Source organism: Elaeis guineensis, chromosome 8, assembly GCF_000442705.2.
Source record: "Elaeis guineensis isolate ETL-2024a chromosome 8, EG11, whole genome shotgun sequence".
In the NCBI taxonomy this organism is placed as follows: Eukaryota; Viridiplantae; Streptophyta; class Magnoliopsida; order Arecales; family Arecaceae; genus Elaeis; species Elaeis guineensis.
In genome coordinates this window covers 3,521,341-3,593,252 of record NC_026000.2, presented here as the reverse complement: position 1 = coordinate 3,593,252, position 71,912 = coordinate 3,521,341, and the positions used below count along the sequence as shown (strand labels likewise).

At 42.6% G+C, this 71,912-nt stretch overlaps 5 protein-coding genes across 7 annotated transcripts in view; 3 read left to right on the top strand and 2 right to left on the bottom strand.

Annotated features, from left to right (window-relative positions):
- Window positions 1-12,601: 12,601 nt before the first annotated feature.
- On the bottom strand, window positions 12,602-14,971 carry LOC105050739 (heat shock 70 kDa protein). Its single transcript, XM_010930867.4, has one exon. The coding sequence runs from the start codon at window positions 14,744-14,746 to the stop codon at window positions 12,803-12,805; it is 1,944 nt and encodes a 647-aa protein (XP_010929169.1). The 5' UTR covers window positions 14,747-14,971; the 3' UTR covers window positions 12,602-12,802.
- Window positions 14,972-17,247: 2,276 nt separating this feature from the next.
- LOC105050740 (eukaryotic translation initiation factor) lies at window positions 17,248-28,894 on the top strand. The gene is made up of 9 exons (XM_010930868.4): window positions 17,248-17,585; window positions 20,036-20,107; window positions 21,834-21,929; window positions 22,249-22,470; window positions 26,180-26,277; window positions 26,498-26,585; window positions 26,701-27,051; window positions 27,148-27,390; window positions 27,701-28,894. Exons 1-9 carry the CDS (start codon window positions 17,391-17,393, stop codon window positions 28,736-28,738), a joined length of 2,403 nt encoding a protein of 800 aa, XP_010929170.1. The 5' UTR covers window positions 17,248-17,390; the 3' UTR covers window positions 28,739-28,894.
- A 7,633-nt stretch (window positions 28,895-36,527) lies between these two features.
- LOC105050741 (cellulose synthase A catalytic subunit 9 [UDP-forming]) lies at window positions 36,528-42,229 on the top strand. The gene is given in 14 exon segments (XM_010930869.4): window positions 36,528-36,558; window positions 36,561-36,616; window positions 36,736-36,931; window positions 37,738-37,964; window positions 38,077-38,173; window positions 38,251-38,365; window positions 38,484-38,750; window positions 38,824-39,169; window positions 39,476-39,739; window positions 40,023-40,235; window positions 40,386-40,593; window positions 40,719-40,918; window positions 41,048-41,401; window positions 41,499-42,229. Coding segments are annotated over 14 exon segments (3,144 nt in total). The 5' UTR covers window positions 36,528-36,542; the 3' UTR covers window positions 42,084-42,229.
- Window positions 42,230-46,041: 3,812 nt separating this feature from the next.
- On the top strand, window positions 46,042-50,449 carry LOC105050742 (pentatricopeptide repeat-containing protein At2g03380, mitochondrial). The gene is made up of 2 exons (XM_073262263.1): window positions 46,042-49,738; window positions 49,977-50,449. Exon 1 carries the CDS (start codon window positions 46,211-46,213, stop codon window positions 48,434-48,436), a length of 2,226 nt encoding a protein of 741 aa, XP_073118364.1. The 5' UTR covers window positions 46,042-46,210; the 3' UTR covers window positions 48,437-49,738; window positions 49,977-50,449.
- Window positions 50,450-67,201: 16,752 nt separating this feature from the next.
- LOC105050743 (AUGMIN subunit 8) overlaps window positions 67,202-71,912 on the bottom strand; it is a 13,966-nt gene continuing 9,255 nt past the window's right edge. The window contains exons 7-8 of one of the 3 annotated variants that reach the window (XM_073262136.1): window positions 69,686-69,793; window positions 67,202-67,419 (exon numbers count right to left, since the gene is read on the bottom strand). In XM_073262136.1, coding sequence (XP_073118237.1) covers window positions 67,330-67,419; window positions 69,686-69,793 — 198 coding nt within the window. In that variant the 3' untranslated portion in view covers window positions 67,202-67,329. Of the gene's footprint in view, window positions 67,420-67,761; window positions 68,142-69,685; window positions 69,794-71,912 lie in introns of those variants that run through there. The other 2 variants (XM_073262135.1, XM_010930872.4) reach the window with 2 other exon arrangements.

Genomic DNA, 71,912 nt, shown 5'->3' with positions numbered 1-71,912 from the left:
TCGGTGATGGACCGTCAATAGGCAGGTGATGGCGCCCGTCAGTCGGTCGCTCCGGCCGTCAGTCGGTCGGTCGGTCCCTTCGACCGTAAGTCGGTCGGTCGGTTCCTCCGGCCATCGGTCGGTCGGTCGGTGGGTATTCCCCAATAACTTATAAGGTGCGAAAGCCTTCTTGCTCCAATATCTGTATGTCCCATGGTGCTTGCTATATGTTTAGACTTATTTATCATGAAACCGTCGTAAACATGTCTGATTCAGAAACATATCCAACCCCACAATCCCTTCAATGTTTAGGAAAAAAACTTATAACCTTGATAAGAAGTCATGAACAAGAGAGAAGAATAGATCTTCCAATCTTACATCATTAAAGATGCATGGTTTTTTTATCTTGCAATTTCAAATCCCTCTTTCTTTTTCCAATCATCCTTTTTTTGTTATTAAATTTTATTATTAGTAATTTGTGCATACATTTTCAGATGCCACATAGATTTCAATCATTATCAGTGAAACTTTCTTATTATTTCATACCCTTGAGATATATTATGAGTTTTTTAATTATTTATCAATTTTTTTTGTAGTACTTACATGCTGCTTTCCTTTTTCTTTTTCTTTCTTTTTTGTTTGAAGATGCTTCTTGGTAACTCAGAATTTAATCACTGAGATTGTAAAGTTGGAGACAACTTGAATACTAGATGTTCTATGCTTATGCTCCTTTTTAAAACAGATTGATATATTAATTTGCTCTGCACCCCACGCTTTGCAAACTTGCACCCAAACCATTCTTCCCTATTAACCATGGAGTTGCCCATGCCCAAGGAGATCTCAAGCCCAGACCAATAAATCATTCCCAGCCCACTGATTTGATGCCCATCCGTACTCATCTTTTTTTTTTTTTTTCTGGGTGGGGTTGGCCCCCCCGGGGGGGGTGGGGACATCCGTACTCATCTTTGATGTATGTACCTTGCTTATGCCTCCATGTATAACATATACACTATCCTTCTTGGATGGTATCATGAGATATCAAAGTAACACATTGGAGGAGCACTCATGGAAGTGGTACAATAAGACACGCAAATACTTACAGATTAACATGCTCCCATTTTCTCCTCCCTTTGGTGCTTTTCTCACTCTTTTTCCATTTCAATTCTTCTCTCATTACCTTCATCTTTCGGTATCAGAAGGACGCGTGGGTAGTTCAGAGACACAAAAGAGGAGCACTAAGGAATTCCAGTGTCCACACTCTCTTTCCTCTAGCGCTGCAAGATTGCTTTAGAAAATCCTTTAGATCCTTACGACAAAGATTGAAGAGGTTCTTGTTTTACTTTGACTAAATTTTAGCTTCTTAATCCCTTCTTTTTTCCTATCACTTCTCTCTCCTTTTTTTTTTTATATTTCTTGTCTTTAAGCACTAGACATTTTCCAACTTGCCTTTATCACTCTCTTCATCTTTTGGTGTCAAAAGGACATCACAAGTGTCCTTTGTCTTTAGCCTTACCACGTACTCTCCCCATCTTTATCTATTTACCTTATTTTTGGGCAAAGAGGACACCTTGGAGACGCCCATTTTTCTCTCTCCCCTCTCCTTATCTATGTTCCCTACCTTTAGGCAAAGAGGACACTTCTTTTTCCTCTTTACTGTGGAAAATAAAATTAGTGTGAGAGGGACCGTTTCATCCTTTCCTTCACAAACAACATTTAAAAATAGGACATTTTTCCACAGCCCGTGCCAGGAAACTTTGTGAAGACAAGTCAGTAGCCACCAACAATATTGATGATCTTTTGCTATTCTTTTCTTCTTCTTTCTATTTTAAATCTTGTTGCGGCCAATCTCCTCATCGTCTGATCATCGGAAACGAGCATCTACATGAAAAATCCACACTGTCTGAAGATGCCTTCGACGGGGATCCTCCGACGGTCAAGTTAGAGAGGAGACTAGGCAACAGTAGGAAAGAATCAGGAGAGCTCAGCGGGAGAGAGAGAGAGAGCCAAAGAGGGAGAGTTCAGGGGCTTCGAAAGAATCTCTCCCAGCACTGTTGCCTTTCCCGTTTTATAGTAGAGCGCGGCATGGCGCCGTCATTAATGGTGCAGACAATTGGGAGAGTTGTCAAGTCGTCGGAGGCTGTCAGAGTCGCCGCGGATTGTCAAATCATCGTGGATTGTCAAATCACTGGGATTAATCTATGTCTTTGGCAGGACAATGTCCCAGAGCGGCCATGCCGCATGTCTTTATCAGGGTGGCGGCCTTCAGCAGTCGTACGGCGTTTGGAGGAGCCGATCGGCTAGGATGTCGGGTGAAGACCCAGGGACCTCCCCCCGATGGTCAGTTTGATGCGTTGCGAAAGTCGAAGGTCGGGCCGCGTTGTTCGGCCAGTCGAAAACGGAAAGGATCTTTCCGACCGACATACCTTCGATCGGATGGTGTCGGTCGATGCGGTCGGTAGAGTCGGGCACCGGTTAGGCGAGCCCGACGGTGAGTCGGCGTGAGAGGGACCGGTCGATATATCCCAACAAGTCTATTTTCCATCATATTGTTGCAGTATTTCTTCACCACTTAACAAAATCAATGAATTCGAAGAGTCTATTTTTCTATTCAATACATTGTATTTTTTCTTTTTTGATAAGGCACATTGTATTTTTGCTTCTCAACGTATTTTATACTCCTTATCACTCAACCATGTCAAATAGGCATGTCCCCATGAAAACCTTCTTAAAATTCCATAAATTCTCCAACATGCACATGACTTGCCCTTATTAGACTGCCACCCACTCTTCTCACCAACTCCCTCAATTTTTGTCATCAACTTGTAATGATTTCTGATCCATACCGTAGCTTCGTTGTGAAGAAAAATTGAAGCTGATCGGAAAAAAATTTAAATTTTTTTGTGAAAGAAATTGTCAAGAAGCCCTATCTCTAAACCTCAATATCAAATAAGAACAGAAGATACATAAATAAGACCGACTGAAAGATAAGGCCACCAAAGCAAGGCCACCAAAGCAAAGGCTTTAGGCCCTTACTTGCTTTAGGCCCTCAGGCCCCTACTAATAGCCTATTCGTGAACCATGATCCGTCTCCACCGCCACACCACATCCACTTGCGAGAAGATGAAGTGACGATCGAACCAGGAAGAGGCCATCGGAGGCACAGGCAGCAGCACTATCGATGGAGAGGATGCAGATCCATCTGACGGCAATGGAGGCCTTGAGGGGCGACGAGGCATGTCCAACGGGGTTCCAGGCTTCCAGCCCAGCGGTAAGGAAGGGCTGTGTCCAGCCTCCTCCGACGGGGTTCGTGTAGAGCACGAGCATGTCGTCGATGTTCGAGGTCGGTGGTCTACACGTGTTTGGCGATGCAAACTTCACCGTGATGGAGCTTGCCGACCGACCGGACAATGGTGGCGCCAAGGAGATCTGGATGCCCGCCCCCATCGATCTTCCCCAACACAGCGGGACCAAAGGTAACTCTTGCAACACCAAATAAATCTATACTTATCTAGATCTTGTTTTTAATTTTTTTTTTCAAATTAAACTTTTAAAAGGAGCAGCAATATCGGAGGGTGAGGATTACAGAGGTGGACGAAAAGATTTCAGCTTTGAAGGAGGGAAGGGATTAGAAGATTTAAGGGTGAAAGACACAAAAAATGGCTCAGAGCGGGTACCAAAGTTGGGGTCGACTTCGATGGTGGAGCTCCATGATAAGTGATATATTTTTGCATTTATTGAAGATATTTTTGGTAATTTATGGTGCTAACATCTTCTTAAAAATCTAATTTCATGAATTTATTAATTTTTTTAAAAAATAAATAATTTTAAAAAAATATATAAAATTAGATATATTTATGAAAAATAAGATGTTAATTTAATTGAGTAATTTAAGCATCAAAATGAAGAAAAATTTTTGAAAAATTTAATGCATATTTTTTTTAATTTTTCAGGTGAAAATCGGAGCAAAAACGGAGCCAAAATATCCTAAAAAATTTTAAAAATAGCCTCCGGTGCATGGTGGACCGACCGGTCAGTCCACAAAGTCAGGACGCGGTCCACAGGAAACTTCACGCGATCCACAGGCGTGGTTCACAGCGAGAGAAAGATCCTGGGCACGATCTAACGGTTGAGATTCAATCCGATTTAGATCCAACGGTTGCTGTTCATTGTCGGTTTATAAGAGGACTCTTTTGCGCGATCCGACGGTCCAGAAGCGATCCATCATGCAATCCAACTACTGAGGACGCTCCCGACTTTGAATAGGAGATCAGAAGCGCTGATCAACGGTCCAGATCTCATCCAAACTCAAATCGGACGGTCAGAATTGAATCCGACCCTGATAAGGAGTAAAAGGCTGATTTTTGGGCTGATCTGAGCGGTCCAAGCCTGATCCGACAGCCAGAAAAATTTTTAAGGATTTTAATACATTTTCTAGGGATTTTAGGACTCCTTTTCCTACCAAAAAATTATGAAAAATTCATCTATAAATAGGGGGTCCGGGAATAAGCTTGAGGAGGAGAAAAAATCAGAGAAAAAGCAGAGAAAAAATAGATAAAAAATTCAAAGAGCTTTAGGGATCAAATATTGGGAGATTATGGAGTTAGAGAGCTTGATGCGTGGCTAAATTCTTTCAATCCAGGAATATGATGAAGCCTGTAAATGAGTTTTTTTTTTTTTTTGTATTTAATTTTTATGTAATAAAATTATACTTTTATTTTATATTTTTTATTTTTTTTGAGGTATTGATCCAACCTACATGGCCTATACCCTCTGTTGACGTGTCGTGATCTCTGGATATGGTACGTACTTTGAAGAGATAGATCGTGGTATGTTAGATTAAATCTTAGATCTTGTAATTAAATTTAGATAGTTTATACTCCAACAGGACGAGCTGTGATCTACTGATATAGTCCGTATCCCTTAGAGATAAACTATACTAATATCATAATTATAAGAATTAAATATTATAATATAAAAAAAAGAAGAAAATAAATCTCTTTGCATGGTGGATTCAGAATTTCTGAATTATTTCTCTGAATTATTTTCTTTCATAATTTAATTTACACTTTTGATTTTTTTTGTTATTCTATTTCTTGTTAATCCTTCTACAATCAATTCTCTTTTTATTTCTTCTTAAAAGAAAAATATAATCGCATAGATCCCGTGGAAACGATCCCTACTCACCCTATCTATATAGTTTGATTTGATTTTTATTCTTGACCGTCTATGACAGCGATCACTCCACCTGAAGAGGGCGGCAACGGGCCATCGGATGGCGGCAAGTACACAGGGCTAGCTAAAAGGAAGGGCTTAGTCTCCATGCAGGCCGCACCATTTTTTTTTTTTTGAGCCGTGTATGTGGAAGCAATAAAGATGCTGATTTCATTTTTTTGGAAGACCTTTCTGAGAGAGTCAGAGACCGAGCGTTTGAGACAATGTTATTAAATCTGATCCGGACTTCGATATGGACAAGACACTGGATCAGTGGATCAGCGGTCCAACTTTGGATCAATGGTTGAACCGGTGGGTCAATGCATATAGCGTAAAATATAAAATTTAATAACTTGTTTATATCCAGAAATACAATAAGAGTCCTGATAATATATATTTCAATGCTGCAAGTATCAAAATACAAATGAAACACAACTATAATCCTATAAATACAAATAATTAGATTAAAATATTCATAAATATAAAAATTTAATGGCATAAAGTTATAAATTCATAATAACTGCTTAACTAATAGTTTAAACTTATTTGATATTTTCATCGTATAATCCATACCTCCATGGTACCTCATGCATTATATCCACAATAACATAAATCATAAAAAGTTTCATCAGATAACAAACCATGAATTTATAAATTTCAGCGATTAGCAAGCATGTATTATTCAACCACACAAACGAAGCTGATAAATATATATGAACCCAACCAACTGCTAATCTTATATTCAGAAATACCAAAATTTGATACAAGCTCAAACATATAATCCAACTTTAAAACATAACCATCTACATCTGCTAATAAGATCAAAAGTTTTAACAAACAAATACACAATAATATACGATATTTCACTTCAATATCTTTTTAAAAAAAATTAAAAGTGATAAACAAGTACACAACATAAAAATTCAAGCTAATGAACTGAAATTTATGTCAATATTTGCAAAAACATCTTCTTGACTTGTAATACTTTCATTTCCTCCATCTTCTCTCCTATTGACATCATTTCCATCATTTTCATCATCATCAGCATCCAAATCTTCTAAGTTCAATATATCTACAAAGTCACAAATTGAACAAAAAATTAAAAAAAAATCATATCTCATAAAATTATAATGATATTTTATTCATAAATTATATAATAAAATAATTTACTCATCATTATTATCATTTTTTTGAATAGAACATGATGTCAATTCACGATGAAAAATTTTCAATTCTTCACTAGTTAACTCTGATGGCTCATCAACTAATACTCACGCATCATTATCACCAAACAATTCAAAGTCAATAAGATCATAGTTGCGATCCTTGAAATAAAATCTATATTTAATATTTGTTAGTTTAAAAATTAAATAATAAAAAATAAATAAAAAGAATTGAATATCATTCATAACAAAATTATCTTTGTTGTAGTCTCAAATTGTAGTGCACAAATACCAGAACATTAAGTCTTTGGTGCTCTAACCTATTTCTCTTTTTAGAATGAATATGTTCAAAGATGCTCCAATTTCTCTCGCATCCGGACGCACTACAAGTTTGGCTTAAAATACGAATAGTTAATTTTTGCAAATTAGGTGCACAATTTCCATATGTGACCCATCATTCATCTAGATAAAAATATTGTATTTGTTAAAATAGAATACAGTTGAAAAACTTTATATCAATGAAAGCATAAGGACATAACTAAGAAACAAGCTTATTGGAGCCAAGCGACTTCGATCATTTATAGCCGATGAGCGTCCAAAGTCAGCCTCTGCATTTCTAAATAACCTCATCTCATTAGTTAAGTTACTCTACAAGGTTGGATTACCAAATGAAACCTCTCTATGACATCTAAGAGTCCAGAAATACTACGAGGATGTTTATCCATAAGTTCTGAGTCATATTGAAAACAAGGATTCAATCAAAATCCAGCTGCATGAAAATTTTGATGTAATTGCAGATCCCATTGAGAATCAATTATCCTCAAATAAGGTTCAACTACAGTCTTTCTCCTTCTAAATCTTTTGATCATTTCATCTCTTGCTTGATGTATAGCATGATACAAGTAGCCCATTGAAGGTCTATCATCACTGTCAACAATCCTCAAAATTGAATTAAAGGCTCGTTAGTTTAACAATGGTTGCACATTCATTCTAAAAAAGAGAATTAAGCACATCATTGACGAGCTTTTTTCCTTTACTATTCTTGACATAAGCTGAAGTTGTCCACTCTCTAGAAGTCACCATTGCTCTTAATGCATCTTTGTGGCCAAAATGCTTTGTAAAGCAATAAAATTGGCAGCAAAACGTGTGGGTGCCGGACGAATTATCTCCTTTCCGCTAGTAAATTTTCTCATCAAATACAAAGGATAGCAATGATTATAAATATATTTTGTGATACCTGCAGCATGAGTTACTGTGTTCTTAACTGAAACTAACTTACCAATATCTTACATAATGAGATTAAGACAATGAGCAGCACAAGGCGACCAAAAAAGAGTAGAAAAATTTTGTTCCAACTTCTTACCGGCAACAACATAATTTGCAGCATTATCAGTCACTACATGAACCATATTTTTAGAACCAACAGATATAACAATTTCTTTGAACAACTTGTATAACATATCAGCTGTCTTTGAGGTATCTGAAGCATCCACGCTTTTCAAAAATACGATCCCTCTAGGACAATAAACTAAAAAATTAATTAAATTCTCCTACACTGATCTATCCATCCATCAGCCATGATTGTGCATCATGTTTTCTTCCATGTGGCACGAAAGTTTTGACATAACTTTTCACCTCATCAACATTCTTGATTAACAAATAACCACGAACAGAATGAAAATTTGGAGCTTTATAACCAGGCCCCATACTAGATATGGCATCTATCATGCACTGATAATACTTAGAGTTGACAGCATTAAATGACACACATGCATCTATTATCCATTTTGCCATTGTAAGATCACATCTTTCAACTGCTTCTTTGTTTTGCAATAAGCTTTTTATAGTTGGTTGAGCATCAAGAGTTGTTCTTGGCATAAAATAATTTTTAAATATTTTTAATTATTTTTTTTTCACCTTCTATATTTTTACTTTTTGCATTACTTGTAGACTTGTTTGATGAGTGAGGAATTTCTTGTATGTCATCATTTTCACCCAATTGCCTATAATATACTTGTTCCTTATGTTCCTTATGCCTTGTATTAAAGGAATTGTAATCTTCATCCATTGTCTTTGCTCTTTTCTTCTTCTCACCAATAGCTTAAATATTTTGTATCATTTGATGGCGAATATCAGCCGGTACCTTGCGGCATGGTTCTACTTCTCCTTTTACTCCTGCAAGATGTTGTTTGAAGCAATTGATCCCACCACCAGCAAATGCCTTTCCACAATACAAACATGTCAACTTCATCCTTTTGGCATTACCACTAAGTTCTAGAGCTTCTCTACAATAATTTCATGCAGGATCACTTTTATCTCTAACTCCAGAAGATGAAGTATTATTTGTATCACCCATAGATGGCATAGTCTCCTCAACAGAAGTCATTTTGATAATCTATAAAAAAAATTAAATTAAACTATAATTTATAATTTATAAGTAGAAGATAAAATAACAGTAGTAAATCATCCACAATTTTTTTTTTTTTTTTCATGATCTCACAACTCACGGTGAGATCACGAGCAGTAGTCCACTGCTTCACCGTGTGACATGGCATTGCACTCGTTAAAAATCTTTTCTTTTTCCCTATGCCATCATGCTTTTCTTTTTTCCTATGCCGTCATGGCTTCTAAGTTCTAACCCTCAGTCGCACTAATGCCTAGGGCCCTAGATGGAGGAGGAGGCAGAGGGAGGAGGGGGCCGAGCGGAGAGGGGAGGAAGCCGAGCGGAGGAGGAGGTGGAGAGAGGATGTCCTGGACGGGGAGAAGGAGGCGGAGGGCGTCGAGCGGAGGAGGAGGAGATAGAGAAAAGATGTTCGGATGGCAGAAGGAGGCGGAGGGGGGAGGGGACCGAGCGGAGGAGGCAAAGGAAGGTCCCGGACGGGGAGAAGGAGGCAGAGGGGGTCGAGCGGAGGAGGAGGAGGAGGCGGAGGGGGGAGGAGGCTGAGCGGAGAAGGAGCGGAGGCGGGAGGTTTCGATCGATAGAGAAGGAGGCGGGGTGGGTCGAGCGTAGGAGGAAGCGGAGGGAGGAGGTCGTCGGTCGTGGATGGAGGAGGAGGCAGAGGGGCCGATCCTGGGCGGTTGGGCCTATTCATCGGAGATTTGAAAAAAAAAAAGAGGGTTAGCACCGTTTACTCACCGTCGGCTCCGACGTCCTCGTCGGCTCGTCCTAGTCTCCGTTTGCTGTCGCTGCTGCCGACTTGATCACGAGGAATGAGAAGACGCCGATGGGATTTGAGCATGGGAAGTCGGGATCGAAAAGTTGAAGCTCAAGGGACGATCGGGACTTCGAGAGACCAGCGATGAAGATGAACAGTAAGTAATTTAGTATTTAATCAGATTTGCCTCAACTCGATTTTATCGGGTCAAACGGTTCGCGGTCCAACTGATCGGTTCGTCCGAATTTCGTGGGTTTTAAGCATAGCCGGTTCAATTAGGGCAATCGACCTGATCCCATGGTCGGTCATCGGGTTTTCGGCCCGATCGATCGGGTCGGATTTAATAACTTTGATTTGAGAGCTGCCATGATCAATGGATGCCGAAATATTCTCTTCCTTCCTTAATACTCTCACTTCTCTAGTTAAATATCAATTCCCAATTAACAAATAGATACATGCTTTTAACCTGAGCACAACAACGGCTATGTTAAGAATTTTTTTTTTTATTCTCTTTACTCTTCTCTTTAATGACATTTTCTAAAAATTTAATTAAAAATTTTATATCTCAAAAAATTAAAAAAATAAAATTTTAATAAAAAATTTATATAATTTTAATTAAAAAAATCTCATTTCAGTATTTAGTTTGAGGCCTTCGTGTTAAGCCACCCCTGTACAGAAGGTAGTATTTAAGGATAAAGAAAAACAGAGATATAGGATTTTTACCGATGACCAAGAAAGAGGGCAGTGCTCCGATGGCGAAGGAAAGGGCGGCGGCTCCAGCCGGCGACGAGGAGCTGATGAGTCTACGCTGGACCGGATAGGACCGGCTCGGCTGCGGTTCGATTAGAAAATTGTGCCGGATGTGGTCGTTTTAAATAAAAATAATAATTTGGTGGTTGCATACTTGCATGGCCGCCAGAGCTACAGAATAATCCTGGGTCAGACTTTGCATCCAGTTTACGGCAGGGAAGCAATTCTTTCTAGAAGAGTCAGCAAAGGCATTAACTTCCAAGTACCCTCTCTAACTTTTATTTAATACAGCTTTTTCTGCCCTCTTTCTTATCAAGAAAAAAAAAAAAAAAAAAAACAAGCATTAACTTCCCTGTCTCAGTCGTATGAACAGATTTTAATGAGTCACCTGGATTTTGGCAACCCAACAAGAAATGTAGGTTGAGAAAGCTCCATCATTATTCATTAATTGGATGTGTTACAAAATATAGTTTCATAGAAATAAGATTTTGCCGGGGATAGACTGGGGTGGTACAGTATATTTACTTTTATAAAATTATTTTTTTAGAGAATGATTTATTTTCTTTTGTGATTGAAACTATTGGATCATGCAATGAATATTTTAAAATATATATAACAGATGAAAAAATTAAAAATATTTTTAAATTTGTGCAAGATATAATAATTTAATGATTGATATTATGGTAGAAGACCAATCATCCTATTGTGTCAAATATACGAACCTGCTTGGTAGAGGTACAAAGGCATGGATGGGGTACGTTATATGTTGTTTGGTGTGCCTTAGAGCTTAACTAAATCAGAGGTCTGGTGGTGCTTGCCATCGAAATCAAATCATTGAAACTACTGTATATGAACAATCTTCATTCTTATCCAAAAAAAATATTCATAAATTTAATTAATGCTATAAAATAATATTAAAATGCCTGGTTGCTTTGTTTCAATTTGCATGACTGGATGTTGCCAAAAATATTTCAAAATTTTCATCAATGTAGTTATATTCCGGACTATTCACTGAAATAATTTTGAAGTTGATTTAAATTGGCATCATATGGAGAAGCAAACAAGTCTCTTCAAACATATTTGAATTCAGCCTCTGTGACTGGCATTTTGAGCTGATCATTAGCTTTTTGATCAAGGCATGAAGCGGACTTTGTCAGTGGAGATATTGGGAAGAAGCTTCAGGTGCAAACCACCGAGACTGAAAGGTAGTTGCAGGAGAGCCTCAATAATCTGGACCTCATCAGACGCCAGTCGAAGGGTGGTAATGTGATTAGATTGGTGGTGCAACAAGTTGACCTGCGTAAAATGGAGTTCCAATCACCTGATTTGCCAGCTGAGTCTTCTTTCTGCCAGAGCATCTTATGGTGTCGAAGTAGTCGATATACTCCACAATCAGATTCATTAAGGTGTGGAATTAACGGAGTTTCCGGCAGGCCACCTTCCTCTTCTTCTTAAAGTTGGAGAACGACCGTGCACGATAAACCTAGTAACTTCTTACTAGATATGGTTCGGTACAATCATCGTTATATCAAAATAAATATTGATGATATCGTCAAACTTATAACAAATCAATAAAAATGCTTGCATTTCATCAACTATTATATATTTCACTGATTTGTGTGACGATCCCCATATTATCCTATCGATTTTTGATTGGTTCGGTGATATCATGTCAAACTTGTAACAAATCACTTCATCCATTGTCATATATTTCACCAATTTTCATGATGATATCTTATATTATTTTATCAATTTTTAATTTTTAATTTATTTATTATAAATTTGACGTGATATCACTGTTGTAACGAATATTTGCTCATTGTATCAGGTTAAGATGGCATTATCAGATTTACTGGCACCATTATTTTTCAGAGAGCAGATCCTCTGCAGTGCGTGACAACATGCGGCAGATGGACAGCCAAAAAACAACTAATTACATGATGCGGTGCATCACGTACGGCGGAGGAGCTGATTTCCATTTTTTATGCAACCCATCTAATTAAGGATAGAGGGATTAATTAAGACCTGATATCTACTCTTCTTAATTATCAGTAAAAAAATCCCCAACATCTTTCTTTACCCTGCATCGCGATTGTTTCAAGCTACCTCCGCCACCATTACACTTCGCTACTCTAATTTGATGAACTTAGCAGTGGTCCTGCACAAATGCCTCAGTTGACGTGAAACCTTTCCTTCGCTACATCTCCTGCCAGCCTATGCTCGTCAGCCTGGAACAGAGCGGTAGTAATGTGCCATAGGGAAATCATTAGCATCTATCACAAGCGAAAATAAGTAAACAAATAAAGCTATTGTTTATCATGCTTCTAAGTGCAAGCATTCATCTCTGTCAAACGTAACAAGTATTATCGTTTACATCAAGGAAGTAATAATAACACAGGTATCCCTTCTCTCTCAACCATGAAAAAGAAAACAAGAGTCATAAAAACAAAAGAAACTGAGAAGAACAAAGCCAGAGTCAGCAAAGCCTGACTAGAACGAGTAACAACCAAATCGAGCCCAGCCCCTTGGATTCGTGCAACCTCTTCAGTCCACCTCTTCTATCTTGGGGCCAGCCCCTGTTCCGCTAGCTCCACCACTGCTTCCATATCCCCCAGCCGCGGCTCCACCACCCTCCTGGTACATCCTGGCTATGATTGGGTTGCAGACCTCCTCCAATTCCTTAAGCTTGTGCTCCAACTCGTCCACCTCTGCCAGCTGATTCCCCTCCAACCATGTAATGGTCTCCTCCACTGCCGTCTCAATCTTCTGCCTATCTCCCTCGGACAACTTAGCCTTTATCTTGTCATCCCTCACCGTATTCCTCATATTGTAGGCATAATTCTCCAGGGCATTCTTCGCCTCCACCTTCTTCTTAACCTCCTCGTCCTCTGCCTTATAGCTCTCCGCGTCCCTCACCATCCTCTCGATCTCGTCCTTGCTCAGCCTCCCTTTGTCGTTGGTGATCGTGATCTTGTTCTTCACCCCCGCAGTCTTATCCTCTGCCGACACGTTCAGTATACCGTTGGCATCGATGTCGAAGCAAACGTTGATCTGCGGCACACCCCTTGGCGCCGGAGGAATCCCGGTGAGCTCGAATTTGCCGAGCAAGTTGTTGTCTTTAGTCCTCGCCCGCTCGCCCTCGGAGACCTGGATGAGGACCCCGGGCTGGTTGTCGGAGTAGGTGGTGAAGATCTGCTCCTTCTTGGTGGGGATGGTGGTGTTCCTCGGGATGAGGACGGTCATCACCCCGCCGGCGGTCTCGAGACCGAGACTGAGTGGTGTGACGTCGAGAAGGAGCAGGTCCTGCACCTTCTCGTTGGCCTCCCCGCTGAGAATAGCGGCCTGGACCGCGGCTCCGTAGGCCACGGCCTCGTCGGGATTGATGCTCTTGCAGAGCTCCTTCCCATTGAAGAAGTCCTGCAAGAGCTGCTGGACTTTGGGGATTCTCGTGGATCCCCCAACCAGAACCACCTCGTGGACCTGACCTTTGTCGATCTTGGCGTCCCGGAGGACCTTCTCCACCGGCTCCATGCATCGCCGAAACAGGTCCATGTTCAATTCCTCGAATCGAGCCCGGGTGATGGTGGCGTAGAAGTCGATCCCTTCGTACAGGGAATCGATCTCGATGGTGGTCTGGGTGGTGGAGGACAGGGTGCGCTTCGCACGCTCGCAGGCCGTGCGGAGACGGCGGAGGGCGCGGGCGTTGCCGCTGATGTCCTTCTTGTGCTTGCGCTTGAACTCGGCGACGAAGTGGTTGACGAGGCGGTTGTCGAAGTCCTCGCCGCCGAGGTGGGTGTCGCCGGCGGTGGCCTTGACCTCGAAGATGCCCTCCTCGATGGTGAGGAGGGAGACGTCGAAGGTGCCGCCACCCAGGTCGAAGATGAGGACGTTGCGCTCGCCGGTGCGGGCGGCTTTCTTGTCGAGCCCGTAGGCGATGGCGGCGGCGGTCGGCTCGTTGATCATGCGGATCACGTTGAGGCCGGCGATGGCGCCGGCGTCCTTGGTGGCCTGGCGCTGGGAGTCGTTGAAGTAGGCCGGGACGGTGATGACGGCGTCCTTGACGGAGTGGCCGAGGAAGGTCTCGGCGATCTCGCGCATCTTGGAGAGGACCATGGAGGAGATCTCCTCGGGGGTGAAGCGCTTCTCCTCACCCTTGTAGGTGACGACGATGAGAGGCTTGTCGCCGGGGCCGGCGACGACGTGGAACGGCCAGAGCTTCATGTCGGACTGCACGGAAGGGTCGGAGAAGCGGCGGCCGATGAGGCGCTTGGCGTCGAAGACGGTGTTGTGGGGGTTCATGGCCACCTGATTCTTAGCCGCGTCGCCGACGAGCCGCTCCGTGTCGGTGAAGGCCACGTACGACGGGGTTGTCCGGTTGCCCTGGTCGTTGGCGATGATCTCCACCCGATCGTTCATCCACACCCCGACACAACTATACGTAGTGCCGAGGTCGATCCCAATGGCCTTCCCTACCTTGCCGGCGGCCATCGTTACTTCTTCTCTTCTCTTCTATTCTTTCCTCCTGTTAGACTCGAGATAACTAAGTATAAAAAGCCCTCAAAAGACGCTGGTAATAATCTCTTCTTCTACTTGTGTGTGTGGTGGTTTTGTTTTGCTCTTCTTCTTCTTCTATTTCTGTGTATGGGGGGAGCGGGCTGGCGGCAGACGATATTTATAGGTGATGGGAGGGAGGGAGGGCGAGTTCGGGCGGCGGCTAGAACGGAGGAGATAGAGGGAGTGGTCTGGAGATTGGTGTAGAAAATGTAGTCGAACAAACGCCCCTATACTTTGCTGAATTTACGGAAGAAAATACTAGTAAGCAGAGAATGGGGACGGGGCTCGTTCGGGAAAATGAAAATGGTTTGAGCAGATTGTTGACTCGTGAACTGGAGTTCTGGAAGTCGCGGGCGTCGTCTGGAACCTTAGAGCGAGGTCCGGTTGGGACTGATGGGCGACAGGTGGTGGCTCGAGGGACCGGAGTTTGGAGACACGTGGCGTTCGCGCGAGATCCGGCCGGCGGCGAAGGTTGGAGAAGTCTCGAGGTGATCCTGGTGTGGCGAGGGCCTAGGGGGTGATATGACCTTGGTGCCTCGCTGTCTATTTATCTCTTTGTGTATTAATTTGGCGTCGCTCTGCACGGCGTTTTCTTACGTTGCTATGCTCGATGGACGAGGGAGTATTTGGATCGGAGGAATTGAGCTCTGATATAAAAATTAGAATAGATAATTTTTGTTGATCGGAAAAAAATATATTTTAATTTTAATTTTAGAATAAAATAAAAATAATTTAATTTATTTAAAATTTAAAATTTATTTTTTATAAATTTAAATTTTTATTTTAATTTTAATCGTGCATCAAATCTTTTCAAAAAAAAAAAATTGATCATCTCAATTCCTATTCTAACATACGGTCCTCATTCTTATTCTTATTCTAATTTTGATCACAAACGAAACATCTCTTAACTTTATTTAATTTTTTTATTATAAATTTTAATGACAATAAAATTTGGAGCTAGGAGCTAAAATCAAATGTTTAAACTTGGAAAGTTGGACTGCAGCATTATAGGTTTCAGACCTCAGGCTGAGTTGCCATTTCAATAATCAGTAAATAATTTCTTTAAATTATCAGATATAGATATTAAACATGGGTGGCTTGCAAGCAAACTTAATTTTAATTTATTGACACTCTACAAAAAAAATACCGCTTCTTTTGTTGAAAGCGAGGGGAGCGGGTGCATCCCCCAAGAAATTTTATTATCTTTGATTTATGTACAGTGGTGCGATGGTGATGGACAAAAGCTGGAAATTGGGAATGTACAAGGGCTAACGTGATGTGGCATGTTCTCGTTGGCCTGTACGTACTGCCGATTCAAGCGATCAACTATTATATGATTGTACAATTATTGTCTGTTGGTTAGGATGTGCCCGGCTCTATGCTCCCATTTCTCTCTCTCTCTCTCTCTCTCTCTCTATATATATATATATATTGGTAAATCCGTTTCTATAAATATTGGACTCAGAGAACCTCTAAATACATACTTTATTATTTTTTATTTTTTATTTCCACCCAAAGCTTTGTTGTTCTTCAAAATCTTTATCTGTCTCAGACATTAAAGGATTCTTTGTTAAATAAAATTCAATGATTTTGGATGTTATCCCTTCTATTTTTAAGTGGAACTCCTGGCTCCAAGCAAGTTAGTTTGTCTGAACAAATAAAAAAAATAATTAATTATCATTCACCAACTCATCCAGTTTGGTTGAATCAGACGCTAATAGCAATAATGTTGTTATTGGGCCAAGAACTTGGCTTGCAAATGGGTTAAATTTGAATTCATAGTAGCCACTGATATAAACATAGATAGGTGCCTTCCAAGCATTAAATAATTTTTTAAATTATCAAATATAGATATTAAACATAAGTGGCTTGCAAGCACGCTAAACTTAATTCATTATTGGCACTGATACAAACATATTTTTATTGGACCAAGAGTTTTGGACCCGGATTAAATTCAGTCAACATGGATAGTTCATGTCCAAATCAAATTGACCGGTTATATCCTTATCGGGCCGGTACAAATAAGCAAAAAATGATAAAAAAAATAAATAAATCGAGTAGAGATTCAAATTTGTTTTTTGAATGAGTTCAATTCCCGATTTGTTTATAAAACTCAATCCGAGTCGGATTGTTACCAAAAAAAAAAAAATCCGAGTCGGATTTGGTTCCTTGAGATAATGACGCCACAGCGGACGCAGCCGCCAATGGCGATAGCCGATATTTCTTGCAAACCGCGAGCCCAATTCCGTCCAAAAGAACCCTAAAAGGCCAGCAGGATCCACCGCAAGGTTCAGACCACCGAGACCAGCACTTGACGTAATATCTTTCGGCGTAGTACACCGGAATCCCCAAAATACCCTCCTCAAAAGCCAAAAATCCCACTGCTCGGACATGAACAGCGTAAAAGACTCTTTTCCGTGCCTTCTCTCCTCCGTTCTCCTCTTTCCCCTTCTCATCTAGAGAGAGGGGGCTTCGCCGAAGGCTTCTCTCCCTTACCGTGTCCCGCGCCCTTCCGCGATTCGATCGGACGACCGAGGCGGTGATCCCATCAGTGCCCCTAGAACGGATTGAGCGAGGTATGCAGTCGGATCAGACGGTCATTAGCTTGAGGCCTGGTGGTGGCGGCAACCGACGCAGCAGACTCCTCGCCCCCCGTTTCGATTCCCCGGCCTTTGCAGCCGCCGCTACGGGCCGAGGGTCGTTGTCCCAGAGCTCCTTCTCACCCTCTGATCTCGCCTTCCTCGGTCCCCATGGCGGCGCCGCCACCGGCAAGGTAAGCACCCGTCTTCCACGGATCTAGGTTTCTCCGCATCGTCCAAAGTTGGCTCCTTTTTTTCTCTCCTTGAGAGTTTGTGAGTACGCACGGGTCGTTTGGGAGCTAGGGTTTTGATCGGTCTTTTTGAGTTTCGTGGATTGCTCCGACGAGTTTCTTGGTGCTTAATCTGATGCTTTTGGTCTCGAGTGGCGTCGATTTCTCGGAAAAGTTGGATTCTTGATAGGTCATGATAGGGTTTAGAAGTGAAGTGTTGAGTTACGTTTCGTTGTGTTTGTTTTCCTTTTTGTAACTTTTTTTAGATTTTGCCTTCTGTCTGAGGATTCTAAGAAGCTGAAAGGCAGCTTTTTAATGTTGTTCAGGGCATTTCCTGATTATTTATTCAATATTTGGTGTTGAAAATAAATTCGTTTTAATCGTGTAAGTGATTAGAGCTGGGGAACGGACAAGCTCTTTCATATGGTATTGATACATGGGTGATTGTATGAGGATGACCCTCTTCTTGAAACCTTATCTGCAGGATTTTTTTTATTCAATGTCTTCGTGGAGTCAAGTTGGTTATGTGTTTGACTACTGATAATGTCGAATGTCCTACTAACTAATAGTATGTTTAGGGATTTGTTACTATCAGGTAGTCCTTTTTTTTAGGGATCAATTTGATTACTTGGCATATGAGCTGTAACCTGTACTTCCTTGTAAGTAATAACTTAAATTTTTGTTAAGTTAACTATGATATCTATCGGAACCTTAATTTGTATACAAGTAATGCATTTTTTCCGTCTACATAAGAAGCCAGATGAGTGTGTTTTTTTATGTAATAATAATACACTTTAACCACTCTAAGGTCGCACGTAGCATTTTTATTTTGCCTTTGTGTTTTTATGGGTGTAAGCATGAATCTTTCCAGCTTCCAAGTCCCTCCCCTCAGCACTTGTGGGAATGGTTTGCATCACACACACATGTGCGCACACGCACACACATTTATAGATGTGCAATGGATGTTAAAATGGCCTGATCAATCAATCCTTTCCTTAAAACTATGCACCAACTCTTGAAACCAAAAGGGGACACCATATAGTTTCATTGAGATCTCTTCTTTAACCCTCATGTTCCATCCAGTGCCAGAGGGAGTTGTAGACTTGCTGGAGCTTCCTTCATTCTATTTCTTCATCATCTGACAAAGATGTCTTTGTTTCCAAGTAAGCATTAGAAGTGTCTGAATTCGAATTCTTAGAACTTGAGTTTTGGGAATCTTAAGTTCTAAGAACATTAGATGCATAGGAAAAGCAATTTTTGGGGCACTAAAATTATTATTAATGATACTTATTGACTAAGTAGGCTACAATGGTCAATATGTAACGGGAGAGTGTGGTTGAGGGCATCAAAACAGGTTTTTAGAAAAAAGGAAATGGAGGCAGTCGCATGTAAGTATTAAAATGAGGGGGTTAAAATTTGAGTGAGTTTGAGGGGAGGGGGAGTTTTTATAAAGGGGAAAAGGTTTCTATGTGTGAAGGAGAGTGAGTTCGAGGGCATTAAAATTTTTTGGGAATTTAATGTTCTATATGCAAGGAAACTGCATTTGAAGGCTTTTTATGGAATATCGTGATTTTACTGTTTTCCTGCATTAAAAATTTTTTAAATTTAAAGAAGTGATTTATTATTAAAAGGTGTTTTGATCTGTAAAAATGAACAAAGTAGAATGATAAAAGAAAGAAAATGTGAATTTGGAAGATTATATTTGCAGTAGAACGTTCAGTTTGCCATCTTTTTAGGGCTATTATGAAATTTCCTTGCATTACCAAACATTGGATATTAGAAAATAATTACATATATTTTCAAAAGCATATAAAATATAAAAATGTCATGATTTAGTTATACATTTATACGAACCATTACATATGAGTTCCATCATTTGAGAATGTTATTGTTGGTTTTTTTTTGTTTAAACGTATTTTTATGAGATAATTGAATGCTTTATGCTGCTAAGTACTTATCATAATTTGTGTGTGTGTTTTATACTTTTTCTACTTTCTTGGCATACGGAAATAGATTTTGTCCTTTTATTTTTTTTCTTGTTTAGATAAGAATTTCAACATTGAAATTTTGGAGTTGAACCATGACCATAGGAAAACAATCTCCAGAAGTGGAGGTATATATCTATACACCAGGATAAATAATTACATAACATGTTCTGTTTTCTAACAGACATCTTTCTCAGTATGTCTTAGTTTGGGTGCCAACTTTAGGATCTGTTATTCCATGATAACATTATAAGCAACTGTCAAATTGAAACTTTGTGGTCATAAAAACTTGTGAATATGTGCTTTTCTCTATATGCTTTTTGATGGCTTATGCTGTGGCAAATCTTCTTTAATTTGATTCCTTGGATGTACTGAATTCAAGATGTTGTTTTGGATTTTTGTGGCCTGATTTTGATGATTCTGCTGCAGACTGGAGATTCACGCTTTGAGGCTCGTGAGCGAATTTGTTATTCAAGGGACCAACTTTTACAACTCCAAGAGGTATGCTTTCATGGTTATAGGCTATATCTATCCTGATCTTTGGCTTCAAGCTGGTCAGCTGAGGAGCACTGATTGCTTTCCCTTATCAAGAAAGTCTACCTTTGTCACTGTTCCTTTTAGGTTGGCTCCTCAGTCAAGTCTTGAATATCTACATTTCTCATAGAGTTATTGCTGAACAATTCAAAGAACAGAATTTATAGAATAATCCTTTCTCAAATAAAGTTAGAAAAGGTTGGAGAACTAAATGCAATGATTGACAGGGAAAAAAATTAAGGAATACTGCTTGATCTATATTTAACTATTGTTTCTAGATGGATTTTTGCTGATGGAGCTATTTTTTTATCGTCAAACTTCTATATGATGAAACTAATTCAAATTTTTCCTTGTGGCGTAGCCAGAATTTTCATCTTGGGGGTTCAATATATAAATTAAAATAAATAAATAAATAAGAGGGGTCTGGGCCTGTGTTTAGCATTTCGTGAGAGAGAAAGAAAAGAGAGAAAGAAAGGAAAAAAAATAAGAGAAAAGATTCGATACATACATATATACACAGTGGCGTAGCCAGGATTTTCATCTGGGGGGTTCAATATATAAATTAGAATAAATAAATAAATAAGAGGGGGCTAGGCCTGTGTTTAGCGTTTCGTGAGAGAGAAAGAAAAGAGGAAAAAAAAAGAAAAAAAATAAGAGAAAAGATTCGAACCTAGGACATAAGGGATAAGGGGTCGGGGTTCAAACCACTAAGCTAACTAAGATTCTTTATTCTATTGGGGTTCAAAAATATATATATAAAAAATTTTATGGATAATATTTACATTTTCCTAAGGGTATTGCACCAAAACTTGGGGGTTCAATCGAACCCCCAAGTAGGGCTGTTCATTCGGTTTTAACCGACCTGATCCGACCCGAAAATCGAATAACAGAAACATGAAAAGCGAAAACCAACCCGAATAAAAGAGGAACCGAATCGAGAATTTCAGTTCGGTTCGGTTCAGTTCAGTTATTTAATTTTTTTTACAATTTTTTTATTTTCAATTATCCTTTTTTGATACGACATATTCAAATAATTATGATCGATTCATTGTTAGTTTGTTACATTACATTTAATTAAATTCAGGATCTGTTGAATTTGTTGTTTGGTAATTTCTTACATTAAAAATCAATCATTGATAAGTAATGGTACATTGGTAATTGATAAATGATAAATCGATAATAAACAAAATGTGACATATCAAATATCACATTATCTACAATACAAACAAGCAATCAAGCATCACAGTAAATTATAACAATAGACCAAATCTAATATCCAATCATCCATCCATGTAACGAACAAGTTCTTAAAATAGTAAACAACATAAATTTAAATTATCACTTCGGTTTTCGGTTCGGTTTTCAGATTTTTCAATTTTTAATCGAGCCGAACCGAAAACGAAAATTTTTGAAAACGAAAATCGAAAATCGAATCGAACTATATTCGATTCAGTTTTTCGGTTCAGTTCAAATCGATTTTCGATCTGAAACTGAATTATGAACAGCCCTACCCTCAAGTCAAAATGTGGCTCTGCCCTTGTATATATGTGTGTGTGTATCAGCAACCAAGAAAATTTCTGATAACTAGGCATTCTTCTTGGATGCTTCTTGTGAACCAGTTATATATTTCGTATTTTATGTTTCTTGTTAGCTTTCATAAATTTTTGGTTAGATTATTGTTGCCTTGTGACAGGCAGTTCAAGCACCGGAAGATATCTTGAAAATCAAACAAGAGATTGAGGCAGAACTTCATGGTGAAGATCAAAGTTGGGTTCGTGGTGATGCAAATGTAAGATCTTTCAGTCTTATCCTTTGAATATGTATGTGCCATTCAAATGGAAATATTCGATACAAATGTTCCCCATATATGTAAATGTATCTATATATAATATGTGTGTATGTAGATATACATGCATGTATATATTCTGAATTTTGCTGGACTGTATTTTGACTATCTTTACAATATCTGTTGCATGGGCCAAATGCGGTTCTTTACAAATGGATGCCTTTGGAGAGCATAATGCTTGCAGTACTTTACATAGAAACAATTTTCTTACTATGTGCTTTTATTATTTTTTCTCTTTCTCATATTTGCTCTCATCTCTTAGTTGCAAAGTCAATCACATATTCGCTATTCGGAGCCAGACAATCGGGATTGGCGTGGCCGATCAGGGCAACTATCCTCAGTTGGAGAGGAGCGATCTTGGGATGCCATTCGTGATAATAAGGAGTCATATGGATCCAACAGAAGACAACCTGAACAATTAAGTAGGCAGGACCAATTGAGCTCTGAGTTTTCTTCAGGAGTTCAAGTATCTTCCAGCCAAGGGGTAATTAGTAATGTCTTAACTTTTTCTTTTGATTGCTTTGGCCATTCTTTTATTTTCCTTTAAAACCCCCCTCCCCCAAAAAGGGTGGGGTGGCCTAATTTGTTGCTTTGTATTATGTATAAGCTTATCTTCTTGGTCCATGATGGATGTAGAGATTCAGCTATGTGCATAATTATAAGGCCAAACCAAATGGGATAAGACTTGTTCATTGCTGACTAGTATAGCTATAAATTGCTTCAACCAGCCTGTTTTGATTTATGTGCCTTTACACCTAATTTGAAGCTTTATCACTTAGAAAATTGATGTTCTCATTATGCCCATGGAGACTTTTTGATTGCTTCATTTAAGTTGATATGATTAGATGGCTTTTCTAGCTTTGTTTTGCACCTATTTGTTTCAATTGAATGTATAGAATCTAGGAGACAACCAGCTCTTGGACTAAAAAATGCATGTTCTCAATCTAGTAATCTTGGACAATTTTTGATGACCTGTCACTAAAATAAAGAAGAAAGAAGAGAAAAAATTGTTCATTCTGCTGGTTGAATGTTTTTGCCTTGTTCTTATGATTCTTCTAGTTGGAAGTAGATCTATTCATTCTGCTAGTTGAATATTTTGCCCTCTTCGTATGTTTCTTCCAGTTGGAGATATGTCAGTTATTGTATTATTTTAAATCTTGGTATGAGGTTGCAGTTGGAATGCTGAAGAAATATATCATGGTATTTTGGTTCATATGAAATCATGTCGTTATCAAACCATTTGAATCATTTGAGCTACCAGCACAGATTCTGTTTGCATGAAAGAAAACATGCAGAAAATATGTACATAGGCTTATAGACTGATCGAGACCCATTGCTTTAAACAGTTCATTCTTCATTCCAAGGTCTGAAACAACTTGTGTACTATTGAAATCAAGGTTCACCGTCTCGGTACCGGCAGCCATCTCGGCCTGCCAGCGGTACGGTTCCGTACCATATCGAACTAGCAGTGAATCGATGAAGGCACCGGACTCGAATCGGGAGAAGAAAAAGAGAGAAAGAGAGAGAAATAAAGAGGGGGAGAGGAAGAAAGAAAAGGAGGGAGGGGAAGAAGGGGGTGGGACCGCCGGATAGCCTCCGGCTCGCCGCTGTGGCAGCTGGACGGCGTAGTCCACGTGCATGATGCTGTGGGCGTAAAACAGGGGCGATGCCTCTGTTTCATATTTTTTTTTTTCAAAAAATCAAAACTTAAGTGAAGCCGGCAAATGATTTTTCGGCTTTATTGATTTTAATTTTTTTTAAAAAAAATTTTAAATAGTAAAGCCGATAAATGGTTTACCGGTTTCACTGTTGATCTTCGCTTCCGCCACACCCTCCTTCGGCCCCGACGAAGCCTGCATCCGCCGATCGCGATGCCACCCGCTCCCATCTCCAGTGATCTCCTCCTCTTTCTCTCTTTCTCACTTGTTTCAAAGTCCTATTGGGCGAACCGATGAGCTGCGGATGCTTCCGCAGCCCTTCGGCGGCCGCAGCGGACCATTGTCAGCCTCCAGCGGCTCCCGCCTCCCTCCCTCTCCTCCTCCTCTCTCTCTCTTTCTCACTTTTTCTCTCTTTTCCTTCCTCCACTAGTATACCGTTTGAATCGGCCGAACCATGATCCGGGGTGTATCGGCCGGTCCAGCTCGATCCGGGGTGTACCGGCCGATCTGGCTCGATACGGGGTGTACCAGCCAGTTCGGCACGGTACAGTATTCCATGATTGAAATCGAGTTGAAACAACTTTGTACATTCATTACAACTACTGTATGCATGGGCAGACTCATCTTAGATCCGTTTTTAGCAGCGCAGATGTACTCCCTCTGTCCATGTTGCACATAATATGTCGTTGTCAAATTATATCTGATCATTGGCATCCAGACTTTTTTGTGAAACATTTTTTCACTTAATAAATCAGAAGCATTCAGCATAGTATAATTGTTGAAAGAAAAACAAAACTTACAAAACAAAGGCATAATGTTTTAGCATCCTTTTGTATCATTTTATTATTTTCTGTGGATTTTCTAACCTTTTATTATTTATGGGCTGTGACTAATTTGATCCATTTTGAAACCAAATTTTTTGGGTTATATATCGATTAACGCTCTCATCAGAATTGGGAATTTAATCTGGCCCAGACAAGGGAGACAGATATTTTGAAAGAAGTCTTCTTGTGCTGGATATGGTCTTAATAAAATAAGGAAATGCAAAAATGATAGTCCAGGGGATCAGGACCTTTACTATGTTGAAAATCAACATCTCTATATTTCTATCACAAATCTAAGATGGAAGCAATAAATATTGCACATCTAAGATTGATGGGCATCATTGATCTATCACGAACACAAAAGTTACTTTCTTATTCTTAGATGGAAAATCAGCATCTTTTTATGGGAAGCATTTAACTTCATGATATTGCCAAGTTTGTTGAGTGGCTTGATTGGTCAGAGAGAGCTGTTTACATGCCTTGTGTTCTGTTACTCTTTAATTTGATATTCTTTGGGTCAATATTATAATTAGATATTCCTAATTGCAACTTAGGTTAATAATTGTTTGTTATGTGAAGTAACTTTTTAGAAGAGGATGTACAAAAATATTCTGACCATGTCCGAGAAACTTAAATCTGACACACTTAAAATGCTCTGCAGAACTGCTGACCATTGCCATAATTGTTTTCAGCTGCATGGGTGTATCAATGTTTAGTTTTACATATGTTGAACTCCGAAGTGCTTAAAAAAAATTGTGAAGTGCTTGAGATAATATTGTGGGAAGTTTTGGAGACATTCACAAAAGTTATTTTATTTTGCGTAATATGATTTTCTTTTTCATGTATTTTGATGCTGGGAGTTTGGTGCTATCCTTTTTTTATGTCAAGATATTAAAAGGCAGTAATATAATAGAAAGAGCAAAATACTGCCATAATCTGATTTATATTAGTATTGCTCTTGGTAATGTAACCATATTTTTTAAAAGAAAAATCCTATTGTTAAGTCTTGCCCTCGTTCAACTTTAAGAATGAGTAGCATTCTTTATTCAATTTTCATCTGCAAGCTTTATTATTATGTTTGTTAAAGTATTTTGATAATTGCTCAGGCATGCTATTTTACACTTGCCTTTCGTTTTTCTCTATGTCCTCTGTCCAAGAGAGTTACTTGTACGTAAACATTGATATGTAATCTGACTTCAACTTGTAGTTATCTGTGGCACAGAAATTATATGTTGAGGTTGGAATCTGGATTTCTGTTTGTTTTTAATGCATGAATGCTTTTACCTGTCACCAGCAAATGACTTTACCTACTTTTGCCACCTTAAAGCATTTTTATTCTGAATTCTTTTTGGTGAAATATGTAATCTGACTTGCTGTGATCAGCATTTTTATGCACAAGTAACTTGTTGTGACCAGCAAGTTACTTGTACAAAAGCATTGATCTGTATTCTGACTTCAACTGGTAGTTATCTGTGGCATAGAAATTATATGATGAGGTTGGCATCTGGAATTCTGTTTGTTTTTAATGCATGAAAGCTTTTACCTGTGATCAGCAAATGGCTTTACCTCCTTTTGCCACCTTAAAGCCTTTTTATTCTTTTTTTTTTTTTTTTTGAAATGTGTCTTAACCAAATACATTTTGTTTTTTTGTTCGTGTTCTTAACTCTTTAATTTTTCTCTGATATTTGATGCTGTTGTTGTGATCTAACAGGCTGGACCTCCTCCTGCGCTAATCAAGGCTGAAGTGCCATGGTCTGCCCGAAGAGGCAATCTCTCTGAGAAAGAACAGGTTCTGAAAACAGTGAAAGGGTAATGAATATGAATGCTTAGTTTAGCCTGCTGGGACATATTAACATGCTTTTGGTCCCTGGAAAGGCTGATGGATATTTGCATGATTAGTTACCCAGAAATTATTCTCTTACTATGTGCATCTTCTTTTTTTGTTGTCCTTTATTTAATTGCTATTGTACTATGCAATGGAGTCACTCTGAATCAATGTAATACATATTATCTATTTATTTTTATGCAGGATACTAAACAAATTGACACCGGAGAAATTTGATGTTCTCAAGGGTCAACTGATTGATGCGGGAATCACCACACCCGATATTCTACAGGTAGCAATGTTTTTTGTACAATTTAAGAGCCTTTTCTGATAAAAAATGTGATGTGGTATTGTTGGTTTCCAGACTTCCATGTGCAAAGTCTCTGTTTAACAAACGAATGTTGCAGGGTGTCATCATGCTTGTATTTGACAAAGCAGTTTTGGAACCTACCTTTTGTCCCATGTATGCTCAACTATGTTCTGATCTAAATGAAAAGCTGCCGCCATTTCCTCCAGAAAAACCTGGTGGAAAGGAGATCACATTCAAGCGGATACTCTTAAACAATTGTCAGGAGGCCTTTGAAGGTGCTGATAATCTGAGGGCCGAGGTTAGAAAGTTGACTGGCCCAGATCAAGAAATGGAGCGTAGGGATAAAGAAAGACTAGTGAAGCTTCGTACACTTGGGAACATCCGCCTGATTGGGGAGCTTTTAAAGCAAAAAATGGTGCCAGAGAAGATAGTTCATCATATCGTTCAGGTTTATATATGTATTCCTTATCCTGTTATAGATTCTTTCTAACATCTGAAGACATTTTACTTTGAGAGATATGCCTAATACAGCTAGTGCAAACAGGAGCTACTGGGACATGATGGTAAGACATGTCCTGCTGAGGAAAATGTTGAGGCGATCTGCCAGTTTTTCAATACCATAGGTAAGCAGCTGGATGAGAGCCCAAAGTCTCGTCGTTTTAATGATGCCTATTTCAACCGGTTGAAGGAGCTGACGACAAATCCCCAGCTTGCACCGCGGTTGAGGTTCATGGTTCGCAATGTTCTTGATCTGCGTTCCAACAACTGGGTTCCCCGACGTGAAGAGGTCAGCTGTCCAAATCCATTGATTTCAGCAAAATTATCTTTTGTCTTGAAATTAAAATTCTAAAGAAAAATGATGTATTTCACCAGGAAAGAGGGTGTAACATCTTGGGTATATTTTTACTGATTTCTGAGAAGTTTCAACAGAGTAATGAACATGATGTAACATTTCAGAGCAAAAATGGTTGTGTGATGTAAAAGACAATTACAAAATATGTGGTTTTCTGACCTATTTTAGTATGCCAAGCTGATTGAAAGTATGTCTGGTTCTGACTGTTTTCTTGGATTGTCTTGGCTTCCTTCTGGTTGTGCAGGTGACAGCCAAGACCATATCTGAAATTCACACTGAGGCAGAGAAGAATCTTGGGTTGCGTCCAGGAGCAACTGCAAACATGAGAAATGGCCGCAGTGGAAGTGCTCTTGGAGGCCTTGGTCCTGGAGCATTCCCTATTAACCGACCTGGTACTGGGGGTATGATGCCTGGAATGCCTGTAACAAGAAGGATGCCTGGAATGCCAGGGTTAGATACTGATAACTGGGAAGTTCCACGTTCCAAATCCATGTCGAAAGGTGATGTGTTTCGCGGCCAAAGTTCCTTGGTTGGCAAGCCGTCACCCATCAATTCCAGGCTACTTCCCCAGGGTAGTGGGGGCCCGATGACTGGTAAGGCTAGTGCATTGTTGCAGGGTGGTGGTGCGGGGCTGCCATCCCGTCCTCCAAATCTTGTTTCAGGTGCAGTTGACACACCGGCTCAAAATTTAGGGCCGTTGAAGCCTCTTGGTGCAGTGCCTCCTGCGGCTTCTCCAGTAACTGAGAAGATAGTTGGTGCTCCAAAATTTAATCCCAACGAGCTGCACAAGAAAACGGTTGCTCTTCTGGAGGAGTACTTCCATGTTCGCATACTTGCTGAAGCATTGCAGTGTGTTGAGGAGTTGAAGAGTCCTGAATACCATCCTGAGGTTGTTAAAGAAGCCATCAACCTTGCTCTAGACAAGGGCCCAAATTGCATCGACCCAGTGGTCAGGCTCCTGGAGTTTTTGTTTGTCAAGAAGGTTATTACGCCAAAAGACTTGGGGACTGGGTGCTTGCTTTACGGGTCGACGCTGGATGATATAGGTATAGACTTGCCAAAAGCACCTACTTATTTTGGTGAAGTCATTGGAGAGCTGATTTTGGCTGGTGGAATGTGTTTCCAAGTAGTTGAGGAGATCTTGAAGAAAGTGGAGGATTCCAGGTTCCGGTCAGTCATGTTTGATGCAGTGATGAAACGTATAGAAGCAAAACCATCTGGTCAGGCAGTATTAGGTTCACAGGCAGCATACATAACTGCCTGCAAGAATGTCCTCTCCTGAATAATAGCAGTGCTAGCTTCTGTAACTCTGGTTGAACAGATACTTTCCTTCGTTCTTTCTTTTTTTCCCCTCTTTTTCCCCATGAGGTGAGCAAGTAGCGTCACAATGTTCATAAGTGGAGATTTGAGGAACAAGAAATCTTCTTGAGTTGCATAATTTTTGCGAGTCACATGAGTGTTTATTATTTGTTTCACGATGACAGGAAAAAGGTGCCATGAATTTGTTTTTGAACAACAGCTTAATTTTGCTTGAAGCTCAAGATAAACAGGGCTTAAGATATTTGATGCTTTATGGTATTTAGTGTTGGTTCTCTTGTCATATCATTTTAGGTTTCTCTTGGTTGATTGGCCAAGGCCATCATAATGGGTATATTGTTTACCTGTTTGATGGTTGACAAGAATCTCACCCAATCTAGATTTCAAATACATTTCTCTAATCCATTTTTCTCTTATCATCAGGGATCTTGCGCTCCGGGAAGTAACATCTGGTTTTCCCTTGTTTTCCTATTTGCAGATTAACTTGTATTGGTTATTTGCTTTTGGTTTCTCATTATTAAATAAAATGAGTAAGTCGTGCAGGCCTCCCTCCTTATATGGCATCCTCAAGCTTTTGTTGTTGCCAGGTGAGGCACTTTCAATGTACCTCTTATCAAACTTAATGGGGTGTCAGATCATCAATCAACTCCAAGGTTCAACCTTTGCGTTTATTTGTTCACTTTGGTAAAATTCCTCAAGTTCCACACATCGAGATCTTGCAATGGGGCTCAAGTAGATAGAGCTGCAGGATACCATGATGGCATATACTGCTGCTATTGATAATTTCAGCTCTTACCACTCATCGGTGATAAGAGATCTCCGATCAAACCTTTCCAAGGGCATGATTTAAGTGCATCATGCAACCCACGACAGCACTGCCAGGTTCTTTTTTTTTTTGGGTAAAGATGGAAAAATTGGTATTATTTCTTGGACTGCATGAGGCATTGAGAATGGGACGTCGGCAACTGCATGACTGTGACTTGTAGGGCCAGACAGTTTGAGAATTAGTTCTCCGGTGCTTTATTCAGTGCTTGTACCATCTATAAGAATGCAAGATGCCCGTCTTGAGCACTCGTAACGTTGCACGTTCTTGGTTCGATCTTTGGCATCGGGATGCTCATACCCTGTTTTAGTGCCTCTCTGGTAGATTTCTAGCTTGACTCCTTTCGTACATACGACTGTGACTTCTAAGCTACCATTGGTTGGCTTGAGATCGGGGATGGAATGACATGTAACTGAAGGCATCATGTTGATATTTATTTAGATATAATTAAGCGATCGAATTGAATCGTTTTTTTTTTTTTTGGCGCATTAACTTGCACGTACGATCATCGAAATGTGACAATAGCCAGCCAAGCAGTTACTTCGGTTGATAAGGGAATCTATGTATTTGCGAATAAGTGGATGATTTGTTAAGGTTCTTCTTGGGAGGGAAACGAAATCTGACATCCAATATGCGGTATGCCTCACAATATGAAGAGAACAAGAATTGTTGGCCAAAACAAGTGAAAAAGTTTGCAAGCATCCTCTTTTAGGCATCTTTTCTACCAAGCCACATGATTTAGCAGCGTCACCGCATTGTTCAAAAGATACTCTCCTGCCCAATCTAAACCTCGCACCTTTTCAGGCTTGCATGGACCTTCAGTGGATCACTGCGAGCATGAACACCTAAGCTGCTCTCTTTTAGAGAACCTGAAGGGACTCTACTGATTTGAGGTTTGATCCAAATTCGTTTTGGTTTCACCACTATTAGCAAAAGCTACAAGGACCTTCTCCAGCTGTAAAAGAAAATTGGCATTGAATTCTCATTTGCAACCATCTTATTATGGTCACTGATCAATCAGGCTCAGAACCCCACAGCATCTATTCCTCTGATCATGCTTGGCAGGATACCATGCCTTCACAAGTATACATAGAAACCAAGCTTCAAGACCAAACTTGTAGCTCTTGTTTAACTTTAATACAACCGGCATTGCTTATCCAGTCACACATACTAGATGAAGACCACAATACTCTCATGGCTTCTCCTAGCCCTATTATTCCAATCTCACCAGTGTTCAGCCATCGGAAAGGTTCTCCAAAAAGAAAATGGATGTCATCAACTGCCACAACTACCACAAGGCCAAGGGCTTCAAGGTCAGATGCCAAAATCTCTCATGAAAGAAGCAATTAACCTTGCATGCCACTTCACTAGCATAAAAATTATATATTACACTTATATGATTTACTTTTCTTTTGCCTTCGCTCTGGTAATTGATAAGTCCTTCATTTGTCCAACTACAATGATGTGCTTGCAGTCCTGAATAAGGCCACCGAGTTTAGCACAGCCAGAAGGAGAGGAGGAGAGAGTGAAGAGTCGGATGCTCAGTGGAAGGTGAGCCACAAAGGAGAGGGCGGTGTAGCAGGTGCAGGAGGAGGTGAAGCTGACAAAACTCACGGTGGGGCAAATTCTGATGTTTATCGTAGACCACGAGCTGGCCATTCCAGTGCTGCACCGCGGATGCAAGTGCTGTATACTTCCCACCTATCCACCATCCCTAGTATTTGGTTGATCCTTGTGCCTCTTTTCTTCTATTGATCTCTCGGGGTTCCATCCATTTATCATCAAAAGTTTGGTCCACTAAATTGCAATCTATAGTGATGACTGCTGTTTAGTTGCAATCTACAGCGATGATTATCTTATGTATCTATATTTTCAGTAGACATCATAACATCTATACTAAATTCCATGTTTCTCAGTGTTCCAAACCACTTATAGAACATGCCTCTGGTGTCACTATCATAACAGTCTAAAGAGGAGCTGAATAGCTTGGAGGTGGACAACTTGCATAACATCCAGACTACTTTTGCTCAGCAAAATAAAAATATGGAGGTTGTGATGTTTTGATAAGGCCATAAAAAACATTGAGCAGATTGAAACTTTGCTCTCCGTTGAGTGATAACTCTGCCAAAATTTTTCAGAACAAGATTTGATAGATATGAGATGTTAATCTTCTAATTTCTGCGATTAATTAATGCACTCATGCATTATTAGTGGAAGGAGTCCTCATCCATCTTTGGAAGCTCCAGGCTCAATAAAGCTCAGGAAATGAAGTCAAGGACGCCAAAGTATGTTATTCATCTGTCAAGCAGAAGTGACCATGATTTTTAGTTGTACTAATGATGCTTCTTAAGTTACCCAAGGTCCGTGTTTGCAAGTCAAATAGGGTAATTTTATAAAACAAGAACTGGGTGAATAATATGTCAAAATATTGAAGATAGGGGCCTGGAAATAAATAGAACATGCTGTGCAATTTTAGGAGGAATAAAAAAAAAAGGTGAAGCATATTTTGCTAATTGAGCCTCATACTGATCATATTCCTCATATTATTTATAAAAAAACACATGAGCAAACTGGTGAAAAATATTTAGAGCTAAGTGGATGAAGAGGAGAGGTTTCTTGGGCATCTGTGATCATCTCAATAAATTGTTGAGTTTCTTAGAGCTTCAAACCATTAAGACAGATCGAAAAGTCAGCACTGAGTCAACTTTTGATTCGAGTTCTTTTGACTTCCATTAATATTGGCAAGTGCTTCATGAACCTTCGATATCTAGGTATGAGCAATATAAAAGGTGGTATTTTTTTCCGCTATCTTCTTATGGTTACAACTTACAAACTATCAGGCTAAAACCTCGGTCCGCAGCATCTAATCCCTTGCACAAACCTGTTGGTGCATGACGCCTTCATGTAAATTTCACCAATTTACCAAGCCAAAGCAAGTATATCCAATTCCACTATCACAACCAGTATTCCTTATTGTTGCTGCCAATCTCCCCGCCTAAGGTCAGTCACTGAGGTGGATGTGGCCAAGATAAAACTGCTATTGGAGTTTCACCCGAACATCTACAAAACAAGTCCTCACCGGAGGTGGTCTTCTCTAGTAAAAACACTCCGACACTCAAGTCAGAAGATGGAAAACAATGAGAGAAAAGAGCGAGGAGTCGATTGCGTACTTTAGAGGATTCCAGAGTCTTAATTTATAGGAGAAGAGTTTGAGTGTTATATTTGGCTCCAAATCTTATTTCCTTTTTCCGTCTCCCGTGATATCAAGGAATTTTACACCGATTGAAACTCTATTTTTGAGAAGGTTTTCTTCCTTTATAAAGAGGTCCCTGGCATCCTTTCTTGGTGAACAGAGGAAAGAGCGCGCGGAGAAAATTCTAGGGCTTCTTGTGCAGGATTTTTTCCTTGCTTTTTCGTGTGCGCAGGCTTTGTTCTCGGGTCGACCTCTCACCTGTGAGTCGACCTCTCACCTGTGCCTCTTGTGCGCGGGATCTGTTCTCTGGCCTGTGTCTTCTTTTGTGCGCGTGTTCTGTTCTCTGGCCGATCTCTCGGCTGTGCCTTGTGCGCGGGTTCTGTTCTCTGGCCGATCTCTCGGCTGTGCCTCGTGTGCAGGTATTTTCTGCTTCTTTCTGTTGGCCTTCGGGTGGTGATCTACCTGTCTTCTTCTTCTCGGTTTCACAGATACTTTGTGCTGCTACGGCTGGTAAGGAGGTATCATCTTGATTTTTTGCCGAGGTTTGAGGAAGGTACCTTCATCAGGTATTGTTTATTATCTTGATCTATTGCCGAGGCTGAGATTGGTTGATCCGTTTGGATCTTGGTTGCCTTCTATTCGATATATTGTTGCCTTCTTGTGGGATTCGAAAAAAAGGTATTTTATACCTTATATTGTACCTATTTTCGGGACGGATTTATAGTGGAATTGCTCCTCCTCCCGTGGATGTAGGCCTTTTGTGCCGAACCACGTAAATCTTGATTCTTTGTCTTTGTTTATTTATGCCTGCAATGTGTTTGGTGAATTGTCTCAAAGAAATTAGATATTAGATCACAAGCCCAGATCGATCCAATCCGGTGCGCGTTGCTCCAACATTGAGTCATATCCATCTCGGAGTCTTGATGGTTTCCGGATTTATAGTGCAGATTGATTCAGAGAAGATATTTACCTTTTATGGGAGACTCGATCATGGAGGAGTTCTACTTTACCTGGACTTTTTCAATTTGAAGGAGGGATAAAACTGATGAAGATATTAGGTCGGCCACGGCCGAGCTATAATAGATCATCTGGAGCCGAGGTACTGGAGTGTGGAGCAGATGCTTGTCCTTCAAGTAATGTAGAATAGATCGGTCGAGAACGATCTAGAATAGATCATCTGAGATGAAGAGTTGACAACTACTGCTGACGGGATATCCGTCAGCCTTTGTTATATTGGCATTCCTGTTGGGCGTCCATCTCTTATAGTTCGGTCGGAGCCGAGGATGTCACAGTCGAGGTTGAGGTCCAGATCCATAACATACAATCACTTGCACATTAAGATGCAAACGATCCTACTCTTATGGCTTGTTGTCATCTTGTTTTTCAAACTCATTAGCATTCAGGCGTTGAAAGCGTCTTTGCACCAAGGAGCGGATATATATAATTAGCTTGCACACTAGTGCTACGAATATGACTTACTAACTACATATTCTCTAACTTTTCAAGACATACAATGGCCCAATCTACAAATTCTATAGGATTTTAAGCCCAAATCCGTGGGAAGAGCCAAACAGGACCTAAGATGAATCAAGGGATTGATTTTTGTTTACGTACTTTAGTGCTATTGTTTCTTGCATAATATTCTAGAGTAAGATCTGAAAATATTTCAAGGAAGATATGTGACAGATTTACAGGGAAGTCGGGGAGAAAGGTGGAAGTTTTCAGCCACACCAATGCTTAAATGAGCTCCCATGCACGTGATAACTATTTGTCAACAGCTAATAAAACTCATGACAACTCCATTGTTAAATCGAAGCATATGCTTCTAGTTTAAGATTCCAATAAAGATATTTAATGATAGATCTGTGGAGAAGTTAGGAAGAAGTTAATAGTTTGCAGCCACACGTATTTGCAGACTAAATTTTTTGAGCAAAATTTGCAGATTAGGTTAGTGATCGAGAGCTTGCGATGCAAGTGATAGCTTTCTTTGGCAGTGCCTGGTGGATCGATTGGATGTGGAAACAAAAATCGCCAATAAGAATAGTAAATAAGGTGTTGGGTCACTATATAATTATCTAGAGTGGACAAGGATCGAGGATGACCTCTTTTTCACAAGATTTTCAACAGGTAGATGTTGTTGGTGTCCTCCACATGTTGATTGAAAAGTATCTAAGCAGCTACACCCTTTCTATGCCTTGAGGTGCAAGTACTCCAATCTCTCTCTCTCTCTCTCTCTCTAGCAACCTGCACAGGACCCACCTAATACTGATGGCTGGTGGTCACAATCGCCTGGCTAATTAGCTGGTGCACTATCTCATTTTCCGCGTGGATTTTAGCCTTCCTCTGCGTGTTGGGTCCCTTCTGCTCTTGTTTAATTAACTGATCTTGTCTTTTGCGTCTATCTCTTTTCTCTAGCTGAAGGACTCTCATCAAATCCGAGAATCTTATTCTCCTATTTCGAACAGTTTGTCTTAAGCCCGACCATAGATTTTAAGCAACCGTTTTATAATGATTTTAGCGTGCCAATACTTCTTTTCCAAAAAGATCAGCTTATGAGTTTATGACCATGACAGTAAAAATCATATAACAATTAATCATCAACGATGCTATTTCATACCATTCATTACTGTCTAAAATTCTCTCTCTACTACGTTATACTTCTTTTGAACCATCAAGCAGGTTCCTTGAGGGCAGGAAATTACGTAACATTCAATATAATATTATTACACCTTACTGCAAGAGAGTCTTTTAGCTAGAATGGTAGACTTCTACTCCAGCACACCTGTAAGGCTTGGATATGATGGATTTATTACGCAAGCATGTAAGAACTAGAATTTATATATAATTATGCTCCATAATGGTTTCTAAAAGATAAAGCCTGCTGCCGCTATCCAGATATCTACATGACATAAATAAACTACAAAATGGTGAATGTCATTTTGCCATATATCCTTGGACAGTGTTAGTTTATCAGAGGGAATGGCACTAAATTTATTTTTAATGCATCTATCACGTTATTTGAACATAATAAAATTTATCATTATAGCAACCAATAAAAAAATTAATAGAAAATACCATATATATATATATATAAAGTATATGTTGATATTCTTTCTGCCTCAGATGACCCATAATGTGTCTTTGAGCCAGTGCCATTATGTGGCAAATAGCATTGTAACCAAAGGCATGCAACCCTGCAAGAGGATAGCATATCTATCATGCATCATTATGAACCTAAAAATGATATAAATTTCTACCAATTTTAGCCGAGCTACTCTCATGAAGGTAACTGGACTTTGCCTCAAAGATAATTCTGTAAAACGTGGCCTAAATTTTAAAGAGCCTTTCAGGGAGGAAAAAAAAAAGAAAAAAAAAAAAAAACCAATGTCAGTGCCAAGGTATATGCAGGATACGGAGGTCATAAAGAGGCCAAACAGGGGCAGTTTCGTCCATCGGGGCATAAATTACCTAACTCGGAGCGGTGGGCGTTAGACGAGAGAGCGCGCGCTGGAGACGGGGATTGTGAAAGGGTTGGTTGAGTGAGCTGGGACGTAGCTTCACTTAGCGGCAATGGGGACTCTGCAACCAACCAACCTCCGGCAACCAACGCATTAGGTGAGGGAATGAGACCCGAACTGAAGCCTCCCCACCACCACCCTCTCTAGCCTCAACAGCCAATACAAAAGCCCACAAATCCCAATCTTATGTGCTCATCTCCACCATCTCTCATCCAATCCCCGGTCACAAGACTCGATGGAGGCGAGCGCAGGTTGGTCGCCGGCTCTCACAACCGGAACGAGCTCGTGCTCATCCGGGGCCACGAAGAGGTATGATTGTCTTCGGAACATAAATAGAATGTCAATGGGTATACACAAGCATGAGATTAGCTGTTCTTTCGGAATGTTATTTTGGTGGTTTTAATGGTGGGGTGCTTCTTGTTGTGCAGCCGAAGCCGCTAAAGGCACTGAACGGTCAGGTGTGTGAGATTTGTGGTGATGAGATTGGGCTAACAGTGGATGGGGACCTCTTTGTGGCTTGCAATGAGTGCGGGTTCCCGGTGTGCCGGCCATGCTATGAGTATGAGAGGAGGGAAGGAACCCAACTCTGCCCACAGTGCAAGACCCGCTACAAACGCCTCAAGGGTCTGTTGCTTTCCGTCGCTCGGCGCATAACTTGATCGTGTGGTAGCTTATAATATTGACAGATTTTACACATTGGAAGACCAAATAACTAGCATAAGAGCGATCTCGTTAGAGCATAATCAGGAGAAAAGGAGCAAATCTCTTGATTTAATTTTAAGGACATCGGCCATGGAGTCATGATTTCCCGAAAAATGAGATTAAGTTGACTAGAAAACTAATTACATTAGAATAAGTAGGTTAAAATGGTGTCTCACAAAACAGTTCTTATGAGTGAGATTTGAAAATTTAAGTGATGTTTCGTTTTTCTGTCGAAGAACATGTCATGTTGCTATCAGAATTGCTTTTTTAAACCTTAATTACAAAATCGAATAAAATTCAATTTAATGTTAGGGAACTGTTTATGAGGATATATACAAAAATATATATGTTTAGGTACATGAGTTTAAATTCAATTGAACTTTTTATTGTGCATCAATAGATAGCATCGCTGAACCAAGCACCTTTGATATTCTGATGGTAGCATTGTATGAGTGTCTCATACAACATCTTGCTGGGGATCTTGGAAAAGATATGTATAGGGAAATTTTGGAAGTTAAAGGAAGGTGGAAGCTAAGCAATGTTATACAGGTTGACAGATAATAGACATATAAATATTGATTTTCCCAAAATTTAAAAAATTAAGTTTTTTCAAATCAGTATGGCCATTTTTTTTTTAACGGATATACCTCAAAATTGCACTCATAATTCATGGTTCATCCCTGTTAATTAATAAAGGCTGGTGACAACTAAGATTTTAAAACATGTAGGGAGTCCAAGAGTGGAAGGAGATGATGATGAAGAAGATGTCGATGATATAGAACATGAATTCAACATTGATGATGAACGGAACCAAAAGCAGCAGCAGCCACAGCAGAACAAACACATCACAGAAGCAATGCTTTATGGGAAGATGAGCTATGGCAGAGGTCCTGAGGACGGGGAAAGCAGTCCTCCTCAGTTCCCACCCATCATAACCAGTGCTCGCTCCCGACCGGTAACCTAGCTAGACTTTTTTTTTTTTTTTTAACCTTTTTACTTTTTTTTTTTTTTTTTGTCCACCCATATTATTAAGTGTTCTAACGCATTTTTGCTGCATGTTGATTCAGGTGAGTGGCGAGTTCCCAATATCTAATAGTCATAACCTTGGAGAAATCTCATCATCTCTCCACAAACGTGTCCATCCTTATCCAATGTCTGAGCCTGGTGGGTGTTGTATTTCTTGTATCATCTAATCAAGTGCTACAAAAGGAGGATAACTTAATCTTTCTGATGTTGAGCAGGGAGTGCAAGATGGGATGAGAACAGAGATGGAGGGTGGAAAGAAAGAGTGGAAGAGTACAAATCAAAGCAAAGCCTTCTTGGAGGCGAACCAGATGATGACCCTGACATGTCCATGTAAATCGACAAAAAAATTGCACCATCTTGTATCTCTGCCAAAAAAAGATCAGCAACATTACAAAGTATGCTTTTGTGTATGTTATCGCAATTGATGGTTACAAATATTACCATGCAGAATGGATGAAGCAAGGCAACCACTATCAAGAAAAGTGTCGATAGCCTCGAGCAAGATCAACCCCTACCGCATGGTGATCGTGATCCGGCTTGTGGTCCTAGGCTTCTTCCTCCGCTACCGAATCCTCAACCCAGTCCATGATGCAATTGGACTGTGGCTCACCTCAGTTATATGTGAGATATGGTTTGCCTTCTCATGGATCCTTGATCAATTCCCAAAATGGTTCCCAATTGATCGTGAAACTTATCTCGATCGCCTCTCGCTCAGGTGACTACGTTATTTACAAGTCTAAATTGAACACTCTATAACTCGAGCCTTGACACATCTGGATTTGTTTCAGATATGAGAGGGAAGGTGAGCCTTCGATGCTTTCTGCAGTGGACCTCTTCGTCAGTACAGTGGACCCATTGAAGGAGCCTCCTCTTGTCACCGCCAACACAGTGCTATCAATCTTGGCTGTCGATTACCCGGTGGACAAGGTGTCATGCTATGTCTCAGATGATGGCGCATCGATGCTCACATTCGAATCCCTCTCGGAGACTGCTGAATTTGCTAGAAAATGGGTGCCTTTCTGCAAGAAGTTCAACATTGAGCCCAGGGCACCAGAAATGTACTTCTCTCAAAAGGTTGATTACCTCAAGGATAAAGTCCAGCCAACTTTTGTTAAGGAGCGGCGTGCGATGAAGGTTGATTAAATTCATATGCTTAATTTAATTTCAGGATCACATACTTTATCATGCATGCTTGGAATTATAATCATTAGTCTCTTGATTCAGGGAGCCCACCTTTTTCTAGTATTCACTGTGTAAGACCCATTAGGCCATTTTCTCAAGTTGTGAGAGATTCGGGATAAATACATGACACTAAGCATATCATGCTATTTTCAGCTAGGTTAATAGCTTCAATTTTAATCTTGCTTCATCTTTTGTCCCGAATTGAGCTATAGATTTTTGTCACCTATATATGATATAGCATTTCAACTCATTGAGCAGAGGGAATATGAAGAATTTAAAGTGCGGATCAACGCACAGGTTGCAAAAGCCATGAAAGTACCCCCAGAAGGGTGGATTATGCAAGATGGCACCCCATGGCCTGGTAACAACACCCGTGATCACCCCGGCATGATCCAGGTGTTCTTGGGACACAGCGGAGGTCATGACACCGAAGGAAATGAGCTCCCTCGTCTTGTTTATGTCTCTCGTGAGAAACGGCCGGGCTTTCACCATCACAAGAAGGCTGGTGCCATGAATGCTCTGGTATGAATAGATTTCCATTCTCTCTATTCCATGATACAATCATTGCAACTACGCTGTCGAGTTTAATTCATCTTATGATAGCACTTGTTTCCCACTTCAACACGTGTTAGATGAAGCTCGAAACCTCACAACGGTGCAAATCACCTGATTTTCTCCTGTTCTTTTTCTGCTGGGTGTATTAGCACATCACCTACATTCTTATGTAAACTGGATGAATTTGGAGTTCAATTTACACTTTGTGGTTGAGATCTTCTAACTCAGCTCATGATCGGGTTATTGGCAGGTCCGTGTCTCTGCTGTCCTCACAAATGCACCCTTTATGCTCAATTTGGACTGTGATCACTATATAAACAACAGCAAGGCTATTCGAGAGGCAATGTGTTTCTTGATGGATCCTCAGACTGGGAGAAAAGTGTGCTATGTCCAGTTCCCTCAGAGGTTCGATGGCATTGATAAGCACGATCGGTACGCCAACAGGAACACAGTCTTCTTTGATGTAAGAAGTCTAAGCTGCAAACTTTGTGCATTTACATTTCCTCAAACATTGATGATCAAATTAAGATAACTGAACAAAATGACCGACTTCCATTATTGTTTCCGAAGACGAGGAAATGCATCGAATCTGATGATTATAGTCATTTTGCAGATCAACATGAAGGGCCTAGACGGAATTCAAGGTCCGGTCTATGTGGGTACTGGATGTGTCTTCAGGCGACAAGCTCTTTATGGTTACAACCCTCCCAAGGAGCCAAAGCGTCCCAAAATGGTGAGCTGCGACTGCTGCCCATGCTTTGGACGTCGCAAGAACAACAACAAATCCAAAGGTGGTTCAAATGAGCAAGCAGCAGATGGAGGTGGGTCGATCTAAGCCGCCTTCAATGTTGAACAATTGAGATATGTTTTAAGTAATGTAGTTTTTATTCTACATTGCATCACTCGAACTGAAGGCATGCACATTCCATTTCTGAATCATAATTAGGGTTCGACGACGACGACAAGGAGCTGTTGATGTCACAGATGAATTTCGACAGGAGATTTGGTCAATCAGCCGCATTCGTGACATCAACTCTAATGGAGGAAGGTGGAGTTCCTCCCTCATCAAGCCCTGCAGCGCTGCTCAAAGAAGCCATTCATGTCATCAGCTGCGGCTACGAAGACAAAACTGAATGGGGATCAGAGGTAACAACCAAATCAACTGCTTGATGAACAAAAGCAGAAAAAGTCTACCACAGCTCTCGGGAGCAAGTTTTAACTACTTAGACTACATCCTAAGCTATTTGGCATTGATTTATTACCTGAATTGTGCAGTTGGGATGGATCTACGGCTCGATCACAGAGGATATTCTCACCGGCTTCAAGATGCACTGCCGGGGCTGGCGGTCCATCTACTGCATGCCGAATAGGGCGGCGTTCAAAGGGTCCGCTCCAATTAACCTCTCCGACCGGCTCAACCAGGTGCTCCGATGGGCACTTGGCTCGGTTGAGATCTTCTTCAGTCGCCACAGCCCAGTCTGGTATGGCTACAAGAAAGGACACCTCAAGTGGCTCGAGCGCTTTGCCTACGTTAACACCACCATCTACCCCTTCACTGCTCTCCCCCTCCTTGCCTACTGTACCCTTCCTGCTGTCTGCCTCCTTTCTGGAAAATTCATCATGCCAACGGTTCGTTCTGTATTCAGTGTTCTCCTCTCCAATATGATGATAACTCCCTCGAAATCCAAATTCTAAGTGTTGATTGTTTTCTTTATTGAATATCCAGATCAGTACATTTGCCAGCCTCTTCTTTATAGCACTATTCATCTCAATCTTTGCGACGGGCATCCTTGAGCTAAGGTGGAGTGGAGTGAGCATAGAAGAATGGTGGAGGAACGAGCAGTTCTGGGTCATTGGTGGTGTCTCAGCCCACCTTTTTGCTGTCATTCAGGGCTTGCTTAAGGTTCTGGCTGGCATAGACACCAACTTCACTGTCACCTCCAAGGCTACTGACGACGAGGATGAGTTTGGGGAGCTCTACGCCTTCAAATGGACGACTCTGTTGATTCCACCTACAACTCTATTGATCATAAACCTTGTCGGGGTTGTCGCCGGGATATCCGATGCCATAAACAATGGTTACCAGTCATGGGGACCTCTCTTTGGGAAGCTGTTCTTTGCCTTCTGGGTGATTGTCCATCTCTATCCATTCCTTAAGGGTCTAATGGGCAGGCAGAACAGGACCCCGACCATTGTAGTTATCTGGTCCGTGCTCCTGGCTTCCATTTTCTCGTTGCTGTGGGTGAGGATTGATCCGTTTGTGATGAAAACCAAAGGCCCGGATGTCACGCAATGTGGGATCAATTGTTGATCTATGAATTCTCTTCCTCCTTGGAAGTGCTTGTGCTTTCTTCTGCGTCAAAAGAGTGAGACAATGTGAAGTTTTGTATTATACATGAAGTGAGATTACTTATTAGTTACATTAAAAAAAACTATATAGAGATTGCTTAAAGAAAAGTTTTGCTAGAACTGCTTGATGGATGTGGGTGATCCATATTTGGTTTCTTAAATTGTACATTGTTGATTGCTTTGAAGAAAAGAGAGAGAAAACCAAATAGTCCTCAAACTCCCCATCAATCTCAGTAGCTAGAGGTTTGTCTGTCAATTTATCTTGGATATTTGGCTAGTCATATTCTCCCATGTCTTTGCTTTTAAGTTAACTAATTTACTTTAATATTTTTAAGAGAAAGTTATGAAATATTTATCAAAATGTCATTTTTATGAATGTGCTATCTTTTGGTATCATTTTATCCGTGTTCGAGACGATCTTTGTCATGCCTCGAATCTAGTATCCAGATCGGATATGTGATGGTTTCTCATTCTTTAGGACAAGGCTCTAAAGAATATGCAAGATCTGTCATTTTATCAATATACAATCCTATATTCTTCACTGTTCGATTCTTAGCCTTATAGAATCTTCCAGATCTGAAAAATAATAAAAAGAGGGACTGAGCATTACGTGCTCAGTAAATTACCAATATCTTTGAGAGATCAAACATAATTAATTTTTTTTTTCAAATATATAATAATAGATGTAAATACCAATATAATTTTAATTTTCAAGACATGCCATATGTAACAGTAAGATTTAAAAATCTCTCTCAATCTTTGTTGACTACGGCCACAATCAGCCCCATGACAAAGCCCAGAAGAGACTAACCCCTAAAATACAAAACACCCGATTTTTCGACATGTACCAGGATAAAACTAGCTCTGATTCATAGGACCATGATTTGCTCTGTGACAAGATAAAGAGATAAGTTCTGAGAACAAACATGCGAACGCATCAACGTATGCCAGCAATCAACCCCAATTGACTACGTCTAGAAGGACAAATTCTGTCAGCGATCAGCCTTGATTGACTAAGCCGAGAAGAAATATATTTTTGACGTGTAGCCAACGATCAGTCTCGTCGGCTAGATCCAGATCATAATTTAATTAGAGAATTTTTCTCATGATTTTTTCACAATCAATTTTTTATAAATAATTATACTTATTTTTATAACAATATCAACTCAATTTTTATATAATCCAAAAAAATAATAAAATAATTTTTATTCAAAATTTCATACATCGATGAATATATATAATTTTTTTTCAGAAATCATGCACTATTAATATAAAAAATTTATTTCTTTTCAAAAATTTGTATCATGCAAAAGTGACATCATGCTTGATCCAAATTTTTTAAATTACTTTTTATAAATAAATACATAATTTTTAATTTTAATAATTTTAAATATTTTATATATAAATTTAATTTTTAAATATGTAAATATGTATAAAAATAAATCCATAGATAAGAGGAAATTTACCGTCAATCAGATCCAAAAATCACAATCCTCATCTTGTGACTTGATCTCTAGATAAAATATTCTGAGCCTTCAAAAAAATCAGGAGAGAGGATCTCGGTCCAAGTCATGGTTCAGATCCGAATCATTGGAAGAAATATTTTACTGGATCAATGAGAGAGAATTACGTAAAGAGAGGAACAATTTAGAAAAAGAAAATTTTAGAAAGAGAAATTAGAGAGAAAAATAGAGAGAAGGTAGAGAGAAGAAAGAGGAAAAACTTTTTTTCTTTTCTTTTCTTTCCCTTTTTTTTTTTTTTTTTTTCTTTCTTTCCTTCTTCTTCTCCTTCTTTTGTTTTCTTCTTTCTTCTTTGAAACAGGGGACGGAATTGAGGCCGACCCACCCCCAGGGCCGAGGCCTTCTCCGGCAGCGCCTCAAGCGGTTGCGGCAAGGGTGGCTCCGGCCCTTGGCGACCAAACCAAGGCCGCAACCCAGCGACGACAGCCGGTCCGACGGAAAGAAAAGAGGGAAAACAAAAACAGGGGAGGTCGAGTCCCCCATGAAATCCGGCGATCAGCGTTCGATTCTGGCCATCAAAAGTTTTGCGGTGTTTGGAAAAGAAAGAAAGAAGGAGAAGAAGGGATCCTTACCTCATCTCCGTGAGAAATCGATGGTGATTCGTCGATGAGAAATCGACGGCGATTCGTCAAGGAACACCTGTTGGAAATCGATAGAAGTCGCACGGCCTCGCCGGCTATTGCCTGCGGATTGGAGTGATGGGTAGAGGGAGAGAGAGGGAGGGGGGGAGGTGTTTATAGGTGGGATTCTAGAGCTCATCGATTGGAGTGATGGGTAGAGGGAGAGAGAGAGGGACGGGGGGAGGTATTTATAGGTGGGATTCTAGAGCTCCGATGAGCTCTAAAGTCTCGATTTCAGTCGGACTCAAAGAAGGAAGACGGACTCCATCGGGAGGTATTTTGGTTTGCTTTAAGATTTGCACAAGGGAGATTTAAAAAAATCAGTGTTCTTACAATTTTACCATTTAATAATATAAATATATATATATTGATGGAAAATGGAGGAAGCGAAGCACTTCCCCCAGATTTTATTAAGTGAAGAGATTAGTTACAGCTTTTCCAGGAATACGCGAGCTTTGAAACATAAAGCAACAGCAAGAATAAAAAACAAGGCAAGAAGAATTAAGTGCCCGTTTCGGCAACAGAGGATTTAGAACCTGGGCAACGATTGGCACTGAACAAGATGGGTCTCCATATTTAATTCCTTGACATCCCACTAAATACGGTGATATTTATGTCATCGTCGTCCGGCCGCCAATAATTTTTCTCCATCCCACTGCCTACCTCTCCTGCCTTGATGGCTAGGCCTCTTATTAACAAAAATATTATTGGCTGGACTAGGTCCACCAGCACAGCGGTGGACTAGTCCAACCATGAAATAACATACAAATGTAGACGTATGGGACTCTTTTCTCCCTCATTTATCATTGTGCGTGTTGCTTCACGATTGAATTGCTCCATGAACCTAGTCCAACCAATAACCACTCCCAACTTTTCTTCTTTTTTGTTTTTCTTTCAATGTACGTTGGGTTTGTGATTGGACTGATCTACCATTGAGTTGGTAGACCTAATCCACCAATAATATCTTCTTATTAGCATATGGGCAAAAATTCAAGAACTGAAGTTACCTATTTCTTCGTTGAACATGTAAATTATTATTTTAAGATGTGGGTTGTATTTTTCACACAAAAAAATGATCAACCTTCTTTAGCGACATGAATAGTTGGATCGTATTTTGCATAACTTTTAAAGTATGATGTTTGCTTTGCGAACTGTGCTGATAGATGAAATAGAGAGTTAGAGCACTTTGAAAACTCTGCAAAGCGTAATTCATATCATGAAAGAAGATCAATCATTCTTCCGTGCGAAAGATACATCCAAACTAGTTATCTCATTGTATTCCATTCATTCTCAATGAACCATTGCTGCATTTGAGCGAGCTTGACCTCACCCTCACTACTATGCATCCACCCTATTTAGTGGTGGCAATCAAATTGAGTTGGGCTAAATATGTGTTGGGTTAAAAATTTGTCAATTTAAATCTAATTTATTTATTATATGAATCTAAAATTTATATCTAAATATAATATATTTATTAAATAAATAATCTGATCTAATCTATATAATTCATTTATTAAACATATCGAATCAGATTAAATAGATTAAGTGGATCAGATTATATATGTCAGAAACAGATTTAATAAATTTTAAACGGATTAAATGGTTCAGGATCCAATCTAATTATTTAATAAATTAAATATTTAAATATAAATCTAACTCATTTAAGAAACTTAAATAGATCTAGATCGATGATCCGGATATAATTTAAATTTATTTATACCAAATCCAAATTTACTAAGCCTATCAGATTGATAGGCAGCATCATAAATTCCCACCCTTAGCCCCATCCTAACAATACCTATAACTACAACCACCCCTCTCTCTCTCTCTCTCTCATAAATCCAAAGCTGTTCTTCTGCGACTGACCTCCTCATCTCCATGAATCGACCGCGGTCCGACCCAAAGGTCATCGACGACGGGTCCTGAAGATCGCACTCCCCTCCTTGACGATGAAACCGGTCTCCCTCCTTCAGCGGCACTCCTCTTGCATCTTGGCGTACAACACGGAACCTTACCAATCCCTTGCGAGAGCCTATCACAACGCCCACTTAAACCTCAATCCAAGACCTCTGTCCATTAGTCCAATCAAATCCCCTCCTATTTCTCCCAGATTCTCAGAATCCACAGCTTCCAATCACCCAAACTCATTCCTCTCTTTGCTGCATTCCTGCAACAATATTCTGACCCTCGGAAAAATCCATGGCCTGCTTGTGGTTCGTGGACTGACCCATAACCTCCAATTACAGACCAAATTGATCGATTCTTATGGTTCTTTTGGGAAACTCGAATGCGCACGCATGGCGTTTGATGGTATTCCGGATCCGGATCTCTATTCATGGAAAGTAATGCTCAAATGGTACATAATGAACGAGCGGTATATGGAAGCTATTGGGTTTTACAGTTATATGAGACAACGTCTCAGAGAACAGGACAACATCATCTTCTCTCTCGTATTGAAGGCCTGCATCAAATTGCTCGATCTCGATGAGGGGAAGAAGCTACACTGCCACATAACTAAAGTTGGTAATCCTGATTGCTTTGTGCTAAATGTTCTTATCGATATGTATGCGAAATGCGGTAACATGGAATGTGCTCGCAGACTATTTGATGAGATTCAAGATAGAAATGTTGTTTCTTGGACTTCGATCATAGCTGGGCACGTTCAGAACGATTATGCCGAAGAAGGGTTGGTTTTGTTTAATAAGATGAGGTGGGCGTGTGTTGAGCCGAATGAATACACGATCGGGAGCTTACTGTCTGCTTGTTCGGTACTAGATGCTTTGCATCAAGGGAAATGGATCCATGGTTATATGATAAAAGATGGAATGGGTGCAGATTCTTTCTTACGTACTCCACTGTTAAATATGTATGTGAAGTGTGGACAAGTTACTGATGCCCGCTCCATCTTTGATGGACTTTGCAATGCAGATACTGTCTCATGGACTGCTATGATTGTTGGGTACACACAGATGGGATATCCTGTTGAGGCTTTAAAGTTATTTTCTGATGAGAAGTGGAGTGGCATAGTTCCTAATTCTGTTACCTTAGCAAGTGCTCTTTCTGCTTCTGCACAGTTGAAAGATTTGAATTTGGGAAGAGTTCTTCATATGCTTGGGATTAAACTAGGTTTAGATGAGTATGCTGCAGTAATGAATGCACTTGTTGATATGTATGCAAAATGTTGTGCTATTCTTGAAGCTATTTATATATTTGAAAGGACCTCTGCGAAGGATGTTGTTACTTGGAATGCTATGATTGCAGGGTACTGTCAGAATGACTTGGGCTGTGAAGCTTTGCTACTCTTCAACCAAATGAGGTCAGATGGCTGTCTGCCAGATGCCATCACAGTGGTAAGTGCTCTCTCAGCTTGTGCTTGTTTGGGAGCTCTATATATCGGCAGTTGCTTCCATGTTTTTGCCATCAAGTGTGCTTTTCTATCTAATATTTATGTTTGCACTGCTCTTCTTAATTTCTATAATAAATGTGGGGATGTGATGTCAGCTCGTAAGGTCTTTGATGAGATGAGAGATAAGAACACTGTTGCATGGTGTGCAATGATGGGTGGATATGGAATGCAAGGAGATTCTACTGGGTCTATTGATCTTCTTAGAAAAATGCTGCAGGAAGATTTGCAGCCGAATGATGTAGCCTTTACGACCATCCTATCAACTTGTAGTCATACCGGGATGGTTGATGAAGGACAGAAGTATTTTGATACCATGTCAAAGCATTACAATATTGTCCCCTCGATGAAACATTATGCATGTATGGTTGATATGCTAGCTCGAGCTGGAAAGGTTGAGGCGGCCTTGGAATTCATAGAGAGAATGCCAATGCTAGCTGATGTAAGTGTTTGGGGAGCTTTCCTTCATGGTTGCAGACTCCATTCAAGGTTGGAGTTCGGAGAAGTGGCGGCGAAGAAGATGATAGAGTTACAACCTGAGACTCCAGATTACTATGTTCTGATGTCCAACTTGTATGCTTCAGATGGAAGGTGGGATGAAGCGTTTAAGATCAGGAAACTGATGAAGGAGAAAGGGTTGATCAAGCTGCCAGGATGTAGCTCCATAGGAATGGATAATGGATTACATCCATTTGCCTTGAAAGATGTATTTCTCAGGCATGGCAATACATCACCAAATTTTAAAGTTTCTTCTGAACATATGGCGCAATGACTAGGTCTTTATGTTGATAATGTTACGTTCAGTTTTGACTGCCTGATGCATAGTGATCTTCTTCCAATGCTCTTGGAACTACCAGCCATGTGCGGCAGGATGCAATGAACCAAGTGCCCATCATGAGGTTGCACAGGAATCAGAGCAACCGGAATCAGTAAAATGAAATGAATGCCATCAACAGATGACAGGCTTTTGATGTTTAGGAGATGTGTCATCTGGGAATACCTGCTTATTGATGATAACATTGTGGCAATCTTTCAGGAAGAGGCAAAGAAGAGATCGGTTCTGTATCAAAACTAACCTCATTTATGTTGGATAGTTTGAAGCTTCAGTTTTTTGACTTTTTCTTTTGTATGATGCTGTGTCCACTTTTAGTGTTTGCTGATCGTGGAGATATGGGAACAGGTTGGCAGGTGCATGGGTTTGCAGAAAAATTGGTTGCCCAACAGATGCAGATATTTCCCATCAGCTCCTATAGATGTAAGCAGAATTTAAGCTAATCAACATTGCAAGGAGGACTTCTCATCAGATAATGAGGAAAAATTTAAATCTCAGGGATGGAACAGTGATGGGTTACATAAATTTAGCATTGCAGATGGCCTCTTGCATTCAGCCATGAGAGGAAAAGGCAGAGAAGCCCAATCCTGTGCACAACACTTCCAAAGCTGGGAATATTTTTCTGAAACGAGGAAATTTCTCTCAAAAATCTGTCAGAAATTAGCTTAAAGGGACCCAGTTTAGTTGCAACAATAAATTCAGTGTGAGATGATTTAGGTATAGCCACTGTTTGTACCCAGTAGTATGGTAGAATGAGAACCGACTCTGTGGGACAAGTTTGGAAGCACAGAAGTGTCCTGCTGACACTAAATTCTTAGAATATTGTATATTCTGTTTTCTTAACTAATATTTCAAAACTCAGTCTCCATGGAATTAAAGAGCTGTTTCACAGAAAATATTCTTTTCTATTAGACCCTGGCTTGAATTCCCTCCACTTGTGCAGTAGTATTGAAGTCTTCTTTTGCAATCATATGGCACAAAACTCAGTCTGTGTAGTCAATACTTTGGGAACGCATACTTCAGTTACATGAGATCATTTCAGCAAGGGTGAATTTCATCGATATGTTGGTGTGGAACAGATGAGTATTACAACCATCTATCTCAATAATTTTAGGGGGTGTTTGGTTGAAGAGAGTGGAGGCCTCGAACCGGAATCAGAATGGGTGACTCCCATTCCAACCGTTTGGTTGGGAGGAATTTCATTCCGATTCCAATTCCAGGATGGAATGGAAATTGCTCAATGTATATAGAACTCAATCCCTACTCTCCTCTATGGATTCAAATTTTTATTCCAATTCCGATTTCGATTCTGGTCATGAACCAAATGCTTCAGAGGATTTGATCGTTCCGATTTCAAACTATTCCGATTTTCATTTTCATTCCGATTTCGATTACGAACCAAACATTTTCTTACAACAGCTGCTTCCCCACGTGAAATGCAAATCATTCGTATGGTTGACCATAACTATGAGTTTCACAGGAGTACGACAATCATGATTCTTGGGGTTGCCCAGCTCGGCCGGCCTGGGAGATTCCAACATAGAGCTCAATCGGATGCGGGCTTAATTCCACTGGCACATACCATGGAGCGAAAGGCTGCATGGCCCTCCTCAACCAATTCCAGGTGGCTGCACGAATGCAAGAACCGAAGGAATGTAATTACTCCAGTGGGAGAAACACGAGCATTCAGCATCTCCTTGAAAAGCTTCACAGCCTTGCCAGTGAAGGCCATAGCATGCAATCATTGCATTCCAAGAGACCGCATTCATCTCCACCATACCATCAAAAGATCCTCCGAGCTTTCTCTTCTTCCAAAGTTGCGTGGGTCCTGTTTTGGATCTATGGTGATTTACAAGTTGTTAGTTTGTCGTATCGTTTGGGTTCTTTCTGCTTTAGCAGGTTGGGTTGTAACTGCTAACTTTATTACCTATGTTTAATTCCAGCTGGGTGCTCCATCTGTTGCCAAAAAAAATCCTCTGCGCTACCTTGGTGCTCTCACACTTTGCATAGTGTCAAAAAGAGCTGCCGATCATAAAAATGAGAGTGTTGGAGAATACCCACCGACTGACCGACCGACTGCTAGAAGGATCGACCGACCGACCGACTGTCGGAAGGACCGACCGACCGACGGCCCGACCGACCGACTGACGGTCCGATCGACCGACGGCCGGACCGACCGATTGACGGTCGGAGCGACCGACTGAGGATATGTCGGACGCACCTTTTCCGACCGACTGAGCCCAGAGGTCTGATGGCCGACTCATGAAAGACTCGCCGACCAACGGAGGGGCCCGACGCCATTCAGCTGGCCACCGACTTTGGGTCGGTCGGCTCCTCCAATCGCCGTACAGCCGCCAGACCTTGTCAGCTCTGACAGCGACATGCGGCACGGCTATCTAGGGGCATTGTCCCGCCGAAGGCATTGTCAACCCTGGTGATTTGATGGCCACACGGCGACATGACACTTTCACGGCGACTCTGACAGTCTACAGTGAGTTGACAGTTCCTCACTTGTCTGCGCCATTAATGACGGCGCCATACCGTGCTCCACTATATAAACCGGGGAAGGCAACAGTGCAAGGGATCCACTCCATCGCTCCCACTTCTCGACTTCGAAACCACAGGCTCGCTCCTCTCCCTCTCTCCCCCTCTCGATCGAGCTCTCTGTCTACATTTCACTGTTGCCCAGTCACCTCTCTGACTTGACCGTCGGAGGGTCTCCGCCGGAGCCGTCTCCGGACAGTGTGAACTTCTCGTTTTTGCAGGTACACGCTCCCCGACGATCGGACGACGAGGCGATTGGCCGCAACAGATTGACGCGCCAGGAAGGGGACAGCATGACAAAGACAAGAGCTCAACGATCGAGAATCACCGGATCGGCAAGGCGCTCTTCCCGCCGGGAAGAGGCCTCCCCGCCACCACCGGCGGCGGAGCCCAGCTCTCCGCGCCCTGCAGTGACCACGGAGGCGCAGATTGCGGCCATCGTATGGCAGATGACCGTACTGACGGACGCAGTCAAAAGCCTCCAACAGCAACCGACGGCCCGTCCGATGCCCTCCAGGAGCAGCCGCCGACGACCGCGCCGATCCCCATCGCCTCCATGCGAGCGCCCCCAACAGTGCTCCCACGGAGAAGAGGAGAGACGACCATGGCGCGACGACCGACGGTCCCAGCGGCCCTCTCCTTCCCCATTGGAACGGGCAAGGAAGGAGAAACGACCGCGCACACCGTCGGCCTCCCTCTCAGAATCTTCCGGAGACTCCACTCCCGGGGTCTCCCAGCATCGACGGGCGGACGACTACGAGCGCCGGTTCGAGAAAATCGACCGCCGACTCGCTCAGTTGCAGATGGACGGCCAGAAGTCTTCGAACGACGTCGACTTTCAGACCGCCCAACCTCTCTCCCGACTGGTCCTCGACGAGCCGATTCCTAGTCGGTTCAAAATGCCGCACGTGGAGCCATACGACGGCTCCACCGACCCAGTCGACCACCTCGAGAGCTATAAAGCTCTCATGACGATCCAAGGGGCAACTGACGCTCTTTTTTGCATCGGCTTCCCCGCCATACTCCGCAAGGCTGCCAGGGCCTGGTACTCCGGTCTCCGATCGGAAAGTATTCACTTCTTCGGGCAGCTCGAGCACTCGTTCGTAGCCCATTTCAGCACCAGTCGAAAGCCGCCGCGAACGTCGGACAGCCTTTTCTCCCTCAAGCAAGGGGAAAATGAGACGCTCCGACACTTCGTGGCGTGATTCAACACGGCCACGCTTGAGGTCCGGGACCTCAACGAAGACATGGCTGTCTCAGCCATGAAGCGGGGCCTGAGGGCGTCCCGATTCACCTATTCTCTGGACAAGACCCTCCCCCGGACATATGCCGAGCTACTGGAGCGCGCATACAAGTATATGCGTGCGGACGAAGGAGCGTCCGACCGACGCTTGGCCGAGCCCAGAGGCCCGAAAGAAAAGCGGAGGAAAGGTCGGGAGCCCGCCGAACCCAGCAGGCCCCCGACCGATAGTCGGGTCTCGCCACCCCGACGAATCCAAAAGTCACCCCGGCAATAGACTCCGAGGCCGGCACGCCCCAGGTATGACTCCTACACTCCTCTCTCCGCTCCTCGTGCGCAGATCCTGATGGAGATCGAGGGGGAAGAATACCTGCGACGGCCTCCGCCTCTGAAGGCAAAGGGCCTCGACTGTCGGAAGTACTGTCGATTTCACCGAAGCCACGGCCACGACATCGAGCGGTGCATCCAGCTGAAGGATGAGATTGAAGCTCTCATCCGCCGGGGGTATCTCGGCAAATTTCGGAAGGGTCCGCCGACCCAACCAGTTGCCGATCGACGACCCCAGCCGACTGAAGAAGCGACGAACAATCAGCCGACGGCCGGAGTCATCAACATGATCTCCAAGCGGCTGGGCCCGGGGATATCTGCGGGAGGGGAGCCGACGAAAAAGCCGCACCCGGATGACGTAATCACCTTTACGGAGGACGACATTCGGGGCATCCAAACTCCCCACGACGACGCTGTTGTTGTGTCGGCAACAATAGCCAATTATGATGTAAAACGAATTTTTGTTGATAATGGAAGTTCAACGAATATTTTGTTTTACTCGACCTTCTCTCGAATGCAACTGTCAATTGACCGACTTAAGAGGGTCTCCGTGCCCCTGATCGGCTTTGCCGGAGACGCTGTCACGACAGGGGGAGAAATTACCCTGCCCGTGACGGCCGGCACCGAACCACGGCAAAGCACGGTCCACTTAACTTTCGCGGTCGTCCAAGTTCCTTCGGCCTACAACGCCATACTCGGACGGTCCGGATTGAACGCCCTCAGGGCAATCGTCTCGACGTACATCTCCTTGTTCGATTCTCGATCAAAAACGAAATCGGGGAGATGCGCGGAGATCAACAGCTCGCCCGACGATGCTTCCAAATCTCCGCTCAAAGCGACGAGTCGAGGGGTTCTCTGACAATCGACAAGCTGGACCAACGGGAGGAGGAAGAACGAGGTTCGCCGGTCGAGCAGCTCGAGGCGATCCCGATAGGAGAAAATCCTGACAGGAAAGTTTGGGTCGGGTCCCAACTGCCCGACACCGAACGACGCCGACTGACGGAGCTGCTGACGGCCAATGCCGACATATTTGCTTGGTCGGCGGCAGATATGTCGGGCATCCCCCCAGAAATCATAACCCACCGACTCAACATCGACCCGACGATGAGACCGGTGAGGCAGAAGAAAAGGTCCTTCGCTCCAGAAAGGCAGAGGGCCATCGACGAAGAAGTGGACAAGCTACTCGAAGCAGGCTTCATCCGAGAATCCACGTATCCCGATTGGCTCGCCAATGTTGTCATGGTCAAAAAAGCCAACGGAAAGTGGAGGATCTGCATCGACTACACCGACCTCAACCGAGCCTGCCCAAAAGATAGCTTCCCGCTTCTCAAGATCGACCAGCTGGTGGATGCGACGTCCGGATTTCGACTGCTCAGCTTCATGGACGCCTTCGTCGGGTACAATCAGATCCGGATGGTGCCTGAAGACGAGGAGCACACCGCGTTCGTGACTCCCAAGGGCCTCTACTGTTATCGGGTGATGCCCTTCGGACTGAAGAACGCCGGCGCCACCTACCAGCGACTTGTCAACAAGGTCTTCAAAGACCAGATCGGGCGCAACATGGAGGTGTACGTGGACGACATGCTGGTGAAGAGCACGCAGATCCCGGACCATGTTCAGGATCTCGAGGAGACCTTCCACACCCTTTGACGATATCGAATGAAGCTCAACCCGGCCAAGTGTGCATTTGGGGTGACCTCAGGGAAGTTCCTCGGATTCCTCGTTTCTCAGAGAGGGATTGAGGCCAACCCTGAGAAGATAAAGGCAATCCTCGACATGCGTCATCCGAACACCAAGAAGGAGGTCCAACAGCTGAACGAAAAAATTATCGCTCTTAGCCGATTTATTTCTCGATCAGCTGAAAGGTGCCTCCCATTTTTCAAAACTTTGCACCACGCAAATGGGTTTTCTTGGTCGGATGAGTGCCAACAGGCCTTCGAAGACCTGAAGAGGTACTTGGCTTCCCCACCGCTGCTCGTAAAGCCGCGGGTCGGGGAAACCCTGTATCTCTATTTGGCCACATCTTCTGAGGCGATCAGTTCGGTGCTCGTCCGAGAAAATGAGTGCCGAACCCATCAGCCTATCTACTACACCAGCAAGGTGCTCCACGGCGCAGAGGCCAGATACTCGGAGACGGAAAAGATGATTTTTGCCCTGACCGTCTCCACGCAATGACTCCGTCCATACTTCCAGGCCCACGCCATAGTGGTGCTCACCAACCAGCCCCTGAGGGCGATACTGCACCGACCCGACACATCTGGACGACTGGCGAAGTGGGCGATGAAGCTCAGCGAGTTCGACATTCAGTACCGACCAAGGCCTGCCCTGAAAGCTCAGGTCTTGGCCGACTTCATCGCCGAATGCCCGACAACCGACCAAGAGTCGGGAGTTGAAGACCCGGGACGAGATGCGGTCTCCGAGCCAGACCCGATCTCCACCTGGGTACTCCACATCGACGGAGCCTCAAACGCTCAGGGAAGTGGGGCCGAGCTCCTGCTCACGAATTCGGATGGGGTGGTCACCGAGTATGCCCTCCGGTTCGACTTCAAGGCCTCCAACAACCAAGCCGAATACGAGGCACTCCTCGCCGGCTTGAGGATGGCAAGGGAGCTGGGCGTCGACAGCCTCCGGGCATTCTCCGACTCTCAGCTGATCGTAGGGCAGGTCAAGGGCGAATTCGAGGCGCGGGATCCGACCATGGTCAAGTACCTTCAGGAAGTGAAGGACCTCATGGCACGCCTCAAGTATTTCGAAATCTCCCACATCCCAAGGTCGGAGAACGCCCGTGCCGACGCACTCTCCAGACTGGCGACGTCGGCTTACGACTCTTTGGGTCGGACGTTCGTGGAGAACCTCGAGCAGCCGAGCATCGATCGGGTCGAAGAAGTACAGCAGCTAACGTCCGAACCAAGTTGGATGGACCCGATCGTCCAGTACCTGACCGACGGGATCGATCCCGAAGATCCTGCGGAGGCCAAGCGACTCCGATGGTCGGCCTCACAATATGTCATCATGGATGGCCGACTCTACAAGAGGTCGTTCTCCCTTCCCCTGCTTAGGTGTTTGGGACCGACCGACGCCGACTATGCTCTCCGAGAGGTTCACGAAGGAATTTGCGGGAACCACTTGGGGGGTAAGTCCCTGGCCTACAAGGTCCTGCGACAGGGTTATTACTGGCCTACCATGAAGAGGGATGCAGCCGAGTTGGTCCGGAGGTGCGAGCCATGTCAAAAGTATGCAAATATTCAACACCAACCGACCAGCCAAATTGCCCCTATTGTCGCTCCGTGGCCCTTCGTCCAATGGGGGGTCGACATTCTCGGTCCTTTTCCACCAGCGTCGGGCCAGAGGAAGTTCATCGTGGTCGCCATCGACTACTTCACCAAGTGGGTGGAGGCCGAACCATTGGCGCAGATCACCGAGCGGAAGATGGAGGACTTTATCCAGAAATTCATCATCTTCAGGTTCGGATTGCCGCACACCATCATCACCGACAATGGACGACAATTTGACAACCAGGACTTCAGAGACTTCTGCGCCAGGTTCCACATTAGGCACCGACTGACTTCAGTCGGGCACCCCCAGTCCAACGGCGAGGTCGAGGTGACCAACCGAACCTTGCTCCACGGACTCGAGACCCGACTAAACGAAGCCAAAGGTCTCTGGGTCGACGAGCTGGGCTCCGTTCTGTGGGCTTACCGAACGACCCCCCACGTTCCGACCGGGGAGTCGCCTTTCAGTTTGGCCTATGGAACGGAGGCCATGATCTCGCTCGAGATTGACCTGCCATCTTCGAGGGTCGAGCGGTACCAAAAATCGGACAACTCCGAGAGTCGGAGGGCTGACCTAGACCTCCTCCCCGAACTACGAGACGAGGCCCAAATTCGCATGGCTTCGTACCGACAGAGGGTCGCTCGGTATTACAACGTCAAGGTCAGACCAAAGCTTTTCAGGCCTGGCGACTTGATCTTGAGGAAGGCAGAAGTGTCGAAGCCCTTGGACCAAGGGAAGCTGGCCCCCAATTGGGAAGGACCCTACAAGGTAGCAGACACCTACGGTCCGAGAGCCTACCGACTGGAGACCCTTGAGGGGAAGTCCATTCCCCGAACTTGGAACGCTGACAACTTGAAGCTGTATTACCAGTGAACTTTGTAATTCAATAGTCGGAATACAAATTCAGTTTGAAAGTTCGGAGTTTTAACTCTTCGACTAATGATCGGTGCTCATCAAGGTCAAGCCCCGACGTGACGATATGGACTTAGTGTCCTCCGGGAACCAACGGCCTTATCGTCGGTGATCCATCAGACCCTTACAAGGACCGATGAACTCTTATTGACGGGAGTTGACACTCCTTCGACGATGCGTCGGACCCTTACAAGGACCGATGAACTCTTATTGACGGGAGTTGACACTCCTTCGACGATGCGTCGGACCCTTACAAGGACCGATGCACCCTCATGGACGGGAGTTGACATCCCTTCTACGATCGAACTTTCGGGCCAAACCATCGGCTGACAAGTTGATCGGGCCCCGACCAAAGAAAGGCGAAAAGCCTACGCGACTGACGTCGCGACTTCCGACCAGGCTACGGCCGGTCGAGGGATATTCGGCTTACCACCGTCTATCGCATAACACGACCTTAGTCGCATCCACGACTTGCCGACCGACCTACGACCGGCTGGACGATATTCGGCTTGCTACCATATGTCGAAAGATACAGAACGAGTACCCGACGCAAGAGCATGGGGATCCGACTTATTGTCGTTCCCCCGACACTGCGCCGGGCAACATTCGACTGAACGCGTCTATGGAAGCCCGACTACCGAACCTTCGCCAGGTTCGGTCGGCTCCTGACTCAACAAGACGCGCCCGACCGATGAGCTCGACTATCAGAAGCCGACCCAGAGTCGGGACCTACCCTTCCTTCGTAGCGGCACGAGTTGCTGAACGTCCTACCGACTTATGTGAGTTGGCAACCTACACAAATTAATGACTCACTAAGGCATTCAACTACACATTTGGAAGAAGGAGACAAAGGGAAAGCAGAAGAAATTTTCATTCAAAATTTTCATTCAAAAAGTACAAAGTCGGGTCGAAGCCCGATTACATGTATTTCAAAAAACAGAAAAGTAAAGGAAAGTCGGTACGGCCCGATCACCCATCTGAGTCGATCTCCTCGACCGATGGGAGATTGGGGATGATTGGTGTGTCGGCCACAAGCGGAGCCGGGTCGACGGCTGAAGTCGGTCCTTCGGTCGGCGGGGGACTGGCAGTCGGCGCCGCTTCCTCCGGGACAACTTCCTCCGCAGCAGCTACGCCTCCCGACGGCTGGTCGGCCATCTCCTCGGTGGCTTCCTCCTCGGCCCCCGGTGGGACGATGCTGCTAAGGTCGAGCTCCGGATACAAGGCCCGGACTGCCTCCCGACCGTCCTCGTACCCCACCCGATACGAGGCGAAACCCGACTCGAGCATCTCCTCCCGATATTGGTCGGAGACCCTGAAGTCTTCAACCGCCCGGTCGGCCGACTCCCGCGCCGACCTTGCCTCTTCCTCCGCCCGGCCGAGCGCTTCCTTCGCCGACTCCGCCTCCGCCTTTGCTATGTCGGCGTCGGCTTGGGCGATCGAAAGTTCCTCCTCGGCCTTGGCGAGCTTCTCCAGGCTCACCCGAAGCTGCTCGTGCTCTCCTTGGAGTTCGGCGGTGGCACCGTTCCGTTCGTGCCGAAGACGACGCACGGCCCGACCCTTATGTCTGGCCTCCTTCTTGGCCGACCTAAGCTCGGACCCAAGCCGGGAGACCTCGTCTACTAACTTGGCCTCCCGGTCAGCCGATTGCTGAAGGTGGTCGGCCAACATCGCCCTCTCGGCTTTGGCCGCCGCCGACCTCTCCTTATAAGCGGCCCGGACATTGCCGAACCTCCGGTACCCGACCTCCAATTCCGACTTTGTATAGATCAGCTGCCGATTGGAAATGCTTCGTCAGGATCACATAACAAGAAAAATTTCTAAGGAAAAGAGAAGGTGATGCGAAGCTTACCTCGACCATAGTCGGATAGAACCTGGACAGCATCTCGATTACCTGCCGAGATCTCAGCGACTCAACGTCGGCCGGAAGAAGAATCCCCTGGCACAACCTCCTCGCCAGGTTGTGGTCGGCCAACGCCGACGCGCCTTCGGGAAACTGTGCGCTGGACGGCACAGATCGACTCCCCGACCTTGTCTCGTCCGCGGGGTCCATCGGGGCCTTCCCTCGATCGGCCGCCCCGACCGATGGAACCGGCAGCGAGGGGATGCTCGAAGTAGAACCAGCACCCCCCGCTGCGGCCACAGACGCCGCCGGATGATGTTCGGTTTCCCGAACTACATCCGGCTCCATCGCTTCCGGTGATGCAGCCGACGTTCCTTCGGCCGCTTCACCCATCGGCCTCTCCTCCGAACGCATCGCAGGAGCCGCGAGCGTGATGACGGGCTCGGATTGATCGGTCACCGACGCTTCGATGATCGGCGCCGCTGGAGCAGGCTTCTTCGGGGGGCGCGAAGGTCCGGCCCCCGATTCTGGCCTCTTTCTCGTCGCGAACTGCCGTATCTCCGCGTCTGTCGGCCGCATTCTTGGAGGTGTCCCTGCAATACCGACAAAGGTGTTAGCTAAAGGACCGGACTAAGGGTCGGATGAAAAGGAGACCGAAAAATCGGACGATACCTAGTCGGGGGACCAAGCTTAAGCCGGCGTCATAGAGAGCTTGTTCGGTAACAAGCTCCCTCTGCTTCGGGACCGACATATCTTTTAGTCGGTGGAAGTCCTCCCGGTCGTCCGCTTCCACCCGACTGTTGTCATTAGCTTCGGTTCGGGGCACGCCCCAGTGAGAAGGAAAGCCCCAAGAAGACGGAGAAGAAACAAAGAAGAATTGGTTCTTCCACCCATGAATGGACGATGGAAGACCGGTGATGAAGGAAAGACCCTTTCGGGGGTTGAAGAGCCACCACCCTCGGGCTTTAGGGTGGGGTCGGAGCACAAAGAAGGCCCGGAAGAGAGAAATGCGAGGGTTGGTCGGCAAAAGCTGACACAACAAAGCAAAACTGATGATGAGACGGACTGAGTTCGGCGCTAGTTGCGCCGGACAGAGTCCGTAATAGTTCAGAAGATTCCGGACAAACTCCGAAATCGGGAGCCGAAGACCTGCGCGGAGGTCCTCGACATAAAGCGCCAGCTGACCAGGCGGAGGGCTGTTAACCCGACCGCTGGCCCCTGGGGCGGACAGTTGAAACTGCTCCGGGATGCAGTATTGCTCCCGAAGCCGATCAACATTTGGCCCCGAAAGCGAGGAAGCCTCATCTTCCGGAGTCGAGCGGGAGTCGTCAGTCGGGTTCCCCGACCGAGCTCCCTGAGTCGGATTCCTGGCCATTGCACTGGAACCGAATGAGGAAGAAACAGAGAAGAAGAAGAAACGGAGGAGAAGAAGGTGAGGGGGACGAAGAGGAGACCACGAACCGGAGGAGCTCTTCTGGAAGCAAGAAAGCTCTACCCGCGACGACTGAAAAATCGCCCGGACAGAGTTTCGACAGCAAAATGGCCGTGGTGGGGTCTTGGGTCCGAGGGGTCCTATATATATAGGCCCGACCGATGGCCAAGATGACTCCGCGCCGATCGAAGCTTCATGGATGCGCGACACGTGGCGGCCTCCGGGTGGCTGAGGATTCGGTGCGCCCCGTCCCAGGACGGCCGCACTGCCCATATTAAATGCGGGGGGCGCCGGCCAACCACCTTCGACACGCGGCACGCGCGGACGCGGTTCCGCATTTATGCGCCCGCGTCGATTCGCGTTCCCGATGGGATGCTTGACAGCGCCCCACACTCCCACGATCGGCGCCGGATATCCCATCGTCTGACGTCGTATCGTCCGACGCCCGATCTTCTGACACCGACGTAACGTCTGACACCTGACGCCGACGTGACTTCTGACACCGACTAGACGTCCAGATCGCTTGGCATTTATGAGGCGTCTGACATCGGATCAGCCGGTGGTACGGTCGGATCTGTGCATACGACAACCCCACTCCTAGTCGCCTAGGATTGCTGCCCGAGTAAGAGCATCGGCCAGCTCACCATCCGACTTAGGAGTGGAGGGGGGCAACTGTTGGGGAATACCCACCGACCGACCGACCGACTGCCGGAAGGACCGACCGACCGACCGACTGTCGGAAGGACCGACCGACCGACGGCCCGACCGACCGACTGACGGCCCGACCGACCGACTGACGACCCGATCGACCGACGGCCGGACCGACCGATTGGCGGTTGGAGCGACCGACTGAGGATATGTCGGACGCACCTTTTCCGACCGACTGAGCCCAGAGGTCTGATGGCCGACTCATGAAAGACTCGCCGACCAACGGAGGGGCCCGACGCCATTCAGCTGGCCACCGACTTTGGGTCGGTCGGCTCCTCCAATCGCCGTACAGCCGCCAGACCTTGTCAGCTCTGACAGCGACATGCGGCACGGCTATCTAGGGGCATTGTCCCGTCGAGGGCATTGTCAACCCTGGTGATTTGACGGCCACACGGCGACATGACACTTTCACGGCGACTCTGACAGTCTACAGTGAGTTGACAGTTCCTCACTTGTCTGCGCCATTAATGATGGCGCCATACCATGCTCCACTATATAAACCGGGGAAGGCAACAGTGCAAGGGATCCGCTCCATCGCTCCCACTTCTCGACTTCGAAACCACAGGCTCGCTCCTCTCCCTCTCTCCCCCTCTCGATCGAGCTCTCTGTCTACATTTCACTGTTGCCCAGTCACCTCTCTGACTTGACCGTCGGAGGGTCCCCGCCGAAGCCGTCTCCGGACAGTGTGGACTTCTCGTTTTTGCAGGTACACGCTCCCCGGCGATCGGGTGACGAGGCGATTGGCCGCAACAGAGAGCATGGATCGCATGGGTGGCAGAGTGTTGTGCAGCGGTTGATCGATGCCAATAGAAGAAGATGGATGGCTATCAAACAAAATAGATTTACGTACCATACACAAACATAGTTGATAGCCATTCATAGAATTTTGGGATGCAAACCGTGCATCACAGAGGGCTCTGGTTCTAAATATCAAAAGCTCAAGATCCTCCTGGGTGGGTTTCTGGTGGGATGCACTTCCTCAAGGTGAGAGCTCCAAGCTTTGCACGTGCTGAAAGGATGCTCGTTATCATGTTTGGGTTAGATCGGACGTTAGGTTTTACATTTTACGAAATGTAATTGCCATCTCTGTCAATCCGTTTTGGGCGTACCCGATAACATGGTATTCTAAGACGTTATCCTTTTCTCCGACGTCGCAGTGGACGATAGTAAGTGCGGTTGGTAGTGGCGCCATGAATGGATCGAGCAGGGCATTCGTGCCCGGAGGAGCAAGAACATTGGCCTCCCGCCCAAAGCTTGCAATTTCTTCAACAACCTTATAGAAGGTCCAACCACCACTAACTGATTCCAGCACTTTTCAGATATCAGGTTCGGCATCTCCCAAAAATTGCACCAGACCATCGTCCGATTCTCATCATCACTGATGGCCCGTGCATACCCAGTCAACAATGATCTGGAGGTCTGCCAATCGCATGCACAAGAGAACAGTGGCGATAAGCAATCATGTTTTGCACTGAATGCTATAGGAGCTCGGCTTCTAGGATATGTGGATTAGATGGGTTATGGACTGTGCGTGAAGATCCTTAGTTTTACCATCCTGATCAATGATGCTCCGACTGAATCCTTTCACTTAATAGTCGGATTTTGTCAATAATATCTTCTTTTTCCCTATCTGTTTATTTTATGTGCTGATATTTTGTCTCGTATTTTGAGAGTGGCAGTTCAGAGGTCAGAGCTGGAGCCCTACTGGCCCATCTCTAGGGCTCAGCTGCTTTTACACTTTCTTTTTGCAGATGATTGCCTATTTATTGGCCGGACCTCAATCCAAAATGCGAGGTGCTTTACGCTAGTGTTGAGGCCTACTGTCGAACTTCTGGCTTACTATGGGACTTTGATGCAGAACATGATTATAGGGGATTGACCGAATCAACAGCTATCAAGATTAGATCAAGAATAAAATCATGGCTCTTTCCTTTTTTGTTTGATCACTTCTCGAAAATAATGCATTTTATTCCATGCAAAAAGACTAGTGATGCGATGCACGTAGCTAAGCTATTTTTTTGCTGAAGTTGTGTGTTTGCATGGTGTTCCAAAGTCCATTACATCAGATCGTAACATCAAGTTTCTTGCTCATTTTTTATTAACTTTGTGGAAGATATTCGATATCAGCTTGAAGTACTGCAATACTATCCACCTAAAAATAGATGGATAGATTGAGGTGGTGAACAAGACTTTAGACGGTTTGATTTGGAGTATATATGGCAAAAAGTCAAAATAGTAGGATAATGCTCTTGCACGGGCTGAGTTTGCATATAACAGCACTATCCATAACTCAATAGATAAATTTTCATTCGCTGTTGTATATACAAAGACTCCTATGCATGCTCTGGATTTGGTGATCTTGCGAAAGAGGCATGGAGTAAGTATAGCTGTCAATAAGATTGCGGAACAAGTCCAATCCATTCAACTTGAGGTGAAAAAAAAACTTGAAGAGTCAAACGCTAAGTACAAAACAGCAGCCGACAAACATCGACGCCCACAAAAGATTGAGGAAGGGGAGATGGTCATAGTGTTTTTGTGCAAAGAATGCTTTCCTACATGAACTTATCATAAGCTCAAACCAAAGAAGTATGGCTCCTGCCAAATTTTGAAGAAGTTAGATGTCAATGCTTATATGGTCAATCTACCGGTAGAGATGACAATCTCTAAAATATTTAGTGTAGTTGATATCTACAAGTACTACCCATATGATGGTTAGTTTTATCCTAAGAAATAGCTCGAGGATGAGTTCTTTCTAAGTGGAGGATACTGATATAGAACAGAATTACAGAGAATTGACTAAGTCAATAGCTGCCAAGATTAGGTCAAGAATAAAATCATGGTTCTTTCCTTTCTAGTATTTGGTTTGCTTATTTAATCATATCATATTTTTTGATCTTCAAATGCTAAATTTAGAGAATCTTATTTTGATATTTTTTTTTATTTTCAAATGTCATATTTAGGAGATTTTTTATTATAATTTTTAAATATTATATTTAGAAGATTCTGTTTCGATATTTGGGGGATCTCAAATTCTAATATTATGGCTATAAATAGCCCTTGTAAAAGCTCAATTGCAGTGAACTGTTATGGCTATAAATTGCAATGAATCATTCAATCAGAAAATTCTTTCAAATTTTGTCTATTATTCTCTTGTTCTTAAGAATCATTTCTTGAATTTAAAGTTTGTCTGGTCGATTAGAATCTTATCTAGCCCATCCCCATTTCTATTCTGCATCAGACTTCTAGCCAACTTGTGAACTTGCAAAATTTCATGATCACCTTTAGCCCCAAGACCAAGGTCCAAGTGAAGCAGATAATTCGGGATAGGTTGGGGATCCTACAGTAGACCGAGACTCTGACCTATCTGAGGATTCCTATCATAAAATGAAAACTTCGAAGGGCCAACCATAGACTCATGGAATAGCTGGTCCAGGATCACCTCAAAGGCTAGCAAGCCAATGCCCTCTCCATAATGGATAGGGCTATCTTCGTGAGATCGGTCTTGAGTTTTATTTCGGTCTACCTCTTGGTGAATATGATTGTACCGAGCTCTTATCTTAGGAGGTTAGAGCAGCAGTTCCTTAGAACTTTCTATGGGCTCAAGATATGATGGTCGTGGACTTCACCTAGTGCCCTAGGAGGTGGTCTACCAACCTGTGAGGGATGGGGGTTTTGGGATTCAGTCTATAACAGGAGGGAGGCTATGATTATAAGACATGCTGCTAGATTCTTCATCTACTTCGATTATTTATAGAGCAAGATGATGAGGGCTCGATATGGGATGTGAAGTCAGGAATCCCAGATCCAAACTAATCGTGGTTGTTCCTTCATTTAGAAGAAGATTTGTGCCTGCACCCCAGCAACATTAGCTCAGGTCAAATGATTGATTGGGGATGGGATATCGATTGATGTGAACTAAGATATCTAGATTTCCAACTTGTCCCTCTTCCATTGATCAACCTATGTTAGCATAGAGGTGGACGACCATCTATGAGTCCATTACTTGATCACTACTGACGACAAGGGTTGGAGAGCTTAAGATATCATCTGTCTTTTTGATGGTCAGCTTGTTAATCAGATTCTTGCTATTTTGATTCCTATCCATCGGAGTTAGGATTTAAGGGTGTAGGGCTGATCATGTTGCCCTAAGTTTCTTATGAGAGACCTCTTCATGATGTACAGGCCTGTGTTGGATAGGAGAATCGAGAATGCTTGGATATAGAGAGTGGCTGTTCGTCCCAAGATAAGACTCTTTCTCTGAAAGGTTATTGGGATCAGCTTTCGACACATGCGTTATTCAAGGACAGAGGCATGAAGCTTCCAATTTTTTGTTCGATTTACAGGTTGGAGTACGAGTTAATGAAGCACGCCCTCCTGCATTGTACAACGGCAAGATTTTTTTGGAGGATAACGGGTGGTCAACCTTGGGGAGTGAGCAGAGGGTCTTGCTGGACCTCTTCCTAAATATGATCTGTCGGAGTATGATCGAGATATCGATCTATACCTAAAGAGACAGGATGGTATATGTCGCTCATCAGATCTGACTTTTCAAGAATAGTCTGATCTTCGAAGCCGAATTTGTGCTTGTGCATTGGATACTGAAGAGAGCTATTTGCTTAGCTATGGAGTACAACTATTTTGATGTTATTAGTCTATCCCTGTACACCCTAGATTTTTGGGACTCCCATGCTACTCCTATAGTAACCTCGAAAGTTCTTTTCATTTTCTGAAAACACTCTCCTTCGAGATTTGTCAAAGTTAACTTTGATGATAGTATTAAGGATGGCAAGGATGATGCTGGCTATATCATCCAAGGTCCGAACATCAAATTACTAGTGGTGGGATGCTCACATCTTTTTGAACATTCCATCCCAAAAGTTGAGCTTTGAGCTGTTTGAATGGACATCATCTGCGCCAGACAGGATCTGCGGACAAAGAGAATTTTCATAAAGGATGATTCTGCCACATTTATCAACTGAATCCAGGACGAGTTGAAGCAATTGGAGGTCCATCCACTCCTCCATGACATCTGAAGCTCCCTCCGTGATTTCAGCACAATATCTGTTCAACATGTCTTTCGAGAGATGAACAGTACGGCAAATTGAGATGTATCATATATTGCTGAGCACAGGAGATTGGATCAGACGATGTGATGAGGCCTATCTGCAAACCCTATAGGATCTTTTGTTTTCCAACTTTTTGGGCTGCACCCACACTAAAGTGGTGTGATTGTCTGTATGTATCAAAAAAAAAAAGACTGGGGATAAGAATTAACAAGAACGAGAAGATGAAGCATGAGAAAGGTTGAACAAAAAAGCAAATCTGATATAGTATTAATAGGTTTGGCATTGTTTTTTTTTATATATTAAAAATCAAATCACAAGAATTGAGATAAACACATATTTAGTGGTATTATTTTTATTTTATTTTTTAAAAAATATATTATTAGTTTAGCTCAAACAAAACTAAAAAGTTTGTATTTTCACAATTTTTAAGAACAAAAAATTCATATCTCTTGCTATCACTACCACCATTATCGTCATTATTTTTACCACCATTATCACTATAACTATGGTTACTATCATTTCCACCACCACCATCTTTCTAACACCAACGTACCTTCATCATTGCTACTACACAACAACTAATCTAGTTATATTCGCTACATCATTACCACCACTATGGCCACCATCATCGTCTTTATCACTCCACCATCATCATCCCATACCACCATATTGTTAGTGCAACCATCACCACTATTACATTCCATTCGCTTCACTATTACTATCAACATCTTAGTTAGCATTATTATATTTATTTTTAAAATAATTAATTATATCAAATATATTTATATTAAAAATAAGATAAAATATTTTAAATTTTAAAAAATTGAAAATGATGCCAAATAGCATCTTTACCTTTAGATTTTGAATCTTATTCTTATCTAAACAACACCAAAAGCTGAACAAGACTAGAAACCGCAGCATCATACGAAGTCATATAGAAGAGAATGTTTTATAACTGGATTTTTCTTTGTAATCCAAATACCCTGCATAGCTGTACTGTTTTTATAACCACACTAAACTTCATAGAATTCCAAAAAATTTAAAAAAGGGGAAAAATGTAAGAGCTCCTAATGGCATGTATTCCAACATGTAACTAAAGGAGGAAAAGCAATCAAGAAAGAAGGATCCGGCATTTGCTATTTATAAAAAAGAAGAAGAAAAAAAAAGGCATCTCATAGGGTCCTTGTATAATCTTTATTTAAAATGGAACTCCATGGATTTAGAAAATCTTTAAGGTCATAATATGAAAAGAATTCTAGAATCCTAAAGTATTTATAGTTCTTTCCTTAGAGAAAGAAAGCTAGCATACATTAAAAAAAAAAAAAACACAAATGTTTAAATAATAATATGTACTTATACCGGGCACGAACACAGAAGAGTTTCTTTGGATCGAGACACCTTTCCATATCTGATGCTCAAAAAGTGCTTCAAGAAGTTGAGGTCTAGCCGATGGAGTCTGATTTGATCTATAAGGTTATGAAAGACTGGTCTCTAAAGCAAGAAAATTAAGAGCAGGCTCCAGTGCATGAGCTCTTCCGCCCAAAGAGAATGGCATAGGTGCACGTAGAGGGCAAAGAAGTTCTTTAAAAAAAGGATAAAAATTCAGTTTCAATACTTGCTACATCAAATCATGCAAAGCATGCAATTGCAAGATTCTGTTATATAGATCAAAAGAATTGCTAGCAAAGTCAATGTGGCCAAGACATCATGATAGATGTAGCTCCATCCAAAATCAACAACAAAATAAAGAGTCAGATCAAATCGTGCTAGAAATCATCATGACCCAGCTGGCCCGTGCCAACGGTCACTTGTTGACAGAAAGAAAGATCAAAATAATCTCAACTAAATGCACAGCAAGGGAACTATCTTTAGGTTATTTGCAAACAATTTACGCTTCAAGAAAGGGAAAAAAAAACAAGCACGTTGTGCATGACTCCTTTACCCTTTAGCTTTCATTTCACTGCATTCTTTTTCTTTCCATTTGTGTGATTAAAAAATTACATGGGGAAAGAATATAGCTCAGCCTGTTGCAAGAAGAAGAGAATAAAGAGAAAAAAGATAGGAAAAACGAAAAGAAAAAAAAGGAAAGAAACAACACGAATGTGACCACCCACAGTAAACAAATTTACAGTCACTAAGCCTAACAGATGTTGTTATCTGTACCGATAGTAAGATGTTAGCCACAGAGAGCACTGGGCTCTGATCATCACTGGAGGTTGCTTAACTGACCTGTGGGGCTACTCCAGCTTACATGCGTCGTGTCTCAACTGTATGAGATGTGTTCTAAGGCTAGCCTCCTGCACCTGATTTTTGGAAGATCATCAACTGAGATTTCTTATTTTCACATGCATTTATCGAGTGTGTGCACAGAAACGTGCATAACCATATGACTTCATCCATGGGATGATGGTGTGAACACAATATTCAAATCACATGACTAACAAGCGAGACTGACTTCCTTTTTTCCCAACTAGAAGGCATGGATATGGACCCTTTAGGACCCCAAGAAAAGGCAAAACAGTAGAGCACCCCATGGAGCATGTCTAAAATGCTTAAAACCTTAAAAAGCCAAATTTCCTGAGCTGAAGTGCTGCTTTCTATTTTAAATCCATGAAGATCATGTAAATGAATTTTTAGTATGATTCACGATTATCTTCCTCCAAAAATTGTAAGAACCTATCAAAGTTTGATCTTCTCTGAATAATAGTTTAAAAAAAAAAATAGTCTGATGTCTAACATGCAAACTGTGTATTTTGCTGCATTTATTACTAAAATGGAAGTAGAGAAAAATAAGGATCATATTATTATGAGCCTTATATTATTATTACTGATGCAGTGCCTAGGGTTTGGTAGGCTTGATAATCACGTAAAGTATATTCATGGAACCTGGATCCTTTTCTTCCTCACAAATAGCAGCCAGTATCTCATACATACATAGAATAATCAACAGCAGTACAGAATAAAGTAGCACCTCACAAAAATAAAACCTAAAGCACCTAATTCTTGTCACACTGAACACTCAAAAGATCATCGCCAACCCCCATTTGAGGAATGTTGTGTCTAAAAACAAAATGGAGACCAACGCCAAATTCCTGGGTTATGATAGCTTTAGTGGTGGCTCTCTTGGTTCCCTTTTGATATTGGGAAGTTATAAGAAACAGTGATGTAGCAAAACGCCTTAAATTTGCAACTCCAGCAAAGCTTTCCCAGGTGTAAATGCAATTCTAGATCAGCCAGAGGCCATTGGCTTAAAGCATGGACTTTGGCATAAAGACGATTAAATTAAAAGCCCTTTCGAGAAAGTGGTTTCAAATAGCATCAACCGGTGTTGGGAAGTGACAAGATTTACCAAAACATATGACCAGTATTGTTCATGTTGTCTCATTAGTAGACAGATTCATGTTTGCTTTTGTTTAGTGCAATCTTAGAGGGATCTTATAAACTAGAATGAGGTTAATAGGAATAATTTGTTTATAGAAACTTATGCACTTTATGTTCTGATCCTTTATCCACCCCTCATAATAGAAGGTTAAGTGCTGGTAACTACTATATGACATAATCCTTCTACTCTACCGATAAATAAGAAGGATGCTTGTTGCCATGGGAGTCAGCATTAGCGAGTTAACAATGCTAGCATTCAGTGCGTGACTAAAATAACAGAAATTGCTTCACAGATATTGAATAAGAAAACATAAAACAAAGAAAAAATTGATATAACTTGAGCATTGTGCAGCCAATAGCAGAATGGTAGCTGATACAGGAATGTATCTGTGATTGTGCTTTCTTCCAATATAATTAATTTAAGATGTGCTTTCTGTGTGCATTATGAGCGTATCTTGTTATATACCTGCATAGCTGCAGCTGAAGCTAATAATTCTCTACATTCATCAAGCATCGCTCTTTCTTTGGCTGCAACACCTGATAATTCAGAAACCAGAGCTTTTGTGCCCTCTACCTGCAAAACATTTAGCCTCAGGTCATGAGTCAATGTTCAAACCTTAAAAAAAGCACCATAATCCAGCTAGGATTCAATGGCTTATGATTTCACATTTTAAGAAAGAAAGAAATTTGAAGCGAATAACTTAGAAACTTCTTTAGCTTTTCCAAAAGTAGGCACATTGGATATTCATCTTCCCAAGTCAAGTGCCATCAGAGTTACTGACAATGACATTCAGATCACCTAGAACATGTCAAAATTAAACCAGCAACTACCAAAAAGGAACATCCGATCTGTAAGGAAGCATATAAGGGCATATCGTTCCTAACATTCAGCCCTTAGTGAGTCGTAACTCATAATCATATCAGCAAAGAAGTAATGCATATATTGCTCAGTTAAAAATTGAAGCATACTTGCAATTCATTAATCCAAATGTCTGAGAGCATGATATGATGGAGACATTTCTAGGTGCCTCCACAACCTTTGGCTAACTTTCCGTCCTCTTTTGCTAAGAAATTGATAGACTTTTCAGAATAAACTGAAAGCTCATATCCCATTTCTATACATCTGTTTTTTTATTTTTTTTTATTTTTTTATTTGTCCTTCATTTTCTTTCTGTTTTTTTTTTTTTCCTTTTCTTTTGCACCCATTTAATGTCTAATAAGACAAAATGCCTGGTGGTTTCTCCCACTATTTTGATCAAAAAAAGAAAAAATAAAGTTGGAGATTCCTCTGACATGGGATCACCATCTGAACTAACAGTGCTCTCTAATGAAGCCAAAGATAGAGGTAATCAAGTTAACCATCAAACCTCTAATCCCCCAACCCCACCCAAAAAACAGTTACAAAAATCAGGTCCAGAATAGCCAGACTGTTCTCTCGCCAATTTTGCTGCATAACAACACATCAACATCAAGACAGAAGTCCTCAAATCTAGTGCTTGATGTGTTTAAAAAATCACCCACTTTAAATGTTCCATCATAAATGGGAAGCAGCATCTGAACTGAAAATGCTCACCAGTGATGTCAAGGGTAAAGGTATCTGATGTTCTCCAGTGATGCCAATTGTAAAGTAACTAACTCACAGGTCCCTCAATTACCTCCCACAACACATCAAGTGAAGCATTCTAATTAATATTATTTTTTCAATTTGCCATTTTTGTTGCATTGTAACAAAGATTTCACATTCATGACTCCATAAACATACCAACAGTAACAGGAGTCCTTAAGCACCTTTAAAGGACAACAGCACTGTGCATGACGTGTTTACAAGCATAAGCATAATGGTTAGATGTTCATCTATTTGTTGTTATATATCTACCCAAGGTATAGTAAAAAATTCCCTATTGTATACATGCCCACCTTCCCAGTAAAACTCACTTAATCTACCAACACATGCATTTTTCAGAGAGAGAGAGAGAGGAGTCGGCAAAGCCCAACCAACTTTCACTAGAGACAATGCATGCATTATACAATGGTCAACATGAATTTATGAATTCAACTGACAAAGGCCTGATATATGTTATATGAAACTCCTCTTGAACATGAGTTCAATAGTGTTGCACAGAAACGGGCGGAAGCTGAAATTCTGATTTGTAACAGAGTACGCCAAAAATATATTATGTTATCAGGTGGTTATTCTCCTTCCAGTAAGACTGAATTGTAAGAGAGAATATGCCACAAATATATTATGTTACGAAATAGACTATCCTCCATCCATCAGTTGCTGGAGCCTAATTCTGACTTGTAGCAAAGAAAATGCCAGAAATATATTATGTTATGAGATAAACTATTCTCCTTCCAGTAGGACTGAAGCCTCAAACCTGCTCATCCAAAATCATGATGGTGTTCTAAATTGAGTGCACCGCTCATGAACTACAACATATAACCAGAAATCAAAAATTGCATATTTTGAAGGTCATTTACGTATGCATCTAGCAAATAATTTTATGGCTCACTACAATGTTTTGATAGGATTTATGGTTTTGAAGCACCAAAACAATTAAATTAAATTTTGATACTTTAAAATGTGTAGTTCATAATCAAAGGTGGGGATGCAAAATTTTGTGTTATCCCCTGCTTTAACACATTAATAGTACCATTTGGCCTTCATAGTAACAAGGTTTGCAGTACCGATT

Excerpts from the sequence above, each read along its gene's own strand:
- LOC105050739 (XM_010930867.4), bottom strand. The coding sequence starts at position 14,746 with ATGGCCGCCGGCAAGGTAGGGAAGGCCATTGGGATCGACCTCGGCACT.
- LOC105050740 (XM_010930868.4), top strand. The coding sequence starts at position 17,391 with ATGCAGTCGGATCAGACGGTCATTAGCTTGAGGCCTGGTGGTGGCGGC. Across the intron at positions 26,586-26,700 it reads CCACACCCGATATTCTACAG|GGTGTCATCATGCTTGTATT; the intron begins GTAGCAATGTTT and ends CGAATGTTGCAG. Across the intron at positions 27,391-27,700 it reads GGGTTCCCCGACGTGAAGAG|GTGACAGCCAAGACCATATC; the intron begins GTCAGCTGTCCA and ends CTGGTTGTGCAG.
- LOC105050742 (XM_073262263.1), top strand. The coding sequence starts at position 46,211 with ATGAAACCGGTCTCCCTCCTTCAGCGGCACTCCTCTTGCATCTTGGCG.